Source organism: Varroa jacobsoni, unplaced genomic scaffold (genome assembly GCF_002532875.2).
Source record: "Varroa jacobsoni isolate VJ856 unplaced genomic scaffold, vjacob_1.0 contig00941, whole genome shotgun sequence".
Lineage (NCBI taxonomy): Eukaryota > Metazoa > Arthropoda > Arachnida > Mesostigmata > Varroidae > Varroa > Varroa jacobsoni.
The window spans coordinates 33,886-105,974 of record NW_019214556.1 but is presented as its reverse complement, the minus strand read 5'-3'; the positions used below and the strand labels follow the sequence as shown (position 1 = coordinate 105,974).

The 72,089-nt window shown below is 41.5% G+C and overlaps 2 protein-coding genes across 4 annotated transcripts in view; both read left to right on the top strand.

Annotated features, from left to right (window-relative positions):
- Nucleotides 1–4,215, top strand: part of LOC111271736 (uncharacterized) — a 6,347-nt gene extending 2,132 nt beyond the window's left edge. Inside the window, exons 2-4 of one of the 2 annotated variants that reach the window (XR_002687069.2) lie at nt 3,043–3,200; nt 3,465–3,801; nt 3,972–4,215. Coding sequence is in view for 1 of the 2 variants with exons in the window: in XM_022852711.2 (XP_022708446.1) it covers nt 3,043–3,200; nt 3,465–3,551 (245 nt within the window). In the remaining variant the exon portion in view is untranslated. Of the gene's footprint in view, nt 1–3,042; nt 3,201–3,464; nt 3,832–3,971 lie in introns of those variants that run through there. The other variant, XM_022852711.2, reaches the window with a different exon arrangement.
- A 20,581-nt stretch (nt 4,216–24,796) lies between these two features.
- On the top strand, nt 24,797–69,393 carry LOC111271735 (matrix metalloproteinase-20). 2 transcript variants are annotated; one of them, XM_022852709.2, is made up of 10 exons: nt 24,797–25,384; nt 25,516–25,641; nt 53,020–53,158; nt 58,749–58,918; nt 61,354–61,504; nt 64,254–64,360; nt 65,278–65,401; nt 65,648–66,102; nt 66,657–66,842; nt 68,052–69,393. In XM_022852709.2, the coding sequence occupies exons 2-10, from the start codon at nt 25,522–25,524 to the stop codon at nt 68,457–68,459; spliced, it is 1,860 nt and encodes a 619-aa protein (XP_022708444.1). In that variant the 5' UTR covers nt 24,797–25,384; nt 25,516–25,521; the 3' UTR covers nt 68,460–69,393. The 2 variants fall into 2 exon arrangements, with proteins under 2 accessions (XP_022708444.1, XP_022708445.1); XM_022852710.2 differs by lacking the exons at nt 24,797–25,384; nt 25,516–25,641 and adding an exon at nt 52,537–52,703.
- Nucleotides 69,394–72,089: the final 2,696 nt, after the last annotated feature.

Here is a 72,089-nt window from a genome sequence, read left to right as displayed (position 1 = left end):
TCACCTGCTGTACTATCCCGCTAGAGTAATTCGATTTCCCTGTTCTGGTGAATATATTAGCGGCATTTATTTCGTTGCAGTTACTCTGCTCCATACATGTAGCGCTTCCATTAAAATGATCCGACAAGTCTTCTACTGCGCTGTGATTATTTGCTTATTCTAGTCTTTGATCCGCGGAACACCCAACCTGTGGCATAAATTGGCAGGCAGACACTGCTGTAAGCGTCCGCTTGTAGTTCTCCTGAGATCCTGTTGTGCTAAACTTGTCATCCTGTTGCAACGTTCGGTTACCTTTGATTTAGCCAATTTCCTACACTGTAAGGTATCCTTGGCACAATCATAGGATGAAAAGTGTTCCACAATTGATTACTCCACTGCAATCAGTAGTCCAGGTAACTTCGTTATTACATTTCGTTAATCCGTTACTGTCCTGTATGTGGCCTGTTCTTCGACAAAATAACCGAGCTAGATTAAAAAATTCGCCAAAAACAATGCAAATTCTATTAAAGTTCAGCCAATGTACGTGGCGCCAGTCTGAGATTTTATCTCACTTCTTCTGTGGTTATTCCAGTAGAAGATTGTTTTCGATATTTTTGTATTATTCTCGAAGAATATCACAGAGGACCTTTTCGAGAAGGCAGCATGTACAGTATACTAGCCTCTTCAACTTACCCAGTTGACGTACATTAGAAAGTCGTTTGATTCAGAAAACTTGCTTAATTCTTTCGGAGCTGATCTTCGCTTCACTACCATCTGAAGAAACCAATGCTATGCTCTATTTTTGCCTTTTTCAGGCTGCTCTGCCCGCTTCGGGCATAGGAAAATGCACCCCATACTTGTTCAGTTTGTCGAAATCTATTGATTTGTTCAAAAAAAACAAATACCTTGAACAATTTTTTTGATACTCATATATTTTTCGCGAAAACTCAATTGAAAGAACGTTTTTGGCAAATTCAGCTCCACAAACTCGACGTATAGATCTATTGATGAAGAGCAAAAAACGTTTTTCTTACGCGGAATTTCATCCCTCAGTATTTTTTTCGACCTGAAAACTGAAAGGAACGTAAGCTGTGAATACTCGTAGATGTCAATTTGTCACCAGAGTGTGGGCATGTTATGGCGGTGTTATCGAGGCGGTGTGTGAGGGCTATCGAGCGACGTGTACAAAGCAGTTCTGTTCCTGTGAATAGATTTCGGTAATAGTGTTGCCTTAGCTTAACATTTGCAAACCCCGGGGACATGGCTTAGGACAATGTATAGCTGGTCGTGATTGAAAATAAGTCTTTTGAAAGAAATTAGTTTTTTGTTTGCACTGTGTGAATAGCCACTGCGAAACGAAGCCGTATCGGAGAATGGCGGCGATGGTTAAGTGTTATGTCGACATCTTGGGAAAGCGTACGTACCTCATAAAGAGCAGTATGATCTCGAAACTCTGTTCGACTATTCTGGTGCCGTTGCATATTTAACAGGACCAAGTTCCTCATGAGGGACGTCTTCTGTAAGCCGTATAGTACGCGAGTGTGGTTTGGTTACCTCGAAACTGTCGGGGAGTCCACGGTAACGTGATACGTCATCCGAAGTCCGATCGAGTGCATGGTAGACCGTGGCCTCCACGTAAAAAAGATCGATGGAAAATTATTAATATTTCAGAAAATTCAATTACATAATAAGGTTGGCGGGCAGAATAATAGGATTTTTCGACAGTTCGCCGGCCTTAAGGAAACCTATCCTCACCAGTATCTAACAAGAACCATTAGCCGCGGTGAGGTGCTTTCGGTGGTGTATCATAAAGTACCTTAACAAACGGGATTGCTGTCTTGATTATTGGCATCAGTGCCGCGCCTGGCAACAGGCAGCGAACTACTGAGATTCCGCCGAACGGTTTCTCAGTGCTGCACGTGTCACGGAGTAGCCGGTGAACAGCTTAAAAGACTTCACCTTTGTGGGCGCCAATGAAGTCGTTCATGCGTGTGATTCGAATATTCAAGGACTATTATGTGCTGATCAATGGCTTGTACTTTATTTTTTGATAGTTTTGACTTGCACGTTGACCTCTAAATGCTGTTGCGGGGAAAAGCGGCTGAAGTTGTGTAAGATCTTGGGATATTCCGTCGGCTTGTGGTCAAGGTAGATCGACGTTTGATTGTGGTAGGAATCGGCGATCAGAAGAGTCACGTTGTGCTTCAATACGCGTGCATTATATAGAAAATTCTTCTTCCCTTATGAATAGTCTTCGGACGAAGCGAGTGGGCTAGTTCGCGTGTTTTCAAGATATCCACAAATAGATCTCAAATCCTTATGGCATCCGTTTCGTGTTGGTATTTGTCATCGTCTGCTCCCAATGTTCGTTACCAAGAAGTCCGTTCCATATAGTCCGTTCCATTGAATATAGCAACATGACTTGTGTAGGTTGTCTGTGTGCCGAAGGGAGTAAATCAATGAACGTGATGGAACGGGAGGCGGTAATCGAACCTTCGCCAATGAGATGTATCATGATGGTCTTACCTCTTGTTGACGCTGACTATCTAAAAATACCAGAGTAGATGGTTGTAAGCTGTTGCCAATGTCAAATCTGTATAACTGTGTAATATTAATTTCACAGTGCAGTTATGCAAAGTTCTTACGATGAATAAGTTAAGCTTTTCAGTACCATGCTGGATATTGTCATACAAAGTAAGGCCCCGCCAACACTTTCGAAGCACGAGCGAGTCTTTGTGAACGTTCAGCGTTTATTTACTTAATCAAGATCGATTATTCAAGGCGCCTGAAGACGATGAGGGCATATTATTGTGATACGGCACAAGCTCAACCAGAGCACGCCCGCCGAGAGTAGCGGAAGACTCACTGCTTATATCCGAATCAGACGTGTCAGTTGATCAGTCCCTGATACTAGTAATAAGCTATTCTCGAAAACCTTTTTACTACCGCCTGTGTTGAGTGGTTTGCTCATTCATTTTTGTTATTTCGGTAAGACCTAGATAGTTCGTAGCTTGTAATAGCAACCACAGTATTAAAAGGTTTGTTGTAACTTGTTAATATCAGGTGTCGATGATACGGAATTAACGAAAACTAGACTACGGCAACGCCGAGAAGCGTACTTTTTTATGGCTGCATTGATGTTCACTATTTCTACTTTAATAGCGATCGTAGTGTGCGTCAGTGAACCTGTGAGCACTCGGATCGTTTCCCGATCGGATCAGGTTTGTGCCAGAGTTGTTTTGTAGTGAATGGTACGATGAAGTTGAACTAAGCCGTATATGACATTGCTAGAAATGGGAGTTCTGCAAATGCAAGTTTCAATCTATCCACTTTCCCAAGATCCTGTGACCGATAAACGGGGATGTTACTCGAAATACGTCACGTGTGAACTGTGGGCTTTATCCTCTTAGGGTAACGTTTACGTGTTTGAAAAGGTAAGCTACCTGATAAATGATAATTTAACACTAGACCGTCTATTTTTGCAGGATATCAATGGTGTAATAGGCACGACCGGAAGCAAACTATACATACCGAAATCGGCTGTTTCAAATACACTGACGATTGTGGCATAGAATGAACGACGTACTCCATTCCCTTATAGGAAATTGCGACAATCGAGAAGCAAGCAGTTTAATGGGCTCCCTAGAATGTATCGTGCGCGTTTCGTAGTTTTGCAACTGATCGCGCAAAAAACGGTCGATTTTAACTCGGCGAGCCAGAGCACAAATTTTTGGTCGTCGTTTTGAGAAAAAAAAACACACGTTATGAATGAGTTCTCGTCGTCACTGGGATAATTTTTGCCCCAGGTTGCGAAAAAAAAATGTAAGGCTCTTGTTAAGACCCATCTATGACGGAGTTCCTTTTTTTTTTTCTTTATTGTAGCCTATTGACGTATTTAAATCGCTTAATTTTCTGGCACATGAGTGTCTCTCAGAAACGACTTTGGTAGATAATCGCCCCCCACCCCACTAATAAACTTGGAAATATGGCAGTTGAAAGATGTGCTTCGCAGTGCGATGAGCGTCCCGACAAGTCTGGTCACCAGGGCATATTAAGCGACGCTGGAGCGCGTCCTGAAGTACACGCTCATCGGTCCGACTGGATGATTCGTACGTGATTAATGTTGAATTTACGATGGCCGACAGTTTGACTAGATAAATAAGCAGTATAAAGGGCGTTAAGTGGCTTTTAGCGTTCTTAGTTAAACGTCTTCTACATAAATAAAGGGTACGTTACTACGATTTATGAGAAATACATTAATAACGACGCTCTACGATCCGGTGACGTGATGTTATTACCGAATTATATTTAGTTTAATGTCAAAGCCGTTTCGTTTATGGAGCCTGGACCTTGTTTAGTATAGCAGTGTGTTTCTGTAGATATTTACTATAAGATGTACTTCATTTCGGTGGCTGGCTAACAACAAGCTCCTATAATATAATTTATTGATCTTTACAGGTTATAAATGTCTCTGTAGGTGATATAGTAGACTGTATTTGTTGATCATTTCCAACTTAAGACAATGGTCATAAGCCTCTGGTTCGGAATACGCTATCTACATCAACATCATACATCGTTTCGTTTCATTTCTAAGGATAGCTCCACCTGTTTGAGCGCAAGCTTACAGTTTGCTTTTTGAATTGCCATGTTTTTCTAAGCTCGACATTTTATCAACTTGTGATGTGTGATCCATCAAACTTATGCACCTGTGAACTTACCTCTTATGACGAGGTTGACATTTTTGTGCGGGCTTCCGTGTGCCGTGTTCGTGGAAGAACGGACGCTTTACGTTATCGTCATGTAATCGCGAAAGCGATGTTTGCATATTTAGAAAGACGCTTCAGCACAGATATAACGTATTCTGGGTCGACCGATCGCATATAGCCGAAAGACATTTTCAGCTGGTTGGCTTTTATATATTTCAATTTAACCCTTTTGCAGCGATAGCGCTTCAAAGACTGTACGGTAGCGTGTACTGTCGAATTGCCTTTGTTTAAACGCGTTCTATATTTGTTGAGTATTTTCGAAGAAAATACTGTTAGTGCCTTTTCCAAGTTCTAGGGGAAGGTAAAAGGCCGTACATCTTCCGTATATATACAAGGGCGTGGTATGTAGACGAGGCCAATTGTTATAGTTCCATTTCTATTCCATAATGTTATTATTTGACTTAGTCTCGCTAAGTTGATACCGTTCAGTTAACAAGAAACTACCATTGTTGTTGTGTAAACACGGCAGGCAAATTGTTGTCATACGTGATTTAATGTAAGAAGCCTTTGTAGCTCCGATCCTGTCGTTGCTCGTCACTGTGCCCCGTCGCTATTATTGTCTTCTTATCTTGTACATTTATTGCGATCCTCGTTTATCTAGATACGTCGCTGTTGCAGCTTCATAACTAACGCTTTGACTACTCTGCTGGAATGATCACATCAATATTCGAACAGATATTGTATGGCATATTTATATAAACCAAAACGTTTTCGAAAAATTTAAATTACATGTATATAAACGTATTGCATCATTTTTTTTCTTACGTTATATCTTACTGCATAATGCTACCATCCAGATGATGGGGCTGGTTAATTAAAGCTAAGATGCATCTTCAAACTTGCATGTACAACACACAATTCATTCCAGAGTATATTGGATAACAATCCTCGGTTTTGGCCATTTGGACAGTTTCGACAGCGGACGCTATTATAATGTATCAACGATATTTTGCAGGGTGTACAAAATTAATGGTAAATTAGTGATCTATCTTGCGCTTGGCGGAACGGAGACAATAGCCCCTTTTGCAAAAGAAAAATTTTTGCGGATACAATCAAATAAATGTCATCAATTTTCTTACGTCCTACTTTACCAGGCTTAGCAGAATCGATCATGTTAGCGAGTATTTGGCGTAACGGCTGGAACTTTAAATCAGTTCTCCTATTGCCCACCCGAAGAACTACGCTTTTATGCGATTCCTGGAAGTACTTATGTTAACGAACGCCATCGGACTTCCTGGAAAGCTCGCGTTCTTGGAGCTCTGCCGTGTAGCCACTGTAACACCGATACGTAGTAAAAACCTCCCACCGAAAATAAATTCCATCATATGTCAGTCCGAAAACTCGTTATGTGTTCCCGTTCTGAAGTACACTTACTATGCTAGTAGCCTAAGAGGAAACTTTGCGATTGCCAATTGTAGGATTGAAGGGTTCAACTCACGCAAATACGCAGCACAGTTTCTTCTTCCTAGATTGAACTTGTTATTAACAAAAACAACTCAGCTTCACCGTACCATTACAAATCTTATTCATGCATATTGTGGAGCAGATCACGTTAGAGGAGGGAGGAGGGGGGTACTGCTCGTAGAAATACAATACCCACCACACGCTAAACACAATAGATTATTAACTCGTTTTTTTTTTGTCTAACAATAGTAACAAATTTCAATCCGCTGCCAAATGACGCAATAATTATATGATGCAATCGTAATATTACGCAGACAGACTGGTCGGACCAGAAGCACCTGGAGAAAATATTAGGTGGAGATTCGAAATTCCCCTTTGTCCTCAAGAGCTAGCGCTTTAAGTATGTGGTAACGGTAGAATGAATATATAATAGGCGCCGAGAAGTAAATGTGCTTACAGCACATCCTTCACTGGACGATAAATCACGCACAATCTATATAGATAGGCGTCTTTTGGCATTAAGGTCAATCATATTTAGTTACGGTGGCAAACGTTTACTACCGTCGACTTCGACTTCAGCAGCTACTGCTCCTCGTCTACGTCACCTCGCGCGAGTTTGCGTCTATTTCGCAACAGCTTTATGGATTTCGTACGTGATTTGGCACTAAACCCGAATCAGTTTATCATTCTGGAACTTGATAACATGTCTTTCTAACTGCTTACCGCGTAAAAGGTCTATTGAAGGCGAACCCCACGTGAATGTATAACATGATTCGGGGTAGGCCTTTACATCTATGAAAGTTCACATTACATTTAAAAAATCGTTTATTCCTTTTTTGCATATGTATAGTATTTTTTCTCATACAGTTTTGTCTTAATTTTTGTCTGTAGCGTAGGCACTGCAAGAGCAAAAGCTCTGAGCGAAACAACAAAACGTTCCGTCATAGGCCAAATGAAGAAGCAGGCTTGCCAATTTTGCCGTTGTCTGATTTAACTAATTTAATTAGATAATCTCACAGCAGGCTTAATGAGACCTATACCCTTTGTTAACCTTAAGATTAAGAACCTTACCTTACAATTAAGAACGAATTCGATCGAAATTCAATATGTATTATTGGCTAAATTGCATTTTTAGGTATTGGACAGACCACTGGTTACGACAGGCTGATTCATTATGTGGTATCTTAGTGAGCATCTTCTAGCACTGATTTTATTACCCCGCTGGGGTGGCTGTATCGTTTTACGTTGACAGCCCAATAACCTCGTCATTTTGTAGCTGCCCACTACAACGACAATAGTTTACAATCGTAACTAGGCCCAGCATCAAAATGGTCATTGTAAATCCAAATAAATCTCCGTTCATGTAACATTTGGCCGAGTTGAATTCCCTCGCAGTTGTTTGCTGTCACTCATTGGGCTTTTTTTGGAAAATCATTGCTCCACACTATCCCAACAATTTATTCTAATATTAGTGAATTTTGTTGGTATTTCATTCACTTTAACATGTGTTGTGATGGAAACTACATTAGAACTCATACATTGAACCTACTCAAACAAGATCCTTTGTCTTATTCAGATATAATGAAATGATATTTTTGGGTGTATCTAGTTGTGCGTAATAACAACACCCCGTTGCAATTTAATTAAGTAACTCTATTTACTGGATTCATTCGACAGATTTGCAACGTTTAATATATCACATTATAATTATCTTGTATTTTGCATCCCGTCCTCCTTTTGGAATGTTCAGACAGTCCTGCCGCCGCGCTACAGTTATCTCATCGGCCCGTTTTAATAGTAAAGGACTGGATTTACATTGTCCTATAACCTAATCTAACCTGGATGATTGTTCGACTGATGCCCTTAGACAATTTTCTTCACACCCTGTTGCAATAATGCTGTTTTTTCATCGCAGTTACCGGTCGCAGTGGCTCTATTTGTTTAATTCGCTCATTGTGTCGGTGACCCCATTGCCATATTGTTTTACTTTATCGCGATTCATCCCGTTAGTTCGCTGAAGGGGTCCCGTTCTTTTATTGGGGTATTTTAATCAATTCGTTAGTATTCTGGCACTTGACGATGCAGCTGAGTTTAATAGCAGAACGTATCAATGGAGAACCAGATAAATTGACATATTTCGATTGCGTATTTTAGATGTTCCGTTTCTTATCTTTGACATTTCACTAACCAGTAAACATTTGAGCCAAATTTACGCTTGCACTCCCGAATAGACTATGGAAAACCGCGATGACGGAAGCTCTGCAGCAAAGCAGAGCTCGTTCCTCGTCAGTGACACGTGGAATTCCTTAAAGCATCCCATATAGGATCATAACCAGCAAACAAAAAAAGAAACCCATAGATAAAGGACAAAAACCAAACATCGATTGCTCCTCACAAACTGGATCTAAGGTATAGATGTAAGAAACACGTGGGCCGTGTTCTAGCGCTAATTCACACAACTATTACCACGAGGGTACCCATCCAAAGGCACACGTCGCCACTGACAAGAAGCTCCTGCGAGCACAGAATATCTTCTTTTGACATCTTCACTATTTGTCAATGCATATTGAAAATGGTAGTTCAAGGTAGTCTAAAAAGCTTCAGAAGACACGTTACTGGACGAAAGCTGTTACACAGTAGATTTGTTATATCGGTCCAGAAGATAACATTCATTTTATTTTTATCTGTCTTATTTCACATTTTGTATTCGGACTGAACGCGTCTATACTAACTCGCCATAATATTTCATCAAAAAAATCAATGCCTAAATAATGCCGTATACGAGAAATTGCAAACATTTCTGTTGAAATGTAACGAAATTCAAAACATCGTAGCTTATACCGAGATTAAAATCGGCATGTAGTAATATGTACATGTGTATAGTAATTCCCCATATGCGTTCACAGAGCAAACGAAAAAGGTCCAAAAAAAAAAACGTGCCTAAACTCCTAAATTTCCTTTTAATTCGTATTAACTGAAGAACGATAACAATAGAACCTTTAGCGATCTAAATCAGGACATTTTATCGTTGCCTTCAGCGAATCCGTTTCATAACTAGAAAAGACAATAGTCTATGATTTACTCATGATGAGCCGGGTCGCCTTTTGTGAATTGGACGGCTATCTCACTAGAGAGTTGGTGGCTTCAGAAGCTTCTGTTGTTTATGTCAACGTCGATATGTACAGGTCTAAGGTAGAATTGATTGTGGAGAGGTCCGATGGCATATCGACGTATTCAGCTGATCTCTATAGCGATCGCTATAGAATTGAGATGAACAGCAAACGTTGCCGAGTTGTACACATTCGTCGAAAGTCATTGGTCTATCAAGTAAGAGGATACACAAACGGTTCGAGTGAGGATTGGCGCGAAGAGACGTTTGTTTATAGACGGTTGCCGGATCGCGACACGTATTTTCACTGCACAATGCGAAAACAAAATACCTGGCCCATAGTAGAGACTATAATGCGTTAGCAGACTATTATCTAGTAAAACGGTATAGCGTCTTTTTTTTGTTAGCTTGCCAAATTGTCGCTAGTGTCGTTTTCATGCAGCAGCTTCTGAAAGCCGTCACGATCCAAATTTACAATCATAGTCCCAAATGTGTCTTTTGAAGTTTTTATCTCCATGTATAATTTAGATATTTTAATTATGAATCGAAAACGATCTGCTAGCCTAAGTAGTAACGATATAATCCAGTGCTAAAACTTCCGAGTTCAGTGTACTGGAAAAGTATACGCTCTAATTTCTAGGTAGAGTCATTAGACTCGGCCAGATGTTATCGGGCCAATCTAGACTCATCTTTCTTTTAGAAAAACTCTCATTTCCATACCATATCAGGGCTTACTAAACACTCGCAGATTACGCAGTGAAAATCAAGTTCATAGCCTTAGATCGATGCCCAATACTTCGTACGATCCTCCGCAGTAACTAAACGAACAGATCTATTATGATTTAAATAATCTATTGATACTCATGGTGGTCTTCGGCTTCACTCAGAGAAGCCATTATAGATAACGTATAACCTTTTACTGCGCAAACAGACGACGTTCGTTGAAGTTTCACTTCAGACTCGCCGGAACAGAATATTGACAGTGAACAGACAGAGGCACAACCCTGAAAGTATAACGAAAAACAAACTGATTTTACTATTTTTGTTTATAGAGTGGTAAAGGTCTGTAGATTTGGATCAGTAGTTGACTGCGGCACCGTATAGCTACGCAGCCAAAGATTTAGATAAAACGTTTATGATCCCTATAAAGCACAATTAACTACAAACTTACAAACGAACAACGCTGAATAAACAATTTCCACTTAAGCAGGTCCCAAGTGGTACTAATAACAGTGGTAAATAACTGTATGCTTCCTTCGGACATACACATCGTGGAAAGCAATATCTATACAAACCAATTTTGATTCTTTAAAATTTCAAAGCGAAGTGTTCAGTAATACTAGCAAGCATTTAATTAAGTATTTAATAATATCTAACTGGGGTAGGTCACCTAGCAGTTGTAAATGTGAAAAAAAGACACCCCTGTAAATGAGCCATGTCAATGTAATAGTGATTTATTTGATTGGCAAGCGCTCGTCGTTACAACGCTCCTGTTTAGTACTTGTTATATACTATGGTTAGGTCACAGTCAGGACTCGTAGAGGCAACGTCTGCTATATTTGTAAGAAGAATACCTCAAACCATTTTATGTCGAGTTCTCCAATATTATTCAACAACATGTCGGCCACCGAGTCAAAAATTCACTAAGAAAAATCTAATTAATGTCTATGCTTCAGCTGGATGCTGGAGTGTAACGTAGCCTTTTTCTAACCTTACTGCCAGCGTTGGTGTCCACATAAGTTACCTTCGAGGTAGAGAAACTAACGGAAGCACCAAGTTCAGACCTATTCGAACTGGACAAACGCGCGCGCACAAACACGATATACAAATACTCGATAAATCGATGAGTAAAACTTGCCGGCAACAAGCTCAATGCCATCTAATTGCAGCTTGTGTGTATGTGTCTGTATTCCACATGTGTGCGAATACTGCATTAGTGAGTCACCGGTGACTCGGTCAGCATGTGCACCCATGTGAGTGAGTAATACTTGTAAACTATGCTTTTGCCGGTCGTAACGCTGATTCTATTGCCTTTTATCTAGCGGATTTTTGGGAATCGTTGTATCAGTCTCACCGACGGTAGCGAAAGCCAATGGAAACAAAGTCGCTCTCTAGCTACAGCCAACAAACCGCGCTGTCGTTCACTGCAGTGATGGGATACAGCGTTTTCGTCGAACTTGAGTAATCCGTCTGATTTGTTTGCTTCGCAAAAACTCTCATGTAGGAGTTCCTGTCTTCATAACGGTGGACAATGCTGTATTTTCTGCGCAATGTTAGTCGGAAATTAAACAACCACAATATGTTATACAATACAACGATTCCTTTATTATTGCCGATTGCGACTATATATATATATATATATATATATATGTACGAGTGTGAAGTAAGTGAACACGTGATGCTAGTAACACACTCGGTATGCGTAACTTAGATGGGTCCAGCCAATCTGACTTCGGGTGGAATTAGGACATGATCGACCTTATCAAGGCTCTCCAGCTTGAATGCATCGTGCAGTTCATCTACCGACTTCAGCACAATTGACCTCCTGACAGTACGCATCTCTTATTAACCCTAGGTACGAATATTTTCTGCATCCTGTCAGCGGGTAGCCTTGCTGCTTGGTATACGGGCGCCATATTTCTAAGAAAAATACATAGAATCTTGGGTTAGAATAGAATTAGATTTGTGCAATGTGATATAAAACCAGGCTTCGTTAACGACCCGGAACCGCGTTACAGGTGGACTTTAACGCCGAACTAGTTCCGTAGGAAGTTCGCCAAAGTTAGAAAAAGGAACGGGCAAAGTTAATGACAGCAAAGTGTGACATGAATAATATACTGAATAAGTGGTCACATCATTTCGGATCATCCGCGTACGATTCATTTATGTTTTTTTGGTTGAAAGTAAAAATGCGGGGCAGCAGTGGAGTACGGAAGATTCTGGAGGCCCTCTTAGCGGGCATTAACTAATGTTTAGCTATCAATGTTCGATCTCAGTATAAATATAATATCTATGCAAAGTAAATATAACTGGCAATAGAAGTTGCCAAAAACAAGGTGATCACCAAATGTCAGTATGTTCATTTAAATGCTAAAATTTTTGGGTTTACAACATAATCTCTATTAAACAGCCGCGACTATAAACTGATTTAATTGGAGAGCATTTAGACGGTAATGGAGACAGAGTGGTTCGGAGCTAGACTTCTAGCTATGGCTAATATACAACTTATGTTGACGAGCGATATTCTGGTAAGGCCTGGCAAGCTGATCAGACCGAATAAGCCTCTATTTTCCAGTAGATAAAATTATTTTCGTACGGAGAAATGCATATGCAATAGCTTGCGACCGAGCCCACGTAGTCCCTTGTAAACGAAAACTCCATGTTGCTCTGAAGATCCCACAAGCACTACTTATCTACTGAGAGAACTCTTAGTCATTATTTGAAGCCAAATCAGTGGCTCTACAACGTTCGCAGAAGAGCTAGAACTATCATCCCGTCTAATTTTAACGCGTACCCTATTTCGAAATTCGAATTTCTATAGTTAAAAAGGAAAAATTAGATTCACGTGAACGAATATTACATCCATAGATATTTTGAAATACATGCACCTGAACCATCATCAACGGCAATTCGTTTGTGGGGTCACTTGACCTTGCGTAGTACGTAATTGTTGAAATACTATTACTAGTAAACGTTTTTTGACCGCTCTAACACTTCGGATTGAACGGAATTAGCGCACGGACGAAGCATCAGTATTGGAGAGCCGAAAACCTGACATTACGATTGCTTCCGAAGACCCTTTAGATTAGATATGGAAGAACAGCTGTTAATATTTAAAAACAATCGTCACGATATTGTCGAAATGTTACACTCGCGAATCTACATAACAAACACAATCAGACTGTAATTGTTTCCATTTTTCGATAAACACGATTTGTTTACAAGTGATAAAAAAATTTGATGCCTTATCAGTTTTGTTTGATGATAGCGTTGATTTCATAAGCCTTTTCAACCATTGGCGTTATGGCGCGATGAAGCATATTGTTCGCTTAAATTAAACTGGCCTTCGAACTGTGTAAATACAACCAATAGTTTCAGTTAGCTGGGGTTTTTTAAAAGAAAGACTGCTGGAAGCATTGTTTCGGTACGAAATTCGTAGGCAGAAAGATACTGCGATTCCATCGAAGGGCTTTAGCTTAGGCCTACCTCCTAGAACGGGTATGTAACAAAAGGACGAAATTACGTCGCTAGATACGTTGCGGAAATAAACTCAAACGGCTTGTTGATGTTCAGCTCACACATTTGTATAAACTCTTGAGTGTCTCTGATGTACGTAGTTATTTTGCGTTGCTTGTCCATGCTTGATCATTTTTGATCAAAAATAACAAAAAGCAATCATTTAAGCCTAAGCTCACCTCGATTTAATTACTAGCGAAAACAGCCAATGGATGACCGCTCGTGAATTTTAAATAGATTTCTGCCGTTTAAGTCGTTACCAGCTTGGCAGAATGCGATTATTTCATGTAAAATTGTGAGCTTTCTACACATATATATATATATATATATATATATATATATATATATATATATATGAGGATTTGAAAGTTGGCCTTCCAAATGAATTGGGTCTTCATACTAGGGTATACCGGGGTTGCACTCTCTATTACCCTGATAAACGTGTAATTGGAAATTCACAACATGAAGCGATTTAGCTGTCTATTAGGGAGTTTTTTAAGACATGACTTAAACAAGTGAAAATCTTCAATGTATTAGATAGCAATAAAAAATAAAGTGGGCGTACTCCAATGGAAGGAGACGTGCACAAATATGCTTTTACGTCTGTCTATACGGGCTAAAGCTCAAACAGCTTATCCTGTTTAGTGCTATACGCACGTTCAAAAGAACAAAAGCCCATCTAGCTGGGATCTGTTCTGTTGATAATGAGAAAATGAAGTTGACCTAGAGTTCTTTGCCACTGGCACTAGTCTAGTGGAACAACGAAGCAGGCGTGCAGAAAGAGCTAACGGGGGGTAATATAAATAATAAAAAATAATACGCTATGCGTGATCTTCACGCTGCTCTGTGTGCTAATGAATCGCACTATCATTGCGTCGGCGGCGGCTAGAGAGGCCCCTATAAACGATACCACACAGATTTATTACTAAGGAGAGCGTCCTTGGGCAGCGTCGTGCAGAGAAGGAGAGCGCAGTCATATTTAACTTTTACCTCCATTTTGATATAAATATTCCAAGATGATCTTAAAGTATTGATATTCTTCGTGTAGAAATGCACCTAACAATGGACAAAGATAGTAAATGATTAAATATGTTGATTCAATATAGTTTGTCATACCGTAATGGTAATGATCGTCTTAGATTATTACAGTAGCTAGAAGCAATATGGTTAAGTGAAACTGTAACTAGCTCCTATAGAACAAGTACATATGCCCTTAGAAATTTTAATATATTAACTGCTTCTAGACGATCGAAGTACGGAAGAGTACCATGGGGCAGTTGATGCAGCCCGTCAGCAAATGTCCACGTAAAATTTAAATCCTGTCTCTGCACAAAGCAACAATGTTCCCCCCATAAATGACAAAATGTTTCAGCCCGATAAAAACAAACTATTTCATACTATATATTTAGTTATTCGATATTTTACATCACCTTTAGTAAATGAAATCTAAAAATAATATGCCCCAAATTAACCGTTAAAGCTGCACCAGTTTAATAATGTGTTATTATAATATAATAATGTGCCGTAGTGTGGCGTTACGTCGTGCCTTGCTTTGGCTAGACTCCGACTAAGAGTCAACATTCATAATTTAACAATATCCTGATTTTTTGGATTGTCAATAATGTCCTGAGTCAGCAGAGATCAATTCCACTAGGTCATCCATGGACGTTATAACAGTGTTTATGTTCGGAGTAAACTAACCATAACAGCAGTGCTGATGTGTGACAAAGATGTAACCATGTGTTTGAAGCCACACTCAGTCTGAACCGGCACACGACGCAATGTGTGCAATGTCTGAGCAGTAACGGGATCGAAAGATACCTCACACACATTTTTAACGACTAACCTCCGCAAAATATCTTACTCGAAGCCGGGTATTTGCACGATTTTGAGCTAGAATAAACTTTCAGTCATGTTTACCTGTATTTCTTCTATTTCTTCCTTTTTAAAATTATAATGGAACATTTCTATCCTTTAGATAGGCGAACGCTATAAAAAACTTTTGATATCCCGATAACTTCACACGTAAGTGAGCCTAACTACTGAACTATTGTCGTGCGCCTTTTGTTACGGACGTCGATAGATAACAGTATGTCCACTAAATATACGCGAGTCCGTATTGTTACTCGCCTTCTAGTATCGATAAAAGTGGCCATATTTATCGATTCAATTATCTGTAGATCTAGAAAAGAAAAACGAAAATATAATTTTTCTGTTGCAAGCAGTACGGAAGTCATTGTCGGACAAAACAAAGTAAATGCCCTTCTAGACTACGTACGCTAAAGTACGGACTCATAGCGCTTGTCTTTCTATGCCCACTTCTTCAGAGTCGTCTATTTCAGCTGATGACTCAACAGAGCCCTTGTTTTGCTAAGGAAGAAAAGTACATCCGAAAACAACGGCACATCATCATCATCTTCAACATAACGCTAGTAAGTACGATGATAGCGCTGTTCTCGTTTATTGTGCAGCCCTAGCCATATGCTAACGGATGAAGCCGTTCGACGGTCTGAAGTCCGTGGGCCGTTTTCGGAACGGATATAAAACAATTTTGACCTATTAATGCTTCTTTCTTCTTTTTCGTGATGAGTAAGAACTGATCCGCAATAATCAATCATTTTTGGGGCCACAGGGCTAAGCATCAGATCACGGCCAGGCTGGATCACTTTAACGGGAAGAGAGTAAACGCTTTGGAATCTCGCCGATTCATTATCTCTTTGTATAGTCGTATGTTATATTGTACATGAATATGTCGGTGTAGTAAGGCGAATGCAAGCTGGGCTTGAAGCGACCCAAAACGGGCGGAAGGACGAAAAAACAACAACAGTGTCACAAATCCTGTAGATAATCTTCGTGTTTTAACTATCCGAACATAATATATCCTCAACGACTTCTACTAATTTGAGTTTTAACATTAGTTTGACCGGTACAATTTTGTAAAAACAATTTTTAAGCATTTAACGTTCCTTTATAACGATATATAGCACGCTATAGTGAAATATTAACAAATATTCAAAAATCTAAAACTCACTATTAATCTTAATTCTTTATAGAGAAGCTTGTTAATTCGAAGCAAATTGAAAGCCCTTAAAAACTCTGATCGGTAGAAACACGTACAGGTTCATTTCCGGATCGACCTATGCATCTTCTTGTTTAAGCTATGTTAAGGCGAGGGTAAAACGAATGAGTCATTTGGGCTGCGATACGGGCAAGTTGCCCCTGCGTAATGTTTGCCTAAATAAATATAATATTAACAATATAGCCGATGTAGCATAGTGTCGAAGTGGACCTTCCGTACTTTTGGTCTTCATTACGAATTTCAATAAGTGAAATATATAATAATGGTGCTGTCTGAACCAGCCCGTTTGGTTAAGCAAATGACGACTAACAACTTATGCTTAATTTGAATCTTCTGCTAGTGTATCTTAATGACAACTTCTGCTTTTGAGGAGCTCTTAGCCCATTTATAATGTAATAATATTTTAGCATAGGTAGGGCATTTAAGTAAAGCTTTTCGTATAGGCCACATTGTTAATCCGTACGTATCTAACTATGAACTAAACGAAGGCAGCGTCCCCTGATCTCGAACCAATCAATAACCATTTCTTGATTACCACTAGATGACGCCATTGTGAGTTTGTTTACCATTCCAGTGGATAGGTGACCGTCACACGTGTCTGTTAGATCTCGCGTGCGGCCATGTGCCGGGCGTTAGACGGACGACACCAAACGAGCCGATTGTCCGTCTGCATAACACTCCTTGTTTAACCCACGACGACAGATGGCGTTACGAACTACGTTACGAACAATTCATCGTAATAAAACATTCAAGATGGCTGGATAATCGGATCGCTCTCTTCGAGGAACCGGATCGAGGCGACGATAAGGGCACCACCGACAAGAAGCTCATGTGTGGCGTCAGTAACAACTGTGTTGATAAGCGAAATAAGCCCGTACTGTAAAGTCTTGCAACTCTTGACCATTGCGCCGTTACTATGTAATACGTTGTCATAAAACTCAATGGGGTCATTCTAGGGAAATTTACGTAATGCGGTTTCGAAATGGCGCAAGTGAAAGCCTTATCCAATGTCCAGGGAATTTCGTTGACTCGCTGGACCGGTGGAGTTTATCGACGTAAGGCCAGCAATGCATACAAATAGAAGCTATAAGCTTTGAGTGATAAATCGATACTCCGTGATCCTGTACAGAAATGAAAAAAGAAACAGCCAACAGCGTGATACATTTTTCGAGTCTTTAATGGTACATTAAATTAGAAAAAGAAGAAATGGCATTTTGTCTTAGATTACGTTGGCCAAAAATAGGCGCACTATGATGACCTTTGACACGTTAGATGCATGGCCTTTCATCTGTCCAAGGCCCTAAACTCCAAATAATCGGTAACGGTGCTTACCTCTGTCGTGTAATTACGTGTGTATCGAACAAATTGGAAATTCAGCACTTTTCTGGACATTCCCCCAGAGCACCACAGACGCCATTCAAAAGAAAAATAACAGCTAAATTGTATAAAATCGCAGCGTCGAGTTTTGGCTGAGTGCCAGTCCAGCATAATGAACGTGATACGTAAAGCAAGATAAAGTGAGTATAATTATAGCGTTTTCCACAGTTCGAGCATCACTGCGAAACTGTAAAAAGCTTGGCGTCGAGGAATCGTCTTAAGAAACCCTCATTATCATCAGCACTTCTCTATCTAAAACATCGCGTCGATAGTAGAAATAATAGCATTATTCTTTAACCTATTGATATATCACCAAATATTTTTGTTTGCCTGTTCTAGCAAAGTGATAAAAGCCTAGTGGGCTATACCCACTTGTGTGGGCCAACTTGTGACCCACTTGTGTGGATGTTAACCTAAAGTATTCGTAACGTTAATCCAATTGGATACTTTACAAAGAAAAACAATAATGTTAATTCACAACGCTTTCGAAAATTGTTTGTACGTCGCAGGAGCCCAGTAAGATAGGCTTAAAACTGGTTTTGAAAAAATTGAGTTTCTTTTTCTAGTTTACATATAAGCGGTGGAAAGGTGCATTTGAGGTAACGGTTGAGAAGTGTTCCATTATTTCGACGATCGTAGAGGACAGAAGAATAGTGAGGACTTAATTTTGACAAAAAAAAAAAAAAAAAGTGAGGTAGTTGAAGCAAGGTGACGGGATCATTGATATCAAGTAGTCGCGGTAACCGAATCAGTATTATAGGCCATTTGAATCGCAGTGGGCCATGGTAATTTAGCTTGAATCAAACCGAACCTGAAATTATCTACGCCCAGTCTGGAAGTTGCTTTTTGCGCGAATACGTCTTAACAAATAGATAATAGGGCCAGGATTTCGGGTCAACCGCACCTGAATAAATGCAATTAAGTGAATCTTTATTTAAACACTAGTTTAAGCTACGGCCATATTAACAAACCAATGTCAAATTAAATCATTATAAATCAAAGATAAAACGGGTACCGCGAACTAAGGTGTGTACTAAACTACTTTACCAAAGCTACACGTAAGCCTTTTCACTTCCATAGCTATCCTATTTGAGACGTCTAAACAATGTCCTATTTAATAGACGCATCCGTTATGCGAATTCTACGGTTTCTTTTTACATCGAACATTGACACTGAACCACCCTAATCTAAAGAATTTTACCAGAACAACTTCGAGATAGAGTTAGCCTATGAGTCATTTCCGTATTCTTCAGCCCTATGGATGAACCTATTTTTTACAGCGAATACTGGAATTTGATCGTATTGGTCAAGGCACGCTGATGACCCATACGAACGTCTATTCATTCACGCAGTATTAAAGCTGAGTGTGAGCGTGCGTGCGTGCGTGCGTACGTACGTACGTACGTTGTTAATCTACAACAGTTCATAGACTAAATCGTGGGTGTCTTGAGGATTTGTCTGTAGCTACTTTCCTAAAGCTTGCTTCTGCAAACGAGGGGTTGAAGTGCCATGTCAGCTTACCATGGAAGTCCGTTCATCCGCTTCCTTTCTGCCTGGTGAGTTGACAATCAAAGCGGTCAAGTGGTACGGACACTTTTAGAACAGGACCAGCGAATGAAACTTTGAACGAAAAAAGCAATGATGAGTCAGCTGATGCAATGTGACACGAAGCTCGCCAATGTTTAGACTGCAATGACGGCTGCATGTAGAATAAAGGACGTGCACCGCACTGTACAGAGAAACAGTTACGATGAACTTTATACTTGCAATTCTATACTACAATGCAATTGATTTACTATAAGCTCATATGGTATATAATCGAATGCAGAGTAGTAACCTATGATGCATAGAAACGTTAATACTACGGACCACAATAACGATCCTTCCAAATATCTGATCTAACCAAAAAATATTAGCAGATACGTAGGGTGGGGCATTGTGCTAAAAATTTCTCGATAGCAACACTCATGGCCGATGCTACGACACGATTTACACACATGTGCGTGGATCCTTGTTAGTCACATATATATATATATACAAAAAAAAATTGCCACTACGGGATGAGTCATGTAGACCCGTTGCGTTTATTCGATACTACTTTTTCAGATTAATGACAAAATCATCTAGCTCATCTAATATAAGCGGTTAAGAAAGAGCTATTATCGAAACGTCTGTGGCCTGTCAAGGGCGAAGCAGGACGTCTCAATCCAAGCCGTAGTGGACGAGCCCGTCAAATGACCAGCTTGACACTGGGCTGCACTGAATTTTTTACCATAATCATCCTTGGTTTGGGGTGTTTTTCCGTTAATTAGCTCGACACTAAATCGTCGTCAATCGTCACGCACGATGCTCGTCCTCCAACGAACAGATATTCATGCAAGCATACATAAAATGTATCCTTCTAAACAGTATACAGAGTGTACGCGCCCCTTTACCCAAAAATTAACAAGAGCATTACCACACCATCAATAATGAGAATAGAAGTAACAGCAATAAGAACGACAACAACAAATATAGTGTTAATGAGACCTGTGTAATGTCGTCTACGTCTCATACGATTAACGTCTTAATCAAGTGCCCCATCCCACCGCCATTTTGGTGACTAGTCCCGACATGTAGGGGCGGCAAAAGAGTCGCTGAGACATTTTACAGACGCAGATAACGAACGACGGACCTACAAATCGAGCAGTATAAGGAAAAGCGTAATAATGGCCGTCAAAACAAAGTGAAAGTCATCAAGAACAGCCAAACGTAGGAGGGAGAACTAAAAAAAAAGCCATTCATTGCGGGAACAAGGTTGAGGTACTTCTACGAGCAAACACGTTAGACATGTACACTAATACATGCAGCTACATGTACAACAAACGCTCAAACAAACTACGGACCGATGATCCCTTCGGGGTTTTTCATCGATCATAATCATCATTTTGAAACTCTTCATGATGAATGATTACCCTGCCTGGTTCGCACACAGCTTCCTTTTTCTTCAGCCACTATCTGCTATAGCCACTGAACTAGGACGATGTATTCTCTCTCTGAAAAAACGGTCATATCGACCAAGAGGGAGCTGGAGACTGGGACCGCCCGAAAATGGAACTCAGACGTCGCATCATTGTCCGTCAGTATTACTGTTTGGTAGATAAACTACACAGGGCTAGCTTGGTAACACACTATATATATATTGACGTTATAAAGTGACGGCTGAGAGCGAGTTGTCTTCCTAGATGAAGCTAGAGGGCTATCTTTTATAGATAGATGTCGAATATGACTGGCTTTGTGCTTATAGCTCGTAAAACTCCTTCTCAGTACATACATATATAAACGCTCATAGACACACATGCACACTTCACACGCAAAAAAGCCACTTTTCGCTGGAAAGTAGAAAATGGTGTCAGTCGATCATCTTCCTCAGAGCCGCTGTTCCGAAGTAGAAAAATAAAAAGCAGAAAGAAGACAAGCGCAGAAAATGCGCAAGCTGATGGGAGAAATCGTCGAGTGAGATAAAAGTGTTGAAACAGGCAACAAAAGAGGGAAAGATGGAGCACACAAGCAAGTAAAAGCGAACAGGAAGGAGCGACTAACAGCTAGCTAATGTAACAGTTGTAGCGGTATTATCGATGCCGCAACGGGGACGGCGACCGACGCGGTCATGTAGTGGCAACGATATTGGCAGCCAAGTGCGTTCTGCGCTTGCTACGCTATGGCCGCACCAAATTGGACATGTCGAGAACAACATTACTGCCAATCCATGAGTTGCTTTGTTACTCCACCCTGAGATGAAAGAAAAATAAGAGTTACAGCAAACACAGCCAGCAACTCGGCTCGGGGCCAAAACGCACACAAACGGACGTAGATCTGCGCAATTTACAAGACCTTTAACGATGGACTTCTCTCATTTCTCTGTCCCTGAATCAGGATTGAGTTAGATAGGGCCTGTATGTTGGTGCAGTGTCGTCCTATGACAATGTCTTTGCTAGGAAAATCGTTCGTGCTGACGACGATGGTCGCAGGGTCTAAGATCGGTTAGGTAAACAAAAAAGAATGAAACCACACCTTCGTTAAGCCAGGTCACTTCGGCCGAAACGATGCAGCCGATAGGGTGGTCGTAGTGCTTATGACGATAGTGAGGTAGAAGCGTGAACTGTAGAATAGGAGACTCTGTGCGTGTTGTGCATATCGTTGTCATTTATAGTTTCATTCGTTGTTATTACAAATAGGGCTACTAGACAGACCTATTTGTGCATTATTAGTAACCTATAGATAGAACCTCGATAGAAGCGAGATTCAGAACGTCCGACCAACAAAATGATCCACGGCAAACGCTTGTCGCCTAAGTGAGTTGTAACATTAGATCCATTCGTTAAGATCGGCCTGATAGAACCATCAATTACATGTCATAGACCGTTCATGATAAGGACAGTGAGGTGTTGAGCTGCTGGCGGCCCCGCAAATGATATTCGCAACGAGTGCACGAACAATGAATCGAGAACGGAGTACAGAAAACGTCAATGAACGTACACTGATACCCTGTATTAAGATAGGGATCAAGCATGGCAACATCGCAAGGCACTCAGTCAACCCCAGATAACAAATCCGTTCCGGCAACTGTCGTAGAGTGGTAATAACAATCCGTCGGCGCTGGACTGCGCCCCAAACTTTATTGACTTCTCGCTTTAAATTATTTCTCCTCTTCGATACTATAGCAGTGGCAGCATGTGTCATTCATGTCTGTAATTCGTAGCGGTACTAGCATAGTAGTGGATGAGCTTTCCCGTTTGTTGCTCTGCAAAAGATGCAAGAGTCATCAAGTGAAATGTCCGAGCTGGCCTGAAGCAGTAACAGCGACAGTAGCAGCTGCTCAACTGAAGTTGACTCTCATGTTGCGTAGTTTTGAAGCCGCATCACAGCACCTCAATTGAATGACGACTGAATAGCGGCCTTATTCTATAGCTGATTATATAATATTCGGCATTGTTCCCCCGTTGTAGAGCATTTCTGTACAACTCGAAGAGAAACTGCCCGCGGAGAGAAAGAAGAGCCAGCCACGTATGACGAGCTGGTGATGGCCGCGGCAGCAAAAAGGGCAATTGCGACGTCTACACGGTGACCCAATAGATGTTTGTACTTTAGGCACTGGCCAGAAAAGACCCGATTTGTACTTGTCAGTTTGACGGAATGAATGACTTGGTCCGTCAAATTTACTCTAGAAGGCTGGTAGGCCGAGAATAGTACGAGTGAGTGACAAATTGCACTGTTGGAAATAGCGGATAGAATTGATCAGACGGCTCGAGATCCATCAGGCCACATATTAGGTAGCTAGCTATACAGGGGAGAAGGTTGGAATTTCAAAGATATGTTGATTTTTGTTTCCTATACGCGTACATTGTGAAATCTTTAAATACGATGAACCTATCCTTTAGTTGTTTGCTAGGCTCGAATTGAGAATCTAAAATGTGTCTGTTTGGTTGATAATAAAAAAAAAAAGAAAAAAAAAAAGCATAGAGAATAATCATTGACAGACACTGATCGTAGCTTGGGAACGAGCTCAATCTACTTGCCAGCATTTGTACTAGTTGTGAATCACAAACGGTACTATTACTCGAGGTATTACGTCTTCACGTGTAGTTAGTAATTCTCGATAAAATTATCTAGTTACTGCTCGAATGAATACGGCATTTTAGACGCTGATAAATCGATCTGAAATTTAGGGAACCGTTTGCGTAAAATAAGGGAAACAAACAAAGGGGTTGACGACACTAAGTACATTGTCCCAACGAAAAGGGCCAACTAAGCGACGGCTATAAGCACGATTTGTGTGGTTCAATTACACGACCCGAAACGTTTATTTTCCGTCCTGCCTCGTCGTTTTACAGCTGACACATCTAACTTATCGAACAGCAGATGAAAATCGCATCTAGAGTTTCTCAACCAGTTTTTTAGCGTTTACTGAGAGATTCTTCTTAGGAAGAGGATCACTCTTAGGCCACGTTTGTTGCCAATAACTTGCCTCTACGTCAACCTAGTTCGTCAACGACGTACAATAGTATTTTGCGCCCTCCCTTACGTCGGCGGTATCGGAAATGATATATAGAGCGACAGGGATCGCGTCAGAGAGAGGAAACAAGGAGGCCATATTTCGAAAAATGTTTCTTTTGGTAATCCACAACAAAAGTTTAGGTTATACGTGCGTGACCTTTGACAGATTACATACATATACTACGAGGCCAGTTTCGGCGCGCGACGTAAATGTACGCACTGTGTATTTACGTTGTGCGCCGTCGACGGGAGTGAAACTGAGAAGATAGAATTTTATCGGCGATTTCACGTCGCCTGTGACGCAGTACGCGCACTTGTTGTCTGAGCGCCTATTGGTCATTTGGTTAGGTGTCAGTTGTAGCCGTGTTCTCAATGAATGAGAATCAATGTCATGCAGCGTGTTCGATCATCAATGAACCATCGATGGCAGGAGTGTTCGTCGTAGGCCCGAGTGGTACGATACGGCACGCTGCTACACGCTTGATATCGGCGCCACAGTAGCACACGAAACTAGCTAGCGACAACGGTAACTGTCGCCTATGCTGCCACAGATGTAGTAGGCAAGGGTAAACTAACTGGCTGGACAGGGAACCAGCCACAGTTGCGCTGATGATGACAGACTCACTACTACTGCTGCTTCTAGCTTTGGCTGTCAGCAGCCGTGTATCCTGCGGACCCGCGCAGCGGCAACGACGGTATTTGTGTGCCTCCGCTCCAGCGACGCCTCGCCGCCATTGCGACGAATGACGGACACTCTCGCCGCAGCGGAGGTTTCCACAGCCGCCGCTGTTGCCATCGTTCTTGTATTAGTCCTCGTGCTGAATCCCGCTGCCGGCGCAAGTAATGAGCGAGTGAGTAAGTGAGCATTGGGGGCTCTACAAAACCATAGCGTGCCCAGCGGAGCCAGAAAAAAAGAAATGAGTGCTTCTACTGAAGTGCAACTGGTGCTGGTCACATAGACAAAGACGCGCTATCCGAGCACAGAGCAAAACGGTTGCGAACAACGGACACAGAGATAGCACACAACTGTGACTACGGGAAAATGAAGATCGTGATCAGTTGGTCTCTGTTTGCTGTCTATTAATGCCATCGGTGATTTGCTCTCATCGCCAGAGATGTTGTGACAGGCTGAGCAAGCAAACGGGCAGCTCTACGATGACAAGCGGATAAATAGTTCCAGTAATGCCGTGCAGCTAGCAAGGAATAAGAGAATGTACGCCATGCTCAGTTCGAAATTGCACTAAGGCTTTCATTTCCATCCCAATTAGATAGCCGCCACAAGCCGTCTCTCGCCATATCTCCTTCGCATCAACGTATTACACTGACAAGAGTCTTGAATTGATCAATTCAATTGTTTCTAAGGAAATTGGACAAAGCGAAAAAGACTGCAAGAACTCTGTAAGTGTAAAATGCTTGTTTCGGCCGTTGCGTGTACTACGGACACGAGGACCATGACGGATTGATAAGAACTCGATGGATGAATGATCTCATAGAAAATTATCTATTATTCAAGTAATTTGCATTTTTAGCAACTTATGAGGATGTATCACAACGGTGCGGTGCAAGCCGTTGGCTTGAGCGTACTGACCGGCCTGCTTCGCGCGAATATCATGGCTCCAGAAAACAATCCGTTTATGTCAGAAACGAACGCAATGGTAAGTAAGTAAGTGCACAGCCTAGTTGGTTCGTGCGTTCTTCTGATTTGTCCGATCGATACGTATAGATATATATGTAGATAGATAGACAGACACGAACACCCTGCGAATCGATACATGTGAAACGTGTCGAAGGAAATCTAAGCGGAAACAGACTCTATAAATTAACGCTTTGTCAGTGGATGGTTCCAATGAATAATCAGATTCCGCAAAAAACAGGTCGTTTGTGGTAACCGGCCAGTGAAAATATTTTGTCAAGCGTAACATTCGCCATATTGTTTTTTTTTTTTCTGTGTACTGAGGTGTGTACCCGTCCAGAATTTTACCAAACATACGCACATCGGCGGTAATATCTATTAATATCTGTACGTATGCAACTAAATCGTTGAGATGATTATTGCACTGAAAGAAGCGAGGTAGCAACAGTTGGTGCTACCACAGCGATCCCTTTACAACTATGCTAAAACGTAGCGTTCCAACAAAGCTCGACCTAAAAAAGTACGAATTCAAACTTCTATTCTGTCAGATGTATCTGAGGAAACCACTACCTCAGAACCTTTTATCGTGCCGAAAAACTACGCCACTCGATTTTCGCTAGCGATTTACGTGTTGCCACTAGTTCTATGCGTGTCTTTCGTGCGGGAACGTATTGGATTCTACAGGACAGTCGGACTGAGGGTAGTTTGATTCTAAACGTCTCGCGCTGTTCGAGTTTCATTTAATGATTAATAACTCTCTTTGCCTTCAAGGCAGTCTATTTGATGTGTTTGTGGGCCAGTTTAGGTCCTCTTTTTCGGGAGAGATTTCGCATACGCCAGCCATTGACCCTTACATTGTAAAGTGTAGGTTGTAGCGAAAGGCCGATTCAGTCGCAATTTTTGATTAAAATGGCTTTCCAATATGTTTCTCTTCTTCCGGATGTATTGTCCATTAGCGTTCACATTTGCCCAGATAAAAGGTCGTTGTAGTAGCATTTAAAGTTGTTCTTAAATTTTTTGCACTTTACGCTCTGAGGCCATTTTTTTTTTCAAAAGCCTCGTACAAATGACGATCGGTGAACTTGATATCCTTACTACGATAACTTTGCTATTTGTACAGTTTCGCTGTTGGCGTATGAAGTTTACAGTACTCAGCTAAGATAAGGAACTGCAAGAAAGGCAAATAGAGAAACCGTGCTAGATAACGGTGGGGCTTTGTTTGAAGAAAATGGAAGGGATCCATGGAACGAACGAGGCGTTCCGGAATGACATAGCAGCGATAGCAGTAACCGGGATATTCTCCTGTCAATCTGGCGCTTCCATTCGTATGGTTTTCTTTTCTGAACGTCCCTCGTCACGGTGTACCGTTATCAGTGCTGTGTCTGCCGCAGCTCTCAAGAACAAAACATAGGTCGCCAATTCGATCTGCTTGTCTTCAGCTACTACTATTACCATCATGGCTGACAATAACCTCAATAATGAACTCTAACGTTTTTCAAAGACGAATGAAATGAACAAATAGGAGAGGTCATCGAAGCGTGCATGACGCATGGTTTTGTATATAGATTAGTAGCTTGATTTGGCTAAGTTTTAGAAACAGCAGATACGTTACGCAACGCTTGCGTAAATATTGGATACCCGTAGATCAAGGCTAGATGTAGAACGTTTCAGACTTGCACGGCTGTAGATTTCTTCGAAGCCAGACTGTGCGTATTTGTGTGTTGTTCGATTTCACGTCCGATTGGCAATTTTTCTGCTAAGAAATATCATATCTTTTACAATGATCACTTTGTGGGGCTGCGCGTTATGCCTACTGAATGTTTCATGTCAACCTGTACGATCGATTCGTGCGAAACGAGTGTGATCCCCTATAATACGATTGCCCGCCTTTAGTATTGATTTCATATGGCACAATACGAGCCCATTGTTGCGACATAGTAAACGATATGGAGTTCTAGGTGAATCCAGCGGGCTTTGAAGTCGAGTAACTTTTGAACTACGCGCCATTAGAGGACGATGTCTAGCTGGCAAAATGCTGTCTTTGAGAAATCTGCGAATAGAAATTGGTGAAGTAGGTTTAGAAAAAAAAATCAACGCACAGTGGTCAAACGTTTGATCCTCGAAGTAACGGCGTTGCCGAAATTCATTGAAGATTGGTGAAGATATTAGATAGAAAGACGAAACGAGAGCACAGTAAACAACGCAGACATTTGAAGAACGGAGATTGGGTTGTTGAAGTCTGGCGAAGAAGTCATTAGGTATCGATACCTGCAAGAATAGCATGCATTGCCTAGATTGAGGGGTTCTTCACAGAAGCAAAGCTAAGAGTCCAAGGGCTCTCTTGGCCAGAACTACCATTTCATATGTAACCTATTACGGAATTATTTTTTGGGTCTTGAAAATGTGAACGCTGAATAAAAAATGATACTTCCGTGAAGTGACTCCAGGCCGATGGGAAATTCGAGTGGTGTATTCGACAGTTAATTGACAAAAGCCCGTGATGACTTTGAACCTCGTCTCGTCTATGGCGACCGTGTGCTTCTGTCAATCTCCACTGTTAGCCGTAAACGGACCAGGGGGGACGAATGCGTCGCCGTAGAGGGAAATTGAGCTCTGTGGCAGTGTTAAGTAGGTTTGGGCGACAGTGATGAAAATGAAGCAATGAAAGCATCCCGCTATCTCGAGTTTCTCAAGAGACTTATGGGCCATTGATGCACCGATCGAAAACACGCAGGCTGTTGATAACATCCGACTACGTCGGCGTGCCTCATTACTTCGCGGATTAAGCGAACAGATATTCAATGTTGGTTTCAATCCGCCTATGCCTCAAATTTAAGTACATGTAATCACGGGGCTTTCGATGCCCTAGAAAGGCCAACTGGAAAGCAAGTATATTCCATGATCGATTTACCTCGAGAAAGCAAATGGTAGGTATATGATCATTTAGAAGCTGTTAGGGCGCTTGTAAAAAATGTAAGTGAAAGTACTTCGCCTCGTTTCAATTCAACTGGTTCTAATGCTATTGAGCTGCGAAATCCATTGGATTCGCTTACAGCAGCCTAGCAAAACGAATCATAGCGAATAATGACTGAAGAGCCAGAGAGAAGGCGTGCCGTTCAGCGGCCACGAAACGTATCAGAAATAGTTGAAGTTAATAACTTCCACCATCGTATCGTCAGCAAATCTATAATAAATGGAACAGATAAGTTTCGGAGATGAATCCAAATATAGCCAACAAACAGCTTGCAATATACAACATAACCATTACTCTGGCAAATTCATATCAACTTCTATATACGCACTATAGTGGTTAACATTTCATTCCTTAAGTTCTATTTTTGCTCTATGTCACAGGTAGCAAAGGTTACCTCTGTGGGCATATATTATGTTTTCAGTTTTCACAATATGTTGCCAAGCATTGTCTTTATGGGATATTTCAATTAAAAATGATGCGTGTGATCAAAGATTTGTGTGTGATTCCAACTGAATCTATAATTGCTTTCTGCATACGACAACAACCGAAGTAAACGTGAACATCTAGATACGCAACGGCACCTTCAGACTGATACGGACCGCAATACGTTACAATTTATGACTGGCATTTTTGTACGACGAGTCCTTCGTATCCAAGTCATCAGGGATCTGCTATTGACAGTTATTGAATAGCACTAAGCCCTGCTGTCGTTGTTCAGACCTCTGTTGCTTACTCCGGAAAGAACCAGTGTTTTCACTTGCGAAAAGAGTTGCCGTGAGCCTCACTTGATAGACGGAATTCTTTCCGAATTGGAAAATCCCATTAAGGCATAATTAGAATTTTGTGAGGAAAATAACAGAGCATTGATATGAAATGTCCTTTGTCAACACCGCATCATTTTCAACGCTTACTTTTAAAAAGTTGCCGGTTAAAGGAAACTCATTACAGGAAATTGCTGTTTAATACAGAAATAAATAGGATGGTATCCCTTGAAGCCCTGTACGCGTGTAGCCAAATGGCATTATGAAGACTGAATAAGAGTATCTAATCATCTATATGCCATCAGTTATACAATGTTGTAACATTTTTGTAATACTACAAGTCACTAAATGGGCCTTCATCTACATCTCCAATTTGAAACAACGTTTTTGAAGTCCTGCACTAACAATAAGTATTTTTCAGGCAGAAAAACGAGCAGTTTGGGGATAGAACCAATTAAGTCAGCATTTCGTATGTTATCACCAATAAACCGACGGGTTACGAGACTTGCCGCATCGTGTGCTGAAGGAACTACACAGATCTATCCTTTAAAGTATGTAGAATCTTCAACTGAAGGTTGTGGGCCCCGCTTTCGCTCGCAGGCCTCATCTGTGTATGTTATAAGTCTGCTCAGACGAGATAACATGCTGCCAGTCGATCGAATTTAAGGATACTTGCATTAATTAGTTATCGTAAGTGTGCTTCGTCTGTAAAAAATATCTCCAGCCGCGACCAAAGAGGACTCCTTATCGTTTTCGATCGGCTTTGTTCTATCGTTGATCATACTGCCTTGTCTCTTTAATCATTGCTTTCGCGTAAGTTCGCCAAGCTGACTCCGCTAAATCATCTACATCTTTCCTACGATTCTGTGAAGTAGTTCAGCTGACCGTGAAACACTTGAGCTCTTCGCAGCGGCTGATAGCAACAGTTACGCACGTTAGCCAAGCAGAACGCTGGATAGCACTGCAGCTCATGGTAAAACCTAAAAAAAAAAAACATTCTGAGAGTCCTTAACCAATGATGTAGTTGTTACATGTAAAAAAGAAAAGAACGAGAAACGTCGGCCGTTACCAGCGGTCAGTAATAGAGTAATTAGAATTGCAAATTAAAGGCTCTCAATCTACCTTACTTACGTGCGTTTGTCAAAACCGAAGAAGGTCCAAAGTACTATAATACACCTGAAGGAACGAATAGTAGTATTTGTAGACTCCTCACATTAATACAGATATTCTCATATCCGCATTTTCTACTGTGTAGGAAGTGGAACGTTTACTTAGCGCGACCTCTACAGCTCCTAGCGACCTTTCAAAATAAGTGTCTCAGGCTTGATGACCTTGTAAGGATATGGCAACTTGGGTTGGTTGTTGCTTCGTGCAAACCGCAGTACGTCTAGTCGTTTTTTGCGTGTGGCAGCAGCCAGTTAGGCCGTCAGTTCGTAAGCCTGGCTATATCTTGGACATGGCTGCATCGATGCATATGGAGTGCTATACATTCGATCCTGCCGCTTCAGTTCTCGATAGCATCGTCATTCCCTGCCTTGCACGGGCCAATGGTTGATGCGCCCATCTAATCGGTCGATAATTAGAACATATGGGAAAGCTGGAAAAGGCTATAGTTTCGCCAAGCGAAGGCAGAAATCCCGCACAGGACTAATAGTGGCGGAGTACGAGAAAGGAAACTGAGAGCTGGTACTTTGGGTTATAGCGTGTGTTACTGGGCACGGTCAATGGAACTGAACAAGGTTAGCGCATGCCAGGACCGAACTACGAGACAGGGTTAGCAGACAGGGTGAGACACCTCAGAAGTAGGAGCCTGTGCTCTGGTCAGTGCAGGCCAACAGCCATTTCCAAGAACTTTGGCGGCAAGATATTAACCGTTGGTAGCTACATGTTTTCCCATATACATATAGACAGGCCCTTTGCTGACTGCACTTTCCGATCGTATCTGACGCGTTCGTCGTCTATGCAGGCGCCGGTGTATCGATTGGACGAGTTGGAAGAAGAGAACGACGACGAGTGGAAAATTAGTAGCCCCCGCTGCTGTTGGGGAAGCCGAAAGGGTTAGCTATGGACAGAGAGAACGAAACTGTCGACTAATAGAAGTGTCATTACTGTGGATGGGCCCCAGGGCTTTAATATGTACGCATAATACTGGCTAGCCTACCGTTTCACAGTCACGTGCACACAAATATGTAGGTTAGCTTCTTCTCGATAGGATACTATATCTAGTGGTAAAGATTTCAAAATCTTGTGCGTGTACACAACTATATGTTTCGTAACAAATGACTACTGACTATTGGAGAGCTACAACCCAAATTGGCTAGTAACCGTAGTTTTTGGCACTGGCACTACAAAGTAGTTGGGGGCTATATATACCCGTGCCACGCCTAGTTGCAGTCGTTTCCACCCCTGGCTACGTGTAAAATATGCCTTTGTACAAGCCAAAGATATATATTCCAGCGAGTAATATGCCTTTGCAGTAACTGTTCAGAGAAATATAACTCATACAGCTAAAGATCATCACAGTACCTTCTCCTTCCCAGAAAACGGGGCAGATTGTCGACCATTTCCCTTACCTTGCAAATAGTTTTCGCCTATTTCGGGAATTATTTTCCCTATTTGCGCACGTAACTATATAGATAGGCCGATTTCACAGTACTTCTCCGTTAGTTCACTTATAGGCACATATATGCATATGTAACTAACAATTGGAAGTCATGAATGCTGGGTGTACAACTCATTGCCACGCTTTACCGCCCGAACGATGACATACGTAAATCCGCAAAGATCAATCTTTTAAACCAGATATGGTTGGAAATGCATTGATTGTTGTTTTTTTTTTCATACATATATGCCCTTCATCTCGCGCCTCTATTCTTACATGAATCATTATATTATATTTCTATATATTATAGATCCACTGTGTGTAACAAAAGTTAGCTATTGTGAGTACGCACACGTCACAGGGTCTTGCATCTATCAGTTTGGTGTGCATTGTACATGTGTGCAGGGGGTGTATTCTCATGTCGACGGAGGCAATTCTGTCGAGTACTCCTTCCGTTTTAGGTGGTAAGTGTGTTTACCATGGCGAAGTGGCATCGTTGCGCTATAGTACAAATGCTAGACGCGTTTTCCGCACATCTGCAGGCCCGAAGTGCCATCGTTTGCAGCTAACTGGCGTTGTGTTTCGTTTGTTTGCTGAGCACTTAGGTGTCTTTCGATCCTCGTTGTCCACCAGGGGGGATTGTGGCCTGTCGTTTGAAGCGCTTTCTAGCAACGGTCGACGATGTGTTGTTCACGGTGAAAGCGTTCCCCATTGACCGCCCCCTACCATTACTTCGATCCAGCTCAAGTTGATAATGTTGTTCGTTCTTGAAAGTGCTCCTTTTTACGTTCTCAGTTAGGCTTTTTCCTTCTGATTACAGGAAAAGACGTCGAGTGCATCAACAATACACTTGCCATTTCCTTATTTCCACTTTGCCTGAATTGATATGCGCTCATATATCTATGAGTTGGAAGTGAAAATGGTTCCTCTGTACTCCTTTATTTCGGAAGTTGTCTATCGCGAGAACTTGCCTAATATAAAGTTTCTCGTTCTACTGTGCTAAGCTGGTGAAGACACGATATATCATTCCAACTGAAAATTTGCTTCTATATTTCCAAGCATTTCACGCTGGCAAATCTTTACTAAGTATAATCTCTATTACCAGCAAACTACATATGTACATTCCGCACCTTCGAAATTGTTCGAATATCAAAATTTCGGTCGCGCAAGTAGTTTTTCAAGAAAAAACAAAAACTGGTATGGCTTGCAACTGTCATCGTCGTCTGCTATTTTGCTATCTGAATACTGCTAAAAAATAAGGACCCTTTTATTCGCAGCAAGCCTCGACACACCCTTTTTTTGGGTTCTAGGAAAGCCTCATATAAGAAACCAACGTGCAACGTACAAGCATTTATAGTCATACTCCTATGCAATATAATACGGTAAAAGTACAATGAAACAACGCCCAGCGATCAAAAGGCAGCAAATTGGTGATCTGAATAAGTTCGGACGACCATATCGCGCGCTGTATAGAGCTACTGTTTCTGTTTCCGCTGTTGTTGTTGTTGCCACTGTAATTCAGGCCGAGGCAGCAACCGTAGGAGTACTTGGTTAGTAAAGTTGACTCGTTAACCTAATTAACTGCTAATTAAGGCGTTATGCTTCCTTTGTTCTCCAATGGAGGCCTTTCATCCGTTCATTTTGGGCTCTGAGTTGCCAATAAAGCCTTTGGTGCACCCGCTTGTCTTTCTCCTATTCCTAACCTTTCCTAAAGATATCGTGCAGCCAATGCACTTACACACACATACACACATATAGACTGCAAGCCAGCTATGATTATATAAATAATATTATGTATATATTAATATATACACTCCTATATACGTATATTGGATCTCGTATCTATTTCCAAGGGGACATCTATATTTCTATTCGAAAACGAAATCGTTGAAACCATTAGCACGTAGGCCATTAGGATTGTTATTGTACCTGTTCTTTTTTTGTCTTAGATTTAATGGAAGTTAGTGACTGGAAGTTGTTCTCTAACTTACGTAGTACTGGTATCACCAGTAGGACTCTGTTAACACCGTACACAAAAGTATCATTATAAAGACTGTCGTATAGTGTCTAAGTTTATTTTTTAGGTTAGATTTAGAAAGACACAAGATTTCCCTGTGCCTTCTACTGCGCTTACTAATATTAGCTCTATATAGTAAATCTATCGTTATTATGTCGGATTGTTTATAAATGCATGTTGTCATGGTATTGCCATTGTAGAAACAGTTGGCCCAACGTTATCGGAAGGACACCGAAATTGACCCTGGAGTCAGTGGCCTATTGCCACAAAAAAGGAGTATTACGGCATCTCCTCTCTGGTTTGCTTTTCCGCCCTTGTGATGCGAGAAGCCTATCCAAATGGAACTTGCTATCTATTTGCGGCGCCATGACGAATCAAATCGACTTTTTCGGCATCTGTTAGTATCATTTCTACGAGCAGTTTACTGGAAAACCCTCTACGATATTACTAAAAAACGTTAGAATCGTATAGGCTTTTCATCGAATAAAGCTTTCTGCAAGAGAGTTCTGTGATTGGTAAGCTCGAATGAGGAGTTCGTCTTCAAAGGAACATACGCGTAAGTTGTTTTTAATCCAGTAATGATGCATTGAACTAGTGTTACCAGAGAGATCCGCGAGCTATGCTTCGCAGACTTAGCCGCTGATTTAACTAGTTTTTGTCGTTTAATGTTACGTTTAACCTAACGTCAATTATACACTAACCCCGCTGCTCCATTTGAGCCGCTTATTAGCCTGTTTTTTTCCTTCGTACTCCGTAGCCCCGCTCTTCGATAATCGGTATAGATTTAGAAAGCACAGCTTTACTCTGAAAACAATCGACAAGGTCTTATCATAGACAGAAATATAATGGAAATGTCGCAGTCAAGAGATCTCTTTCACGTGATGTTAAGGACGCTTTTAATACCTTGATATATACTATCCACGGCTGCCTAGGAAAAGAAAAAGGAAAAACAAATTTTATTTGCGTTATATCTGATATAAGATGAACTATAGCCAGATCGTGCACTCATAGTTTCGAAAGTGAGCAGTTGTTTTGAGATCTCCACTGATTAGGATCCGTGGCAATAATCCAATATATTTATCTATTGGAATATATTTTACATTTGATTAATTTTCAACTAAAAAAATTATTATTTTATTATTAATTGGCTGAAACTATCAATAAATATCCACCAAATACAATAGTGTTCGGACGGCCTAGTCTGGGCACAACAAGACGCATTTCTCTGCGTTGCATGAAAACCAGGGATTTGCGATTAACGTTAGTTCAACGTTCGCAAATTGTTACCACGGTATCTGGTTGTCGTATCGTTTCATAGATTTGTTATGTGAGCCTTCAGCGGGACTCATTTAGGTTAGACCTCATAATGGTCCTGGACGTTATACGAAAGAGGTGATTCCAAGGACATGGCCACATAGCAAGGATAGCAGAGGCGTACAAAAAATAGCCCAATTTTGTGCGTGTTTCGTTGAACCCGAGTTGCGGGTCCGTATTATAGGATGGTAAAAACAATCGAAAAGTTCCTCCAAAATCCGATGCTGCACTTTTTACATCGAGTTTTAAAAATACACAAGTTTATATAGGCATCCGCCTATATGAACTTTCTGCCTTGCCCCGCGTTTCTTTTGCATATTCTCAACGATTTTCGAGCAAATCTCCGAAAGAAGTCATAATTAAATAATCTATTACAATTTTTCTTCAAATTACAGGGCGCATTCACACATCTTGACTGAGACTTGTGTTTTATACATCCGATTCCTTCGTATAATATCGTTCTACTTATTTTTAATAATTTGTTCGGAAAATGTGGCTCGACGGGGCCATTATATTAACCTAACACCGACGAAAGCGTAATATAATGTAGAGCAGGAAGCAAAAAAAAAACATCTGATAAACAGAAGCATAACATCCGATAGTCCTTTTCGAATTTTTGTTCCTAGTTTGACCTCTTTTGTATTATTTATTGAGAGAAGCTGAGCTGAATAGAGAAATTGGAGCAAACAGACAGATATACTTTGTCATTGGGTCACTAAATCGTCTAAACGTATTTGTTAATTTGCTCCATGCTGGCTGCATATAAATGAATAAGTTGTCATAGTTACTTAGTCAGTAACTGTGATTTCGGCTGTACAGCTTTTGGCTTGTCTCCTTTACTGCTGTAACCGTACTCTCTGACTCGAAGGACACGATTTGATGACCTGTAGTAGTAGCTGTATATATGATTCGCGTGTGCCTCGAGGTAACTTTTCATCGAAGTCAAGCCTGAAATAAAAGGTCACCAGATCAGGTAACAATAAATTAAAAAAGTCTGTGTCGTCTAAACTTTCGCCGGGCGTTTTCATATATAGACTTGAGATCTGCCCCTTCGAGATACGAATCCAAAGTGTGGTCGAATAGGTGCTGATCGCGAAAATCACTCTGCTATTGATCGTTGCAAAGGGTTCTTCTGTAGCTTTACTCTGTTAGGACAACATGATAGTTTTATTCCACAGGAGACGATTTCAATCTTTTTAACGGATACTACAGCTTTGCAGGCGAAGATCATTAAATAACTCATCTATTTCATTTGAAGGAACTGAAGTAATTTTCTCTTTCTATCGGTCGAGTATACGACTACACTGATTCGAGGGAGGTTGCTAGTCGAAAATTTTCAGGCTGTAAACGCTTGTGTCTTGCAGATGACTATGCGAACGCTTCGCCTATCAGATTGTAGCACAGCTATCTATCTTCTGTGATGATCAGTCTAAACAAACGGAGAGCTGAACGCGCATGCTGCTGCTGCGAAAGCCCCTACAGTTTGTTGCCCTTTTTTCAATTATCGAACGAGACAAGCCAACGTTTATTTACAATATGCGAGTCAGGGTTCGTCAACGTCCACGTGTTTGTTGTCATCTACCGAACATTAGCTTAGAATATTGCGGTAAGGCTCTCGTTCAATTCACCGAAACCTCCCCGTCGATCATCACTGTCGTCGCCGGCACATGAGCAGTCAATGACACCCATTCAACTACCTGCAGACTGACGCTTCTACTGGCCTTCATGGGAACGATGTCAATGGTGATGTTTAGGTATATAACACCCCGTAGCATAGTCGAGCTCATTTACAGATTCTACCGTTTTCCATCCCTTTCTTCGAAGAAATAAATCACTCCTACCACCAATAGTGCTACCACGAGCACCGCCGCCGCCCCCAATGCGCTGTGCGTGTACGGCAATCTCTTGACGCTATAAGAAAATCCATGCGATGAGCAAAGGATATATTTAGCTACAATTGTTGGTTAGACAGTGTGGCTCCTAGTGATTGAAATTTGAAGCAATTCTGAGAACATTTAGATCTATACCCTATCTCTAGACGCATACATATTGTTGATCGGCCAGATACTGTTCAAAATCAGTGCTTTTGTGTTCGTTCCTTAAGCAAGGGGTCTTTTGCCGAACTCGGAACTTGGCCAAATAATCCTTTAGCCTCTATATTCTTCTCTATAGATTTTAAACCACTTCTATGGCCAACTTTATTTTACCTGACCCCTTGTATTGGCAGCGGATGACTGTACTTATCGAAACGATCAGTGTAACTGCTGATCAGCAGCTTTTTTTTACCTTCTCCATCTTGATCCTGATCGTTATTAAGGGCTTTCGTCTAACTTCACTTTGCTCAGCCATATAAACGAGCAACACTCGAATATGCTTAAGCACCGATATCTGTTCTGACAATCGTACCGTTCGTGCAATTACTCCTGATTAATACGATCGATAGCCATCAAGTCGTACGCTCTGCCTGCAGCGAGGACCAACGATTAGCGAGTTCCGCACTATACTGAGGTTTCCCTGTTTACCTAGCGAGAAGTCTGATGGGTACACTAACTGAGGTTTGATTTTCACCGCTAAATAGTCTAGTCAGCACAAACATCAGCAATAATTAACTATCTCAAAACGAACATACAAAAATACAGGGAGTCATGGCTAGATGGCGGTGACCACAAGTAACTATGACTGATATAATATTTTTCGGCACGGCATCAGCTGCGTGAACGCTTAATTAATCATTAATAAAGTTACGGACTGTATTTGCATTGGCACTGTATGAATTTGATATTTGCCTAAGGGTTCATCATATATTATACGGTTAACTTAGTTTTAACAGCTCTCGGTACTCAACCCTGGTGCTTCACTGGAATGACTGTAGGAAACAAACCGGGATTTTATTATACCTACGTTGGAAAGACACATATTCCTGCTAACCTTTGGCAAAATTTTAAAGCGTCCTTGTTGAGCTCCTCGCTTTTATGTGCCTAGTAGTCGATTTATACTTATTTCCAATGTACGTTTCCAACGCGCTTTAGCTCTAATTCGATGCGTTTAATCCTACGTGCTTGTAGACCGGCCATTATTTTATAGTGAATATCTTATACATAGCAGCGCTTGTCTTACATGCTGTCGCAAATAGACGCCAGCCACACGCAATTTTGCAGGATCAAGAGGACCGAGATTATGGTACATGGCACGAGATGGCGGGAAGCCTATCGTGTCCGAAAACGGCAAGATATCTGTTCGTCATTCTTTGCTTGTTGTTCTGCAAGGAGATTCCACGAGTGGCTGGTCGCATATTTTGCCTCAACCTTTGTGCGTAGCATTAGTGGCCGCTATTATTATCGTCCCAATCGGCGAGAGGGGTACCTATTCACGGCTCTTTCTTACCACTGCTGACTTTCCCATCCTCCTCATTGCTTCGTTACTACCCGTCGTTGGTACCCTCATGCCTTAACCTACTCTCGCTTCGTGGCTATAGCAACACCATCACCACCACTGTCACCGTCGAAGACGTCCTGCTGCACGTCCTGCTCAGCAGCAGCCGCAAGAAGGCAAGACAGAGTACACGATGTTGAAACGACCCTCCAAGTTCGAAATGTCCGACGCGCTTTCGTCCCACTTGACAAAACCCACACACACAGTACAGGAATGCTCCCCGTCCCGTTATTGCGCACAGCCGCCCCGTAGGCCCATCTTTCGATAGCAAGCCAGGCCCAAATACGTAAAGCAAAACGCGAAGAGAACGTTGAAAAAGCCGCTGTTCCTTCAAAATAGCAGCTTTCCAAAGCGAAACTAAACGCATGGAAAGACATGAAAAAAATAGGATAAGCTTCCTGAAAAGTGCCAGTGTGGCGGATCCGCATAGAATCAGATATTTACACATACACGAAAAGGAACATCATCAGATCACGATTCTACTATAGACTTTATAACATATATAATAATAAATTTATACGATTATTATATATGTTAAACAAGTTACGCGTGTTGCTCGGAGTTCTGGTTGTTTGAGCGCCTTGAAAGCCTCGTTCTTGATCGTGGTATTGCGTAGATCCATGTCAATATAAAGGCTATCCTACGAAACTATAATATATAAATGAATGTATTTTTTTTCTCCCTAAAAATGGCGATCGGGTTAGCTGTACTGACTAAATATGGTAAAGACGGTTAAAACGAACTTGTGCCAGAAGTAGTATAGTACAACTGCTAGATCGCATTAAGTTAACTTTGTGTGGTATTTAATATGACAGCATCTTATAGTTTATATTGCAACACGAGACTGCGGCTGGCCTCGAATATTCGAGAAGATCCGTCATGTTTCTTTTGGGGGTGCCATCTGTACCTTCACCGAATCTAGTTTTCCAGTCTTTTTTATTGTGGCTGTCTATTAAATGCCTATATTTTTCTTTTTACATTGCTAGTTAATAACACCGATAGGAGAGAAGTATTTGCGTTGAAAGGAAGTACGGCCAACGACTATGCTTAGACAAAAACACTGAGTGACGCAATTAATCAGTGTAGCAACTTTTGCAGGTGCAACGAACGTCATTATTTATTAAATCAGAATAGTAAATAGAAATGCTCCGACTTCTGCTATCTACTATTATTATACACATGGAATTTTCAGACGATTTATCCGTGCTGTCTGAGGAAGCTGAAAGCCTCCGAGGGCTCTTAAATCCAGCTGTAACACTTCATCAAGCTAAACATTCGGCCTAATTGAAGTAAATTAGATTATCCACAGTGACTCCGAGAGGTACTCGATCACTCTATTACTTCCAACAAGTTCGACCGAGTGACAAAGCAGAACACTATTAGCTGACAAAACAATGTTCGTTGCACCTACCGCCATTATGCCCACAATATGACCTTGTAATGATTATTATTTATTTGAACATTACGCGAACTTGACATTTGAGCGAGGCAACTCAAAATAAAGGCTTGTCGAACGACTGGCAAGTGGCAGGATTCGCATGATCGACAATCCAATACTAATATGGTCATAGAATAATTCTGCCAAGTATTACAATGCGATCGTTTCTGAACAGAAACAGACGCCTCGGTCGCTTATAATTCTACACAGCCACACATGCGGATAGAACCACAGGATTCCAATAGGACAATTTGAAAATACATCCACTGCGCGCCGTTCTCCCTTCTCCCCAACACAAAACGATTCCAATCAGTGCTTCGCTTTATTTATTTTATTTCCTGTTTCTAAATTTCCTTCCTCCTAGCCTGACCCTGAGGGAGTTTCACCCGAGTGTAATGAGACTGAGATTTGAACTACGGCACAGAAGCTTGAACTGGATGCGCGTCGTTCGGGGTAGAAGAATAACGAGTAGCTGCCTTCCGCTCCTCCGAAACCTCCCGGTTTCAAGCAAAGGTACGACAGCGTTCGGTAATTTCTTATCAAATAACTCCAACGGTAGCAGCTGTACGGCTCGAGCGTTGCACGCATCCGTTGTCCACCCAGTCAGAAGCAATTCCAGAATTGCCACCACGGGGCACAGCGGTCATCATTTTCAACGGGAACGGAGAACCCGAGCATCACGGTGGCGGTGGCGGCGGCGGCGGCGGCAGCAGTAGCGGGGACTCGATCACACAGTGGTATTTTGTGCGCAATCTCCGCGAGCCCTATAGCGGTCTCTGCGCCACTGCTTATAGATCTCAAGGTTTGTTGAAAGCTACTCTGAATCCGCAACGGAGTGGCTTTCTTGTCAAGTGAAGGCTGACTTCTCGATCCGATTCGATTCGGAACTCGGCGTCAACTAAAAACAAGGACATACACACGCTCATTAACTTTCCTGCTACAAAGAAATCCGTATACGTTGCTATAGTTGTTGTTGCTGAAACACATGTTGCCCTTCGAACCGTATTTTTATAGGAGGCTTTACGTACTGTTTATCTATCTTTTGTTGTTACTGTTTCTATTGGTACTGAGCTGTCAGCTTTGAAGTTGAAAGGGAGCACAAGACGTTCCAAGCATAAATCGAAATCAAGAAAATAAAGATGGACGGCGACTGTTGGCCTCCTATCTCGCAAAATGCCCACAAGTAGTTGGGTTCCGACCGTTGTTGCAGGTCCACTAGGCCGAGCCTGAAAGCTGATTAACCTCGTTCGTCAAAGTGATGATCTCCTGGAGAGTTACTAAGCGACGGAAAAAACCTCACGTCAGGAAATCGGCGAGACATACATCGTTATACGTTTCTGCAAAGCCAGACCTCACACGTGCCTTTCAAAGGTCACGTCTGATAATGAGCGAAGATGGAAGGCGCCATCCTGTTGCCTTCATCCTGTAAGCGGCTCGAATACGGAGTGCATTTGGAGTAGCGTATCGAGGGTGGGCGTCGTCTTCGTCTCAGCAACATGCGTATATGCCTACAACGCTGAGGTCAACAACAATGAAACTCGTTTTTTCTGCGTTCCTGTTGTAACGAACAACAGAGCCAACTCGAAACCGCTCAAGCAGCTCGACAAAATCGTAGTTTAATGATGACGTCGTAACGGGACTCCGCTTATTATTGTAATTACTTAAACGACCATGATCCACGATGGCAATTGGCACATCTCTACAGGCGGCGACAGAGATGCGAGAAAAGCTAGTTCAGAGACCTGGAAGTCATAATACAAAGGCTTACTAAAACGGTAGAGGGTGATTTACAAAAATCAACAACCCATATTCATTTATTCTATTCATTGTTCGATCAGTGACATTAGACCAACCTGAGTCGATTGATAACATTACGATATGTATCGAGATGTTCACGTAGAGTCCGAACATGCCACAACATTTATTAGATTATATTAGCATCGTATCCATACCGACACGCAACCCTCCAAAGGCCAATCTATAACTTGCCGTTTTAGATTTCCATGAGCGAGTATTGCCCATCGCTTCCGTGCAAATAAAAATCGACGGGAAAATCAAAAGTGCTAAGGCGAGTTAGAAAACGAGCTGAAGGCTGCTTAGGAAGGGAATGGGTGGGGAAGTATGACGGGAAAAAATATTCGAACGAGCACAGAACGGAGAAGGATCGATGACGACGGGAAGGCGACGGCTGTGCCAGCGGGGTGGCAATAGCAAAATTATAAAGCAGGGCGCGTCTCCGCTATGCCTGGAGTTCCCTGTTTCCCATTGCCATTTACTTCCGTTTTCGAAGTGAAGTAACTTGAAGGCTTTATCTTACTGTTTTTTCCTTATCGTTCCCTTTTTTGATATTCTCCTCCTTTCATTGGCCAATGGACACTTGGAGGCAGCGGCAGCTTTGGCGACGTTAAAGCTCGACGTCGCCGTCCTATTACTACAAGCGTGGCGTTCGCCTCTAACCCGATGCGACTGGTTCCTGTTCTCAGACTTCACTTATTCGGATCTAACAGTCGGAAGCGAGATCAGAGTGGGCAGGCGGAACTGGGTGTCTTTACCAATATAAAAAAAAACTTTAATAAACGATATGAGTCACCCTTGCAATCGGCGACAGTGAAGTTCGTGTGTGCAGCTCCAGGCAATTACCCACTAATCACAGCTGAACAGTGTAATACCGGTTCGTCCGTTTCTACGTCAACGCATCTTTTGAATCTATATGCCTATTACATTCCCTATGCATGTTCTGATCGCCTTCGATTCCGCGCGTCGTCATGCTGATCGGTCGGTGATTGTTTCGGAAACCCAAACGAGGCAGGTCTTCTACGCCCATTTTACGTTCTAGGCACAGAAGGCAATCAATGAAAAATATCAAATAGCAGTTGCTCGGGCAGAGGAACAAAAGAACCGGAAAAACAATTAAAAGATGGAAAAGCTGATCAGGAACGGCGTCATTTTTGTGTTCGTTCACAAGTGGGGCTGGTAATTGTTGTAGGTCGCTGTAGAGCTACCGACGACGTTCTGAAATGGTAAACAGAACCAGTGGTGTATCTATGCGCAAATCACTCATGTCGAATGATCGAATTACTTGATATAATTAGATAAAATGTGAAACGTGAAAGCTCCCCATTGAAGTATACGAAGAAGATAACCACAGCTAAGCTAAGGCCTACGACCCAGACTATTTCCAATCCGCATCCACGTGCCACGTTATACTTCTAGGAGTGCTTACCGAACTGACCTTTTGTCCAATATCAACAAAAATTCTGGTCTCAAACTAAAAACTAGTTAAAATTATTAAGTAATTCAAGTGTCACACACCATTATTTAGCCAGATTGATTTTTTAACAAGTGTATGTACACGTAAGTTCTATCTCTTTATGAGAAGTAATTTGTTTTGTTAGAACGATACATCTCAATTGATAACAGCCTGCTAAATACGCTTGATGGTCCCCATGTTTCAAGTTCTATGTCCGGTATTGCCATTAAGCATCTCATTAGACAGCACGGAGTCCGGTTTGTCTATGCCCAGGCTCGTTAGACCGTTCGTAGGTCTAAAGGGAGAATACAAAAAAATGTGTTTCATAATGTAATTAAAAGCTTGTTCTATTGAATCACGTTCATGTTAACTTTTCGTCATAACAAATGCTTTGTGATCGCAGTCGTGTTCATCCATCACGCGAACGCGCTTCGCCAATATTATCAAATCAATGTGTGGCTAATTGAACGGCGCTAATATGTTTGCCTCGTGACTTTTATCGTACCTCGGTGATTATCAAGTATAGCTATATATGACTGCATACATTTTGGTTACGACTTCAATTCTGTCTTTAGGAGTTGGTCTTTCGTTTTCTGATGTTTCCTGAAAAAAATAGATCTATCGATGTATCGTCTGCTGTTTAAAAATACTGCATTTTTCAATCTGGAACAATGACACGAAGGTAATACTATGATCCCAGAAAAGCCCTTCCTCAAAAGCTTTATGAGTAGTTAGGATGTTCCCAAAATGGATTGTCACCAGTCGTTCTTAGAGTATTATGAAGACTGATTTAGCTACGGCTCATATGATTACTGACCGCCATGGCTATAGATATCGTCTTGATGCAAGATACATCGTGGTTTCCCTCCGTCTATAGACTTCCGTCACTAACTTATTAGTATTCTCACTACCTATTTTTTTCATCACATGTGAACAGTCTGTGGTACCTTCAACGTTTCCCGTGAGACTCCCACCGTTAAGCTAGGACTTCTTAGAATTCGGTTGAATCGGAGACCAGTTGTGTTCGAGTTATTGTAATTAGTCCGTGTAATGGGATTGGTGGTCTATATCTGTTTGCAGCTTTTATCAATGGCAGTGGAAGCCAAATCAAAGAGGGGTAGTGAGGGGGGGGGGGGGGGAATCGAGGCTGGTCAAACCAAAGCCAGGGTAAATAGATCGACGTCTTTTGATACTCTTACGGACGATATCGCGACACCTCAATGCAGAAGCCGCTTAACGCTGCCTCGGATATTATCGTCACCGCCATATTATATCTGTTTGCTTCCCGGTTGTGTGCTCCCACTAGTTCGTTCAGTTATCTAGTTGTCGATTGTGGCTGATTATTTGAAACTATATAGAATAAAATTGCATGAGATGGCCGTTGAGATGGTTGGCCTGCATTGTCTGTGGGGTCAAAGATATCATCCACCCACCCCCTCTTTCCCCACTGAACTAAATTTTGGCGTCGGTGTTTGAACATGTGTCAGTTCGATATGTATGTATCCAACTCTTGGAGCGACTATTCAAGTCATGTTTTTGCATCCGATTTTAGGTCACCACTGTATACATACGACTTCGTTTCAAATAGCAGTGAGTGCGTTCGTCTGACTATACATTCAATCCATTGATACATTTATCTAAGTTGCCGTTATAGGACAGATGGCGATTTGATCGTTGCGCCAATTCTGGCACTCAAATCCGTGTCCAGATTAAAATTACTACAACTACTGCTGCCGCTTTGCGTCAACCGTCGCTCTGTTGCTATTCACTTGACGCAGTTGACAACCGCAGAAATATATAAGTCAACTCAGCTGAATGACCCAGAATAGCGATTAGTGAAGTCCTTTCGACCGCACTGCTCTCAATAGAATTCCGGGCATACGCCGCGCCGCACGGTCCCCCCCCGCCCGTGAGCACACACATGCACACCCTAGACGCAATGCTTCCCATTACCACTACCAGCACTGCCAGTTCAAACGGCGGCAGTCCAACAATTCTGTGGCAGTAGCGCCATGAACGAACGAGAGAAGGATCCATTGGCTGTTTGGAACGCATGCAGTATGGGCGGGAATCATATTAGATTCAAATTGGACCACAACGAGAAAGGCCACTGAGAGGTCAGGAATTCACCCGGCTAATAGCGCACGGCTGATGTCCTATCCTATATACCTGTCGCTTCAATGCGAGCATAGGCTGAACAATTTGATCTTCTAATTAAATATATATTTAGCTTTATGCTAAGGAAGAGGAAGACGCGCGTGCGCACAATTTGCAACATGTTATTTAAAATAGGTTGTCATCGCCATTTACGTGTGGACAATACAACTGGCCAAAGCGAACTAATTTTGTCTGGAACAGGATATACGTCATATTGATTGTTATACAACACCAGACGTTGTGTCTTTTCAGAATGTGTGCATACATCAATGCAGAGATTAACGGAGAAAAGAAAACTCGTTAAGCTAAGTACAATCAAGTTGGGAAAGAAGGGGAATCAGAAGCCCTGCGAACTCTATTGATATACTATCTACGAGTAAGTATAATATCGACACAACACAGCACCACACTGGTACTACTTTATGCCCCTATTTTTCGCCATCTTTCTGTCCTTTAGTGTGATAATGCTGTCATGGCCAATAGACCTTGTTGGCCGCCAAGCTAGCTTCATTGTACCTCTTCTAAAACACAGCTGGGCATTTTCAATCTTCGCACATACATTCCTCAAATAAACTCAAATCCGACCTCCTCTGAAAGACTGCTAGACTGAAAGCACAGAGTGTTTTGGAGTTGACACAATCTGTCCCAAAGATGAAGCACACCGACTGGTCCTGCCTAGGCCACCCCTTTTCCTCTTCCATGAGCCCACGGTAAGGCAAACGAGCGGGTTTCAGTAGATTTCCTCTTGCCTACTCCGCTGGCTAGTAGCAGCACACGTCTACGCAGCTACTACGGTAAAAGGATCGTCGCTTCATAGCTGGATCCTTTTTAAAGCAACATCAGAGCTAGCCACTGCCTGCGTTTGCAGTAAATCCTTGGTTCTGTAGTTGGTTAACAAACAGGAAAACGCGAAGGAGGAGAAGCCATCACGAAACAACACAAGCGCTTCTTGTGTGCGTTGTTCGATCCCTCCCACTTTTGTGTACAGCTCCTGGGCCTTTATGAGTTTGCCTATGCGCGTCTGTGCGTGTGTAGGTATGCCTGCGAGTAAGTGGGGCGCACGCGGAAGGTTTTGATAGATCGGGAGCGTAGTAATTATCATGGAGCAAGTAATTCAGTAGCTGCGGAAATGGAGAGCATGAGAAAGGCCTGACTGACTTCAAATGGCGGATGCCTTCGGTACAAGGAAGATGGAGATATAAAGACGAAATTTGCTATGCAGGAAAAAGCAGGTATTTAGAAAAATGAAGGCTATGAAGTACGATAAGGTAGCAACACTCTCGACGCAGGAAATAGTACAATCAGTTGCAATGATGACAGAGCTGTAAGTTTAAATACAGAACTCAGCGTTAGATGGGAAAACGAACGTGTAATTATTGAAAGTAGCCTCTGTCCCTAGTGGGTTAGAGACGATTAGCTGGCTGCATAAAACGACCATCCTACTACCTTCCTGCTTCTTCCTTCCACGTAGTCTTAGCAGTCGTAGCACCTATGAGCCCACCACGCTAAATCACTTACATTCTCTTTACAAAGTCATAGCAGAACGAGTGAAAAGCCAAGTATACTAGGATATTATTATTATTATTATTCTAAAATCATCGCAGGAGGGAACCGGCTCACGCATTTGTGGTCTTTTGGAGAGTCTCCAGCTACTGGGCAAATGCGACGCTAAGTAAGGGCTTTTGCGATAACTTGATATCATATTAAGACTATTGCTATCTATTATTGTTCCATGTTCATTCGTTCAACTTAATGTCAATGTGCGCACACGTCTGTGAAGCACTGAGCCCCTGAACCACCGCTAGCGGCTGACTCGACTGCGCATTCAAAAGAATCCCGCTGTATACTCACTCTCATAGACGCTATTGATGGCAGACGTTCAAATGATCAAAATCAACTGGCTTCTGCATTGTGAGCGTCAACTATCAACGACGTTGAAGAGCTGCCGAACGGAAAGCCTATTGCCAGAAAAGTTTCGTCTTCTGTTATCGTTATATATGTATGTGTATATATCGTTCGTCATGTAGTAACAATGGGTGAATGTTGTGCCATATGAAATCCAAGTTGGCCAATCGCGCTATAGAAGATCATGGCGTGTACTGCGTTATAATAAAATCGGTTGTTTTTATAAACTAGTAAATTAATTGCTAATGTTTGCTTATAATGAAGTTTGACTCACACAACGAAAAGGCTCGGATTGTGCCAAATATCGTCTGTAGTGCATATCTGAGAATAACACGAGTAGACTCATAGTTGTTACTGAGTACACCGCAGCATAATAGGTGAAAATGGAACATGGAAAAACCCCAAATCACCCCATTATAGTAACAGTGACTTACATGATAAACTGCCAAATCATCAAAGTGTCTTGACAAATCGAGCGGCTTTCATTTTCAAAACGTGAGCCGTTGTTGTCTATACAGCCGTTAATTGATTAATTGAAAACAATCGCAGTAAGCATATATGTTACGAACAGTTCTAATTATCATTATTATATCTGCTGGCGTATATAACTAACGATCAGGAACTCCCTTGCCAGGCGAAATCCGCCAACTTCTTCAAGACTGTATAAATGCGCAATTGTATTTATGTAAGTTTCTAAAGGCACCCCCCCCCCCCCACGAAAATATTCTAACTAATATTCTAAGACCGACCTTCTTTCCACCGTCCAAAATGAATGGGGTTTTTTCGAGCTTCAGGTATTATTAGCTTTTTTTTTTAGATATTTCTCAACAGACCCCTGCTATTTATTGATTAAGCATGAAGCATGAATCGGCTCTGCTTTAAATGTTTGTGCACCGGTATATATAAGTGATGTCTAACTCAATTCGTTATCACTGAGGTTTCCCCCATGCAGTTAGCTCACCCTCGGTCCTTGTTGTTGGCCAAAGCTGCTGCAACATACCAAGTACTCGATCGAAGTCGTTGTCGGCCTTGTCATCGTCACTGATATTTGATTCAATAAGAATCGTAGCTTCCGCTATAACTTCGCGTGAAGCTCCCATAGGGACGCGCGCCAGCTCGGATGAATCATACCACAACGAATTCATAGCGTTCACTTAGATTCCAAAACACTCCGCGCATCGACGTTTAACTGTGATTGTTGTTGTTAACGTTATCGTCATTATTGTTATTGCTACTACGAGACCCGTCAGGCGACGAAATAGGCGTTCCCCTCTTCTACCTTCCTCCATCTATGAAAGAGTATCGTCCTTCTACTTCTTATCAAGGCTGTTCCATCTCGTCAGCTAAATACTATATACTCGATGCTTATACCAGCCATTTCACACGGTGAACGAATAATCCGCAATATAACCAATGGAATACAACGTTAACTTGTAACATTATGGATGGTGGATACAAAACGAAGTTTGAAACAATATAGGATAGTTGAAAATAGGCTAAGGTTAAATTCTCGTGGTCATAATTCCTGCGTACAACAGCCCATATGTTTTTCCTGTAGGATGCCGACAAAATCCAGATCTTATGAAAATTCTCCGCGAGGCCTTTCTTTAATTATGGGTGTGAACAAGTAATTTATGTACAGAAGATGATACGCTGCCATTCTAGTATAAATTACGCTATTTGTTGTACACAACAAAAGGTTTAAGAAGTGTTCCTGTTCCGTATTGTGCTTCATCGAGATAATCATACTTACGGGCGTCTAGCAGGTACTTCATATGACAACGAAACGGTACACGAAAACTGGACATACGTTTAGTAATGGTTACCAATTTGCACACCGAAATGAACGTTTGTTTTTCCATCATGCAACCACATACATAAATATAGCACTGCGTGAAGCCCGATTTTGTCCATTATCAATAGGCCGACGGGCTTACAGCTATTGCCTGACATAAGAGCTATCAAGGGTCATGCATGCCGCTACTATTTCTGTCACCGCGCTTAGTGGGCTAGGGGGAAGATTATCTTTTGTTCTTCCAAGTTGACAGTTTTTGTATGCAAATTACAATAAGAGATAGGTGCTGGCGCTATTGAAATGTTTGAGGCAAACTATATATATATATAACGCCTTGAGCGCGTATGACAGAAAAAAAAAATCGGGTGGAAGCGTTTAGAGTAAAACGTATATCTTGAAGTAACGTTTCATTTGTCGAAAATACCATTTTCTTTGCGGCAAAGTACGCGTCTTACAAGCGAGAGTCACTCTGTTGAACCAACGATATCAAAGTCTACGGAGCAGAAATTGTTTGTTAATTGGCTTGACATGTCCTACTGATTTTAAAGCATGGGAAAACGCCAAATCCAATAATACCGGTATAAGGGCTAACAGACTCCAGAAAAAAGATGGGGGGAGAGAGACACAGGCAATGGATGCGCTTCCTGTTTGCGTTGACAAACGGGCAGCAGCTGACGGGGACTAAATTTCCTGACGATGGCTGCAGTAATAGTGGCATGGGCAGAGCCGCGTTCCCAACAAAGCCTTAACGCTGGCCACGATCTGCGTTCGAAGCAACACCTCACGAAAATTAGTGCAAACGTTTGGCGTGTCACTAATAAAAGAGTTCCCTTTTTTCGTAATTTCCAATATACCAGGCAATGTGAATGTGTTTGGCGGAAAGGTGCGTCGATTTAATAACCCACCTAACGCTAAGAACACCTTGTACTCTACATACTTGTACACGAATTGTCTATGAAAGTATGGACTGAGCTGTTTAGAAGGTTTGTCTTAAGCGAATTTCAACAGAAAACAAAAAGTAATCATGCATCTGCAAAAGCAAGTAAAGCTTACACAAGTGCGCCCCTATACGATGATGGGCGCACGTTTCGGAGCTGAGTTCGAACGTAACGTGTGTGTTTATAATGTGACCGTGTCGCGAGCAATAGTGCAGAGAGAATCGTGTCGCGCGAACGTCCAGCCGCCCTGATATCCGAACAGCAGAGATCTGGCGATTGAGCTGTACCACAGGTGTATAGCCAGAAACGCCCGAACGTTCTCAAAGCGAAACAAGAGAATGATATCAGTGTATCTGCTGTGGCCATCTAAATACGCGACACTGGTATTGTAGGTATTGTCTGACCAAGAGAAACTGAATGTACTCATCAATACCGAATTGTTATATGCGCAGTTGCTTGTCATCTGCTCAGACTTTCTATGATGCAGCAGCTCTGAAGTCCATGTTGCGATTGTTATAGTAATTCTACGATTGATTATGATGAACGAAAACGCAAAAAGGTCGCGTATATACTCCCGCTTACTACTAAGGTAGGTGTCAATTGGGGTCAAGGATAGATGTGTTTAACGATAGGGTCACAACTTGAGTTACATATGCAATGGCTATTCAATATACATACGGACCAGACAGGCGTGTGGATATCTCTCTATGTATTTGCTCAAAAGATTAGGTGGAACCTAGGGTCTACAAGCACTGGATTATAAAAAAAGATTCGATGCCGGAATGGAATCCAACTGGTCTACATAGAAATGTCTTATAACGTAGATTTTTTCAAATTACAGTAATAATATTCGGTTGGTCTTCGAATTTGATGTCCAGTATCGCCATTAGGGATTTCATCAGAGTATTGGCTCCCGTTGGGTTCGAACCTAGTCCACGACGTGTCGGCAGGATTGGCTGGCAAATACGTCACTAAGCAATTACGGGGACGACAGGTTGCTTCTTTAGAAGGCGTAGCGTCCAAAACACAAATCCATGGACATAAAACAAGGATTAAATCAGAGGAAGAGAACTGTGATCGTAGAAGTAGCGTTCTGCCGTTTGGATGGTATAAATAAGATATTATAACTGGAGGAACAAAATTATAGCGGCAATTTCCGTCGACTTCATGTTGCTGATTTAAGTGATACAGAAGAAATGAATCAATGATTTACTCGTAATAATTTCACTCTGAAACACGAACACCTTCATAAAAGGTCGAGAACGAACTAACGTCGGAGCCCAAAAAGTTCGATAAATTATTATTGCGAAAAAAAAAGCGTTAAACTGTCAAATGTATCAATCTACTATTAATTGGAAGGGCGTTGATACGTGGGCAAAGCATTGCATAGAGACTTGTGGGAAATGCTCATGTCTTCCTGGCTTGGTCCAATACTCAGTTCATTTTAATCAGGCGCGCTGATCTTCGACGGCGTTCGAATAAGTCCTATCAGCATTAGTGCCTTTATCTATCGTCCCTCGATTAAATGTACTAACTTCCGTGGGTAGTTAAGGCCAGAAAGAGGCATGACAATTGCATAGTTTTTCTAGAAAGAGAATTAGTTAACAGTCAGTAACCAGAATTAAGTGCGGAACGAATCGTAGCCGAGGTAAAGCACACAATTGCTTGCCGTCTGATGAACGCCACAAGACACAAGATTGCAGCTTTTAGCAGAGGCCATCCTGATGCGTGTTCAAAGGTGTTCTGAACGCGCAGAATCAAACTAATAAGAGCGCACGAGGGCCGCCAAAGACGCTTCTCACTCTAACTCAGTACTGAATAAATAAATGGGGCTCACTGACACGCTTTACTACGCTCCTGTACGCTTCTTCGCTTCAGATTATAATAATCAATCAGCGTGAATTGCTACAAAAAGAATCCATTTGCATGGCACCATCCAACAAAGAAAGTATATGAAATTCTGCAACAGACGCGCTTTGGACCTCTGTGTTGTAGGTGAAGTATACGCTTAGTCGTCACGGTGATGACGACGCTTTTCAGTTTTACGTGCCTGAGTAGTAGTAGTAGTAGTAGTAGTAGTGGTGCAGGGACGTTCACGCAAGACAGATGCGTTGCGGGAAGACGAACGTTCGGGAACTTAGCTATTATCACTGTATATTCGGCGTATGTATTGATGATCATTGTAACAATAATAACAACAACAACGTAACTCTTTTGGCAAGAGGAAGTAAACAACGCTAGAGATAGTAGAAGAAAAATACGTCAGATAATAATAGTTCCTTTCTATAATAGTTTCCGCCATATGCTGGCCTTTTAGCGTCAATTTTACTCGGCCCGTCCTACTTTCAGGATTACAATATATGGCGTGAAGAGAGAATTAGCAATGGTACGTTGCGCCGCAAAGAGCGAAGACAAAATGCCATATATGCGAAGGACGCTGGTGGTTACTGATACGCGCTTTTGTTTGCTATTGCTGGTCAAATGTTGTTATGGCTTAACAGGTACATAAAAAACGGACCAATAATTGATTTAACGAAATCGATATTTTTAATCGTAATGTTTGTTGATGTGTATTGATATAAACGATAAAAATAATGCAAGCTATAAAGTCAGAGACAAGCTTTATCTCGAACATGGTATAACTGAAAGCTAAAATCGCTGAGTCTATACAAAAAAAAAACGTGAAGGATTTAATTAGGTAACTTTGGACGATGGTCACAAAGGATGAACATAATAGTTACAGCTTTTTGAAAAACAGGCCAAACTTTTTCTAAGGATAATAAAGAACAGCTAATTAATTCCTGTTGTTTGTTACAGCTGTACTTGCAAAAATACGGATACATGGCTTCGATGAGTTCAGGAATGGACAACCGATCCGTTGCGGCTCTCATCGATGGACGGGCCGTTCGAAGGGCCATCGAAAACTTCCAGAGAATGGCCGGAATAAACGTTACTGGTGAGTAAATAGCTATTTTTTTTATGGTTCAGATCTAAAACTGAACTCATTTTAACCAGAGCACCTTTGCCCCGCCCAAATATTTCCCCTTTCGGTTCTTTTTAAGGTTTAGAAAGAAGAAGGTGTCGCAGGGGCTAGATCTGGCGAAAACAAAGGTTGAGATCTCTTTTTGACCGCATTAAAGTCCTTTCGAGACATACGCTGACGATTTGTGCTTGCTCGAAATTCAGGCCCTTCAACATAGCTCTTGCTATAAACGTTCTTGTGTCTTTTAAATTTGATCGTCATGACGCGGGTGTGATATCAAACTTTTTTTGTAAGTCTTGTCTTATGACTGAAGTCTTGTCTTGTAATACCATATTCTATCACGAATCGCTTAGTTATACCGCGTCTTCGGCCGTACTTGTTATGCAGAATGAAGGTCCTCTTTAGGGCTTTCTAGGCCATCACGGATAGGCTGGTACCTTCACGATTTGCGTTGACTCATAATTTGGTCCCCAGAGGCCATTCGCGACAGTCACACGAACAGGTTCCGCCATTTTCTATTCCAGAAGAACGACATTTGTCTGCTGCAAATATCTCTCCGCAAAAATATATCACAAAATACCCAGCGCGTGTTCGAGTGTCCTAAAATAAGGCTTTTTTTTTTATCTGTGTCTATTTTGCACTGGAACCGATACAGCAGATCGCTTCGGTTCTTTAACCAAAGGCCGGCCTGTTATTGTACAAGCCATTTCGTCCCGGACAGCGCTGGATAGCGACCATAACAATAGTAAATCCTCGTTTATTCGCTGAAAACTAGAAATTCCCATCTTGAATTTAGCATAATTGCGACCTAAAAATGGGATTCCTAAAGAGCTGTCGCAATATCGAAAGTATCATTCTGTACAAAGGTCTACTATAAATTTTTAAAAGATTAAGACGCGAAATCTCATTATCGCCGTTTTTTGATTACGCGCCAATTTAATTTGTCTGAAGACAGACGTTTTTAAAGTTTTGTTAATATTATCTGCTAAGATAATCGCAAAAGTCGTACTAAAATAGCCACTCCGGTTGCTTTCTGGGACAAAATATTTTTCACTACTCGTTGACGATTTGTACACTTGTACCCTTTGGACTCCACAAATCATAGTGTATATTCCAAATAACATGATATCGATGATAACAGGCTGAAGATAATATTTAAACATAAATAGTATCCAAATGGATACACACAAAAACACTATTTCCCCAAATTTCCAGGGATTAGGGCTTCAAGGATTGAGGATAGGCAACTGTTGACTGCTGTAAGCGCCCTTTTGACATATACTCGAACTGAACACATAAATTAAGTTTACATTTATTCGTTCAATTTCCAGAACAAGTTTACTTTTGGAAATAAAGACGTTTCATAAATACGGTGAAAACGTGTATGTTTTTATCAGGTGCGATGTTTCTTCGCAGTTGTGCTATAAAGTGCATTTGTTTCAATAGCAACAAGTGGCTAATTTGCCCGCTGGCTTTTGGGTTGCCGCTAAACCTGGATTCAACTCAAGTGTGTAGGAGTTTTTTGCAGTTGTCATGTTTCCATGTTGAATACGAATCTACATGTTCGTGTTGCTACAATACATCGGTGGTGACCAAAAATTGGCTTACAAAAGCCCTAAAATCCTCTATTAACTCGCGGTATTTAGTCTTAACGTCTATCGCAATGCTATAGCCCATTAGTCTTTAGGAGTTGGCAAAAATGTACACGTGCGTTTCAAATGCATGTACGAGCTTTTTCATGAAAGGTAAGCCCACAGATGTATGTTTGATCTGGCTTCGCGGAGGAACGCTCGTCGAAGCAGTATATCGATCAGAAAATTCTTAATCGAAAACATTGAAAGTTCAAGTTATATCCTTGTCTAAACGTGAACGCATTACTTTACATCCATACAAATACCCCTCTATCCGAACACTTTCTGTTTGTCGATAACTGAACTAAGCTGTTGTCCTATGACTCATTCTGTAATACTATATATAATCAGATGGTATAAAAATTACTAATGGCAAAAACTAGTGGCATAGTAGTACATCGTCTTGAAGTCGATCGAATCGGTGACTGTTTTTTTAAATTAAACACGCAGTGACAACAAAGTAGAAAAGATCTAACACAAATTGGCGTCATTTGACTGCTTTTTCTATTGAATAACTCGAACGCAACGTTATCGCATCGAACGATCGTTCAGGGGTATTGGGCCGGGCTCCTAAAAGCTTGTGGCACTTCCAAAGCAGAGACTACCCATCCGTTCGACTCTATAATTCAATTGACAAAGTATAGAACGAAATTGTTTACGCTTTGATTCTATATATTGTTGGCAACATATCAATTTTTACCTTAGTTCGGTATTCTCGAGTAGGAATTTTACTGGTGTTATTTTTTTCACGATTTCACCATGCTGGTATGCATTTCGGTGGCCCAAGGCATGCTATATGTTGGCTTGTCATTAATTACAGAAACGGGACGTAATATTTCTAGTGAGTGGGCTGAATTCTGTTTTCAATAGGTTCTGTTACCGTGTTCTACCTAACAGCGGCTGCGAACTATGAAATGAAATATTATCGCTTGTAGCCGATCCAGCTAGCTTCGCTTCGCCCCATATGCTTAGTTTGGCCCATGTCACCTAGGCTGCTTGTTGCCCTTGCGCTCGTTTTTTCGAATAATCTTAGTAATACACGAAGTGATCGTTGACGACAGCAATGGCGCCTGTGCCGCTAAAGAACGAACAGCGAGTTACCTCCTGTCAGGTTTGGAAAAAAATGCAGGCGATGCCTGTGGCGAAGACAAGGGATGCTTTGTAGCAACGCGAACGGAGTTGTGGAGTGCCAGCAGGTCTTACTCCTCCGACGAGTCTGAACATCCCCGAAGAATTCGGTGCGAAAACAAGCGAAGCGAACCAAGGAGGGTCGCCGTATCGGAGTAGTAGTTGACAGTTATTGCTCATGGCTGCGGCCGTACTCAGTCGCCCCCGCAACCCCAACGTTGTTCGCTGTACTATCGGCAAGCGTGAGCACACGTTCGTGTTACAGACATCGACATACAAAGTGGACCACTGCTAGTAGCTCTCACTAACTTAGCCGGCAAGTCGCACCTTCGTCTTCCCTATTTTCTAACCAGTGTCGTCGGTTTACATGCTGTTCCTCGATTCCTGCACCCCTATACGCACACTGGCTTCCATACGAGATCTCTTGTGGTGCTACATAGGTTTATTTAACTGGCCGATACGTCGAACAGGGAACGCCACTGAGTACGGCGAACGTTGCTAATCCAAAAATATGTCGTCTGCCGGATGAGGTAACATCGAATTAATCCAAATAGCATCCCCTCATGTTTAAATGGTCTAACGTCTGCACAGAGCCGACTGTATAGAAGAAACATAATGTAGCGTAGGGAAACTAGGAACAGTTTCATAACTACGTATAGCACGTAGCGCATAACATGCACACGGTGGGCGACGTCGTATTTGCTGGCAAGCCATGACGATGGATCATTTTCCTCAGTCCCAGTATATGAGCATTTTTTTCGAATGTACGTGCGTACAAGCCAAAATGCCATTGTTTGAAACTGGTTCAAAAACGCACACTAGCTATCACGAATGGATGGATTTCTGAAGGCGCTACATTATAATATACCAAATGGTTATGTCATCGCCTGAGACTCCCGTTAACCTGAAAAAACGACTTCATCTATTTCCTACGACTATGGCCTAATTAAATATGGCACATGAACTCTCACGTATAAAAAGGCACGACTAACGCCTCTATATTATTTGCGGGACGCAAGTGTCAATTAACCATGAATAAAAGAAAAAACAACTATGAATGTACTAAGGGAAATAAAACGAATTGTATCTATGGTCGGGGAACCGCCGTTTTAATCTCGCCCACGGCCGACACTTAGCCGGCACAAGGGTTGTGCGTCTGCATAAAGTTAATTTGAATTGAACGAAGTTACCAAAAATATACATGGAATAGATATCGGATGTCGTCCAAAAGCGATAGATTGAGCACTAAAAATAAACCTCGACATCGGAACTCATTAAACATTGTTTAGCGACCTCCTAGTCATCCATTGACCTCGACTTCGTTGTTGCTTTTAATACGTTACCTCTGTTTCGAACGTTGCGTTATTGTTTTGCATCTCGGTGATGACTCACTAGAGAGAGGTCACAAAGTACGTGATCGAACTCATCAGGGGACGTGTTCCTTCCCAAGTCATTGAAGACTTAAAGTCTAGCTCAATATCACCGGTTCGATGCGAATGTACAGCGGTGGATTTTTTTTGCTGATCGAATGGGCGAATACTAAAGGATCTGTTGCTCATCATATTATAAACTAAGTAAGAGCCTTGGACTGATACTTTCAACAAGAGGTTGCTTTTTCTCGTATCAAGCACCTAGAGCTTTAAGATAAGAATACCATTCTGGTTGTGCACTCACGTATATTCACGTATTTTTTAGCATATTCGTAAGCGATAATGCAAGAACAAATGATAAATACTCAGCAAACGTTCTATATTTAAAAAAAAAATATATATATATATATATATATATTTATATATATATATATATACCTACATCTTTCATGTAAGCCGGTGACTGAAAGATAGTGGGTAACGAGCCATAGCTTAAATGCTCCATAAACAACAATAATTATTAAATATCTCAGGATTAATTTATGGTAACACGAATGATTGTTAACTGACCGTAACCTATGAATTTCTTCCTTGCATTTCGTAGAGAAAATTCGCTAGAGCTTTCCATAAATTTGCGTAGAGCTTACATCGAAGCGTCGAAAAATAAAAAATGCTTCTTACTACCGTCTCTATAAGTATTCGAGCCTTTATGAACTCTATAGTTAAATGTAAGAGCCAAAAAAGTAGGTTTAGATGATCGGTAGGACTAACGCAAATGGACGCCGACACATCTAATTGAATTTTGACCATCGTCGCGACGAAACATTAATCACCAAATAGACACACTAAGAAGAAGGGCCTTATGGCAGACTGTAGAATAGTTTCCGTTGTAAAGGTGACGTTGAAAAGGAACTAAAAGGACACAATCGTAACCATTTTTTTCGTATCAACAGCGCCATAAACGGCCAAGTGTAAAGTGGATGAAACTGTTTGATCTACTATTGAAACTGTTATATTTTTTTTTAAAAACTAATCAAATTATGTTTTTTTTTGCCTTATCACTGTAAGCATAGATGAAATACTAGAGAACTTGCTATCTTTATGGCTTCAAGAGGCCGGAAATGGGGCGTTGATAAAAGAAAAAAATATATTTAATCAAATTTCTATAATATCTACAATTTCGCTCTATAATATAAATCGACAGAAAACATAAACGAGCTCAGAGGGAATACTTTAACTACACTGATTTGAATTTCAGCCACATACGACCAAAACAATTATCAATATGTTTTTGTAGGTCAATCAACGAGCGGCTGCAGCGGACTTTATCGGTTACGTAGGTACTACGTAGGTAGCTTAGTACTCAAAGAATAGAAACATCACCATGTGAAAATACATTATATTCACATCCTTTTTGTCGGAATAACTTTCCAGGTGAACTGGATCAAGAAACAGCCAACATGATGAGTACACCGCGGTGTGGTGTTAAGGACATGGTCGGCAATGGCCTGCGAGCCAAACGCTATGTGTTACAGGGTTCCAAATGGGTCAATAGCGATCTCACATACCGCATTTCAAAGTATCCGACACGAATTCGAGATAAGGTTAGTTCGGCCTACATATCAACCTTGTTTAGATAATTCCATCATCTGGACTACGACCGGCCATCTGCTGTTGAAGATTTTGTCCGAAGAAGATTACAAACGTCTGGCCACGATTGGCCAGGCCGAACGTTATTGTTTCTAGTTCAATAGTAGCTAAGATATTATTCTTGAGACATAATTTTGATACCGTTTTAAGGAGCTGATACCAATTAATTTGCGTGCGAAACATCTTGTTCTTTATGCCGTATAAATATGTAGCGGTGCGATCCGTTACTTCGATGAACGATTGCTCATTGCTATGATACAATGTAATTTCGTCGTCTCTCTCTACCGTGTCTTGCTTCAAAACAGCTATGGTCGTCTTTTCTATAGGGCAGTGGCCTGTTTCATAGTGTACACAGTTTAGGGTCCAAACCGACCTTGCTTAATTCGGCAACAAGTGCAGAAGGATAAAAACAAAAGGAAATGCATTGCGAGCATGTTTTAGAGCGAAAATTGTTATCAGAGCGTGATAATGCTACTACTCTACGTAATTGTCTAATAAACGCTCTGAGAGCTATATGCACTGTAGAGGTAGAAGGGCTTGTTATTCTAGATATGAAAAGTATTAAGTAGAGAAAATTTTGCCCTCTTTTTGCTTTTATGTATTTCTCTGCAACTCTACAATATACGACAGAGCGTTGTCAGCATCATGATTATTATTATTATTTATGTTATAACCGCAATTTGTCTTGAAGGAACGAAACAGATATAGAGCATATTATATTGCCACAACATTCAGAATCCCAACTTTTTGCAGTTTTAAGAAGGGCCACGTTTATTGTATGTATGCTATATTATGGACGAAGCCGGAGAAGACGAATATATAATTAATCGATTTTCTCTTCACTGCGGCAGTAGATTGTCAAGGATTTCTGCGAATAGTGCTTGCCGTAGGGCCCGCCACTAGAAATAGCCTTTACTTCCTCCTATAGTCCGTTTACCCATCGACTAGAGACATTGCGCCAGTAAGGAGGGAAGGTGAAAACGGGTCCTGCTGGAAACTAGGAGCCCGCAAAAAATAAATGTGACAACAGTTTGAAGCACCGTTAGTTGAGCAGTTGTTAGGTGCACAAACTTGACACGAATTCTCTGCTATTAATATTAAATAATAGTATATATACACGCATGAAAATAGAACATAGATACATCAAGTGATTTTTCACTTATACATACTGCAAGTTGTAGTGCAATTAATGGAATTAATAATGGAAGTTTGCCAGTGATCTGAAGTCCAGATTCAATTGAAGGGTGGAATGGTGTCGAGGGGGTTACCCCTGAAGTGCCCGAAGGTGACGCGGTCGTCTCTCGTAGAACTTATAGACTTGCAAATTTCTGGATTTGCAATGCTGGTTGAGTCAAAGGTGCCGTTGGATTGAAAGCAAACAAACGGAAAACTATCTCAATAGAAAACTACCTTGTTTTCTAAGCAGTCGCGAGCAACAGCTAAACCTAAATACACTCAGTAATAGGCCAGTGGCCACTAACGGAATCGAGCATTAAAAATAAATTGTGTAACTTAAACTTTGGACAATGTTATGGTAGCGCTTGTACTAGCAACGCTTGTTAAAGTCGGAGAACTGACAAGCCAATAGTGCTCTCAATGAACGCTTTTGTGTAACATTTAGTCTAAATTTTACTTAATACAACCTTTTCTTATCTGGCTGTACGTTTCATCATATACGATAGTTCAGCAGGAAACCTTGGAAGTTATTAACCGTAACATTGTTAATTGCTTGACAAAACAAAAAAAAAAAAACAACAAAAAAAAAAAACGCTACCAGCAGAGATCCTCTCCGAAGGATAATGTGTAGTATCTCTGACAAGTTAAAAACGAATCGAAACTATGTTACAATCTGTATACCTACAAAAGTAGCATTGCCTGGCAAGTCAAACTGACTGCAGCCTACCACCGCGCTAATGATGTCGTGTCCTATTAGGGTGGTCAGCATACGCTTGAACTGCATAATTGAATGAAGACAAATGCTGGATTGCTAAAAACTAAGCTTTTCCGATGTACGTAAATCTTTCCTATGGATCTATTCATCATTAGCACGAGTTTCAATAGGCTCTGTATCCTAGTCATTGATATATTCTTTCACACGAATTGATCGCAAAGGAATGAAAGGTGAAATTTCATAGGCGGAATAAAGCATTTGGCGCAGGTCGCACCTACGAGCAGGGTACGACCAGTATCAAGCTGTAGTAACTGAAGGAACATTGCAAAAAATTGTGCTGTAATAAAAATCATCTATATTCTTAGGCCTTGTCTGCATTGTTAATTAGGTTCTATTCGAGGAGCGTTTGCCATTCGTAGGTGGTAACCTAAACAGTTATACCTAAGTTTTTTAATATCTGGAATGAGCATTTCTAACCAGCCTATTCTGAACTTCTAGGTAAAAGTTGACGCTGAAGTGGCAAAAGCGTTTAAAGTCTGGAGCGACTATACTCCACTGACGTTCACACATAAACGATCAGGGAGCGTTCATATCGATATTCAATTTGTAAAAGGGGAACATGGCGACGGAGATCCATTTCAGGGAGCAGGTATGGATGAGTTTGTTTGGGAACGAGTGGAATCGTAGAATTAATCAATCAATTTTAACCGAGAACCGTCGATATAAACAAACCTACTAGCATTGGGTTAGTATAGGCTGGCCTATAATATTACATTTTTTTTATCGGCTAAATGGTCACAGATCCTGTGACCGCAGGTAATACTACAAATGTTTATTGTTATTTTCAGTTGTTAATATGAAGTCCATAGTGCATTACACTAGGTCTGTATGAGATGCCCCTCATTACTTACTCATCCACTATTTCTGATTAGCTTAGTTGGATGTGAGCCGCTTAATCCATTTGAGTGCATCTTGAAGCTGATTGGCCGTGAAGCTGTACGCCAGAGTTTCGTCACACACGAGCGAAAATCAAAATACTCTACCATGGATGGTTTATTAATGTAGGGTATTTTATTTGGCTACTCTTTAATTATTGTCGTCTATTAAACTTCAACATGATATAGGTTTTGATCGTTCGGCTTGCATCACGCCCTGGGAAAGGCCTCGGAGGAGTGACACCGCGACACAATTAGGATCAAGCTAGGAAGCCAATTCGATTATCTTTAAGCTAGACTTCCAGTACAAACGTTCAAGTAGTCTTACGAATTGTCCGTCCAGGAGTAGGTTACATCTATCGTACTATGCGCAGAAGGGTAGTGCAGGACAAAGAACGGCCTTGATTTGGGACTTAATTACACTTGTTCCTTGGCAACTCTCACGCATTATGCATTCTCAAACGAGATCTCGTTTGAGTTAGCATAGTAGCTATGTTTCTGTAAGTGGAAAATGGGTAGAAAAGATAGTATTTTTCGATAATTAAGAACATTTGCGTATAGACAATCAACCAAAGTTCCGTCTAAGTCTAGCTAAGTTAGCGGATCAATGCAGATCTTAATGAAGTCCTTAGTTTCTCACCGCAGCTGTTTCGTAGATTTAACCTATAATTAAACCCATGGAAGCCCCCATTAGGGATTTTATTACTTTAGACCCTTTCCCTTCGCTTTCTTCCTCCCCCTAATCGAGATTCGGCAGTGCTATTACGACGGCTGTTGGAACTATTCCCAGCAGATCTGTCGACGATGCATATCCAACAATGAGCTGATCGCGTGTTGTCTCCCTTAGAAGAACCGAGAACGCTTCTCCTAGTCGTTACGTTCCACTGAAACAACTACCCAACTCCATCTAACGATTGGCGGGCCCAATAATTAACTATGTTTGGGCCTGCTTTCTCGGTTTATCTCGCGCACGGTTTATTTTATGAATTTGACAGTGGTAGTACACATTTGTATTATGCAGCTGCCTAATTAAGCTGTAATAGCACAGAAGTCGTAGCGTGACGATCGGAACACGCAAATTGAAGGATGCGTTTTTTTAAATTAGCACATAGACTTCCTGTATTTACGCATCCGTATCATTGCAGATATATTGGTATAGTCTGTGGTAACTGTCGTGGAAGCACGATGGCCTACATAATAATCTAATGCATTATTACCCAATTTACTAAATCAGTTACATCTCAAATTATAGGTTCGCTTCACTGATAAGCGTACGTCAGACGGTGTAAAACGGTTTATTTATATACGAATAAGAAAAGTTGAGGCTAGACAACGGATCGCCTGTCTGCATTTAACTAAAACTTCACAGGGTGATTGTTTTGACAGTTTGATATGTGCTTTATTGTTCTACCCAGTTCCTGTCTTCTGAAACGGCGATTTGGTGCGCTCAGTCAGCTGCCGCTGAAAAAAATGGGTGCTATGTAAAGGGCGGACGTGCGGTAAACATTCGTACCTGCCAATTTGGGGTAAACGCTTCTGAACTGGAGATTTGAACTTGAGGGACAAATCACGCTCCTGATGGCTACAACGAATGAACGACGACGAGCTTAAACAACCCGAGAGCTCGTTGTATACTGCTACGAATCGGTTAGAAGACCATGCAGAAAAAGTAGAAAATGCGTTCGTTCTCCGTTAACTCAAAGAAAGTGACCTCACTAACCATTTAGCGGTATGCTCTAGTGGCTCGAACGACAAAAATTCATTTCTATATACATAGCTACCGGTGACACAAGATGAAATTCTACGACAGCCCCAACCTCAAAGCGGAATGGCTGGATCCCGAAAAGCTAGTTCGACGCCACGAAAAATTAATTATGGTCAAAAGCTATATCTCCGCGTATGGTAGAATGAGAGGGGAGTGTTATATTATGTTATTATTATCACCTTAGAACAGGGTGGAAAGAGACTGTTCAGAAAGACAAGCTCATCTGTCTGAGCACGAAATTAGCAGGAAAAGGTGTCGGACAGACAAAGAATAACCCGAAGCGATCTTTCTGTATTAAAATACTACATTGCACGCTGTTTAAACGACCCAGCAAACGCTAACGGACCTTCAATGAGAAACTCTACCCTACCTAGCGTGCGACCCCGGGCATCGCTCCGTCTGATTTATGGCTGTCCCGGTCAAAGCAGACTAGCCAGGAACGACAAATGTATCGCTCTCAAGGGCGACCTTCTGGATACCTGAACCACCGAAAAGATGGGCGAAGGAAACAAACGCTGCTTTGATTGAGATACTTCCATTTATTTGACAGTTACAATAAACTGAAATACCTAAAAGCAAAGATAATTTTTCACTAAACCTTATATATATAAGGTTATTGTTTAGACATGATACGCCAGTCTTGCGTTTTTTTCCCTTTACATTATCGCTTGTGTTTGCTATTTGTGGTCACTAAACAGGAGGAACTCTCGCACACGCCTTCTTCCCGCGATACGGAGGCGATGTTCACTTCGATGATGCGGAAAAGTGGACAATTAATGAATACGGAGGAATAAATCTCTTTCAGGTAACGTCATATACGAACGAAGGCACATAAATGCCTGTACCTATGCGTGTACCTAGGCTTAAAAAGCGTTCAGCATCATTAGCATAGCTCTACCAGTATTACCTGCGCCACACAGAAAACAATAACATGAGCTCTCAGAAAAGCACCCATAGGCACTTGTCACTACACCGTGTAGGGAAGCCGCATGCCCCATCGAGCTCCGTGCCAGGTCCTTTGATGTCTGGCTGAACCTCCCTTGAAGTTCGTCGAATGAATCAACCTGAAAAGCGAATAAAAGAGGCTAAAGGCGGTACGTTGAGAAAACGAAACAGTCAAGGCTTGCTCAGTGATCGCTCATTAGAAGATGCCTTCTTTGCTTTAGTCCGTTTTTCTCCATCGTCCGTCCGTCGGTAGTTTCAATTAGTTTGGAATTTTTTTTCTACTCATGGACCGCTGCTTTTGTGTCTTCAGCATAAGCTGAAACAAACAAAGCTAATCAACTGAAAATAGTAGATCATAAACAGATGTTCAGATTAACAGGTAGATAGGTAGGTAAATAGCCATATAGTATGACGCCAAGAAGAGACACAATCAGCTCGATGAAAATAGTTGTCAAACAGGAGAAAGGTGGCTGGCGGGAACCGGTACTTATTTTTGGACTATGCAAAGCTTTTCTCTAGCTTCGAACTGTTTTTTTTTATTTTTATTGTTCCAAACGTGAATTGAGAAGGTAACTAAAGTAGTTCAGCCATTTCCAAATGTGTGTAATAGCAGAGACAAAACTCTAAGGGAATGATTTAAAACTACAAATAAAATATCGCCCATTTTATAAATAAAGGATGAACGCGCGAGCAGTGACGACTATATAGAACGTAGTGACATATCGTTAACTATTATACTTTACAAATTCAATAACTGCATAAAAATGTTGTACGCAGGTAGCAGCCCATGAATTTGGTCACTCCCTTGGACTTTCTCACAGCGACATCCGTAGAGCACTCATGGCTCCCTTCTATCGTGGCTATGATCCTAATTTCAAGCTTGATAAGGATGACATTGAAGGTACACATGTGCATCATTAAGATAGTAGTTTCATTACATGTATCATACGTGTGGCTTTTAGCTTTCTTCTTGACCAGTATGAAATTACACCATATGTGTATATATATATGGCACGATATGGTATGCCAGTCTCTTTAAATGACTTCCGCGTCTTATAGCAGCTCAGTCACGACATCCTTTGTCTTTCATAGGAGATAGATAATCTCCAGCACCAATTAACTGACCGAAGTAATCTGCTGTTGTTAGGTATTCAGTCGCTCTACGGGCCAAAGAAGTCTTCGTCTGCAGGCAAAACACCAACACAATCAAAAACGCGACGACCCACAACTGCCCGACCTGCATCAGGCGGCCCAGACGTGTGTCTTGATGCCCGAGTTGACGCAATAACACGCACAGAAGATAAATCGACGTACGTATTTAGGGGCGAGTGGTATTGGAAACTTGAACCTGAAGGTATCGCTTCAGGTTATCCAAGGCGAATTCATGATGATTGGCCTGGATTACCAAACAACATCGATGCCGCCCTTACGTGGTCGGACGGAAAAACCTTTTTCTTCAAAGGCGGACTATACTGGAGATTCAAAAACAAAATCGTTTCTGCCGGCTATCCGCAGAAGGTCTCCGTTGGCTTTTCGGGCATCCCGAATGACATTGACGCCGCATTTGTATGGAGTGGCAACGGCAAAACTTACTTCTTCAAGGTAAATATGATAGTCACCTCTAGCTGCTAGTTCGCTTTATTTTAAACTAGATTTATACTGAACGAAATGTAAAGAAAGAGTTCTTAGAAAAAAAAAAAACTAAGAAGGGCAGTGACTGAACGTTTGCTTGAACATGTAACGATTACGTTTCGGCTAATATGCTCTGATCAGGTGTAAAACATGTAAAATTGCATCTAGGCCAAAGTAAGTTTGACCTCTGCTTTCCTTTGAGTAACACTATATTTGTAATAAATACAAATCTAGTAGTAACCCTTGCCAGCCACTGTTTGATGGCTGAGAGTGGCCAATGGCAGCACGAAGTGCTACGATTAGTCTGCTTGACGGGCCATCCGACACAACTTTGTTATTGGGGCTCTGTCGGACTCTGATTTATGCTGTGCTGAAGGTTTTGCATTATGCCGCACATTGCACTTTCGTCGCGAAGCATGGACCTGCAGAATGCTATTATCTTTTGTTAGGACCTTCTACGCCCAGACAGAACAATGAATTAACGAAAATTCCCCATTATAACCGTGATGAGTATGTTTTTGTAGGGCGACCAGTACTGGCGATATGATTCCCGTGCCAAAATACCTGTTAGCAGCAGGTACCCCCAGGAAATTTCCACCGTATGGGAAGGCATTCCGTCTAACATTAATGCAGCGTTCCAGTGGCAGAATGGCTACACGTACTTCTTCAAGGGACAGAGCTATTACAGATTCAATGATAAGGACTTTACTGTGAGTAGCAGTCGAATAGATAATTTTGTATTTCGACTCTAAGTATTATTTCTATTGCTAGATAAAAACTAATATCTAATGCCAAGGAGACGATTTTATCTGTATACCTAAACTTCACTAAAAATGTATAAAATTACAAAGGAAGCATATAGCACTGTCGAAAAGGTAACAACCGATTTTAAGCGGAATCCCTCCTAAATTAACAGTACCAAGGAAGGTTCGCAGAGAACGGAACAGATGCTGTCTGACGATACCAAATCTAGGCCCCTAGGCGGACGCATTCAAACTGGCCATTGAAATCCTTTCAATTTTTGTTAGGCAGCTAGGCAAGATGCATGTGGCTTGACGTTATCATGGTGAAAACACAACGTCTTCTCTATTTGCTAGTTCCGGGTGATCTTTCTCCATGGTTCGTTGTAATCTCGTTAGTTCTTGATCGTAAATTTTCGAATTAATCGTTCCGCCAGGCGGCAGCAATTCGTAATGCATCACCTTTGGGTCCGGGCTTTTCCACAAATTAAGGGGCAATTTTTTTTTTATTTACATATTATTGTGGTCTGTGATCCGGTCTGTCGCCATTCGTGATCAACCGCTCTGGAAATAACTCGCTTCGGTTACGCATTCGTAGAGTTTTGCAGATGAAAATGCAATCTAGTAATTTTCTTTTTGCGTTGATTCGCGCGGCACCTAAAAGTCGACCTTCTTTTGTACTCAGCTTTCTTCAAATGGTTTAGGGCTGTTTAGTGGTGAATATTTAATTTTTTGGCGATATAATGGTTGCTCGCTGAAGTTTCGAAATAATTCATGGTCGAAATGGTCGACCAAGCATCTTCTAAACGTCAAAATTTCCCGAACGAAGGGACCGTGGTCGGGTCGTTTCTCCCGATAACGCATTTTGCACATAAAGAGTCCATTTTTGCTAGGTCTCGACAGCATTTGTGCTTTTATTAAAATAAAATTGTTGTTTGTCGTAAAATTTCGTAAAAATTCCTTATATGTTCTTCTTCTTAGGCCTGAATAAAAGCTTTCAAACAATTTTAGGACATGTTGTACTGCCAACTTTCATATGATATCAACGATGACGTCGCAATTCGTATTACCTGAATGTGCAGTTTTAAAGCGATCCAACTGGAAAAGCGGTCAACATATAGCAACAACAATAAAGAAGATTCGTCTAGTTCTTCTATCCACCATTTTATCTATTTACAGGTTGACAGCGGTTCTCCGGCGTATCCCCGCAGCATCGCTGAATGGTGGTTCGATTGTAAAGAGCTCAACCGGGCCTACCTGACACTTGCCAATGGCACAGCTTTAGGACATCTCGGAGAAAAGAGTCGTAGAGACGTCGAGGAAGTATCAGACGAAGAGAACCGCGTCGTCGATATCCGGTCGCGACTTGTGAACGAGGAAGCACTCCGAGCCGTCCGAGGCGCTGAGGCGGAGCATCAGCATGAAGATAACCAGCATTATCAACGCCAGCATCACGAAGTGCAGCATTCAGATCTGTACGGTAATTCCACCTGCAGGCCTACCACTTTGTCTCTAACGTCTATTAGCCTATTTGTATTAGCGAGCCAGCTGCTGTTGCTCGACCGAAGGCGTCATTTTTCACTATGATCGGTATTTAGTCATATACATACACTCGAAACGTACAAACGCTCTAATTAGGTGCGTCAAGTATATAGAGCCTGGAGGATTTTGAGCGCTCGACGCGAGAGCTGGATTGATGTGGACAAATCGGCTTGGAAGGGAGGATTTTGGACAACAATGTCACCAGACCGTGGAAGGGTCGTTAATGCGCTAGTGGAACGGACATTTAATCGCAGTATCAAACTTTATCTGGTACGGAAGAAACGCTCTATAAGAAGATTGGGATGATGATGATGATCGGGAGATTACTGAAGTACAAGCATTTCTCGACGACGCTAAATTGCAAAATTCCCTATCAATCCCGAAAATCTTTAAAAAAAAGGCACACAATCCATCAAAAAACACCGTCATGCGTCTACTACTTGAGGTCGTTTCCATATTTTTATTTCGGGATAACTCAACTGATCGAAGCATGTCTTCGACAAGACCAGTGTCTTCCTAGCCTTTCCTATTAAAGAAAGGATCATCTGATGGTATTTGGCAACCTGCAATCTACTGTTGTACGTTTTGCGGTGAGTAGGGTAGCAAACTTATCAGCATGCCTCCTCTATCTGCCAGTACATAATATGACTTTGGCATTCCTTAAGCCTGGTAGATTAAATTTTGTCTACGTATAGTGGACAAGTAAACCGGTAAAGCTTGAGATGACCCCTAAAATAGGATATAAGGTAAATACGTGCGTATGGTTGCAACAATGCGCAGTGTATAAATCACGATAAGCCCGTAAATGGGTCTATTGACACTCTTCTAATGGCGGTGGTGTAAACAAGTGAGAAAATGAAAACCTATTTAATTTATTTACATTTACAGTTTAAAAGAAAGATTAATACTATTTAATATAAAAACAAATGGTGGATGCACAGAAGAGCTATGAATAAAATGGTTGTATGTATACAAATAATATCACTCGTTTTCAGTGTTCAAACCTCTCTCTGTTTAAAACATGGCATGGCAAAATTAGGCTAGAGTATGCCATCAAATGCGCGCTGTTACCGCTTCTAATTTTCATAGAAGTGCACACGATGTTTCTACGAATGTCTAAAGCAATGGAAAGAACACCAGACGTTTGTTGGGTTTAATCCCATAAATATTAAGCGTACCTTAAGTACTTACTGAAGCTCATATCGCATGAAAAAGCTAGCGACAAAAAAAAGCTCGTCTGGCTTATACGATTTTCAGTCGATGGCTGGTCGGCTTCAAATACAATGAGGACTGCCTAACAATCTGCCACTGAATAGTGCAGGCTCGTTGTTTCGCGAAAAGACAGAATGGAAGCCGTTTGCCAAATACAGTAAACGAATCGGATATAAATAGAGGAACTATCGTCACCTTTGTCTTTTGCGAGTTCTCTGATGATCGAGGAGGGTGACCGAGTTAGAAGAATCTTCGGTATATTGTAGCTACATCAAAAACAATACAGTTATTTTGACCGCGTTTCATACTGCACATTGTTTCATAATAGTTGTAAAGAATATGAGGTTTACGCACGTCGCCTTCACGCTTAATATAAAAAATATTTAATAAAATTTGTGTAAGGTTTTCGATGTTTATAGTACAAGTCTCGAAAAAACTGTGTTGCCCGTGACGCATAATCTCACTTATAGAGCTAGCTTGATACAACAAGGGACTCAGCATTCGTTGTGTCGTACGGCCAAGAAGCACCGAAGTTCGCTTATTTAAATCATGATGGTTTTCTAACCATTCGTAGTTGAAGTTATGGCATTGCAAGTCTGTGCGGCAATTTAAGCGCCAGTAGAGATGCTTTTACCTTTGTCATTTTGAACGGAGACAAGCACAGCCTCAAGAATGAAGATAATAGAAACCAGTAGTTTACCTAGAAATCTGTAGTGCTGGAATTTACGTGGGAAGGTAACGTGAAAGGACACTGACGATTGAACATCGTTCACTTTTCCTATTTTAGTTTTATTTTAAAGAAAAAGGACGAAGGCCCATAGGTTCCAGTAGGCGAGGAAGATAGATCCCTGAAGCCGTTGAGCTAGATTAGCCAAATCGAGGAATACGGACTGTGAGTTCAAACTCTAGAACAGATACAAAAGTCAAGCTATCTTAGAGCGTTACTCACGAACTCATGTTCCTTCGAAGGCGAATCGAAAAAAAAAAGCAGAATGAAGGTGCGCAAACATCCTAGGCCTTTTAAAATAATATGACATTAGTGATCTCCCTTCCTTGGCTTATATCTATCCATTCGACTGTACTTTATGACATATTTATTCCGCTTAGCTGGTCTATAGCGGATTACATCGCTATAATTAGAATTGTTAAGAAGCCGAAACACCGTATTTGATGTAGCAACGTGCACATTTTCAGTTTTTGTTTTATATTTGATTTGAGTAGAAAGTAAGAATTTAGACAAAAAAGAAGATAAGTTAAAAAGTTCAACAGCATTAGGTTACGACTACCAAGAGCGCTCTACTTCTAACGGCGTTCGGAAACATTGTCATAAATGGACTTTTATATTTTTCATAAAGAAACCAAGAAAAATCGATGCATGCTTCGTGTAACCGCGGATGGTTCATCGGAGTCTGTAGCGGCCCCTGGCTACCCGCCTCCGCTCGTGCGTTGTTGTATCTTTTGTTCGTTTGTTTTTGCCTGCTTCTTCGTAATCCTATTTTTCCCCTTCGCTCGACAGCCGAAGGCAAGAAGCCGACAGCAAATGCTACTAGTTCTATTATGTCTGTCGCCGTTGCTCCGCTGCGAAGTCTCCACGGGCCTAGGCCAAACCTAACGGAGCGCTGGCGTCCAAGTATAATCTAGCGACAAAGCCAATAGCCCTGGCGGTCTGTTTAGCATTGTTGGCTAGTGTGCGAGCTGGATCTCGAGCTGGAACTTCAGTTAAGACGTGGCTTCACCTTGTACCCCTTCCTCGCAGTCTTGGCGCGCTTTTGCCTTAGGTTACTGAAATATGACGAGTGACTGAACTATGACAGGGAGATGCGGGACAAAAAGAAGAAGGGCAAAGCGAAGGCATTTTCCTGTTATCCACGGGAACGCATTGACAGAAGCGACAACACCAGAACCTACCTAGCTGATGACTGCTGGTGGCGACAGCACTGTTGCTGTTAAGAACGATGACGGCGCCGAAGGTAATGCGTGGGTAGAGGAGATATAAATTCATGCCGCGTAAAGAAGATCTCTGTTTATCGTCTTTAATCCGCTTGTGTGCCGTGTTGCTAGTAAAAATGGAATTGCAGCCGTGGGTGAGACGCGGGCTTCGCTGAAATCCGTTCAAAATCTGAAGTACTCTGTGTTTCGAGCTTTGACGTCTGATATCGCCGTTAGACACGCCACCAGACGACTAGTTCTCAGCACGGAACGAGCTCGATCCTAGACCTAGAATATGAGGTACTAATACAACAATTATTAGCTATTCTCACCATTATGTATTGACCTTAATCCATCGCTAACTAGATGTAACGTCATGTACCTTCTACCCAATAAGCTATTTTCAGCAATAAACTCATGCAAATGCCTAGATGTGTCCATTTGGTACCTAATGAGCTTTACGATAGCGCAATAATTCGATCCGTGTAAATAGCTTTGAGAACTGTTATTCATTTGAAAACTGAAGGACCACAA

Excerpts from the sequence above, each read along its gene's own strand:
- LOC111271735 (XM_022852709.2), top strand. The coding sequence starts at position 25,522 with ATGAGGATGTATCACAACGGTGCGGTGCAAGCCGTTGGCTTGAGCGTA. Across the intron at positions 25,642-53,019 it reads TGTCAGAAACGAACGCAATG|CTGTACTTGCAAAAATACGG; the intron begins GTAAGTAAGTAA and ends TGTTTGTTACAG. Across the intron at positions 66,843-68,051 it reads TCAATGATAAGGACTTTACT|GTTGACAGCGGTTCTCCGGC; the intron begins GTGAGTAGCAGT and ends ATCTATTTACAG.